Source organism: Oryza brachyantha, chromosome 2 (genome assembly GCF_000231095.2).
Source record: "Oryza brachyantha chromosome 2, ObraRS2, whole genome shotgun sequence".
Lineage (NCBI taxonomy): Eukaryota > Viridiplantae > Streptophyta > Magnoliopsida > Poales > Poaceae > Oryza > Oryza brachyantha.
The window spans coordinates 8,523,200-8,584,147 of record NC_023164.2 but is presented as its reverse complement, the minus strand read 5'-3'; the positions used below and the strand labels follow the sequence as shown (position 1 = coordinate 8,584,147).

Sequence of the window (60,948 nt, the reverse complement as noted above, 5' to 3'; positions counted from 1 at the left end):
TAAAATATTTAAATAAGACGAATGGTCATAGATAAAAAAGTCAACAACGTTAAACAAAAATCGGAGGGAGTATAACCGTTGACAAAATTCAAGTTTTTTTCATCTTACTTTTCCATCTCAAACATTTCTTTCATATTTTATTGCATGCATGCATATGCCCCCCCTCTCTCACCTCCGGCCAGTTGTCCATCCGCATCACTGGTCGAACCTATTGCCTTCCTCCATCCTCCCAACGGTGTTTATCATTACCGTATATATATATTTGCCTCTATATATAATTAATCCATATCAGGCAAGTAATAGTTGCATCCCGCAGCCTCTAAAACGAGCAAGTGACTACTTCCACACTTACCGAAAATGGCTATTTCAAATTTTCTAACGGGTGCGCGATGCGCTAATCCCCACGTGCGCGCGGCCGTCGGATATACGCATCGGACGGCCGAGAAAAATGCCGCGCCCCGCCAAAGATCTCAAAAATGAAAAAAAAAAGAGAGAGAAGCGCACGCGAGGCCGCGAGGGGAATCACAAATCGGCGCCTCCATTCGAAACCGCGCCGCCCGTTCTCCCGCTCACCGGGAACTGCTGCCGCCACGCGATTTATAGCCCTGTCGCAACCCCTGCGAGCCGCCATTGTTCCGATCCCCAAATCATCTCGGGTGGTAGTTCCAGTTCTTGCTTGCCCTAACATTGTCTCTTGTCGATCCATCTCTCTCCCCCTGCCCCCTCAAAGCCGCCGCCTTTGCGGTTTTCTCCACCACCATCTTCTTCTTCTTCTTCGTCGGCGAGATCCAGTAGTTTAGTTTGATTCCATGGCTGACGAGCACTACGACGCTGATGGCGACTTCAGCCGCTACATGAACTTCGACGACATGGAGTTTCCCACGTTCGATGAGCCGGGTGCGGCTGTCCTGCCGCCCGTCCCCGTCGAGCCCCCTTCTTGTTCTGTGCCAATGGCTGCGGCTCACGTCGAGCCCACTTCTTCATCGGTGCCGGCGACTCACGTCGAGCACCCTCCGGCGGATCTCGGTCTCGGCCACCCGATGCTTGTAGATCTCGGCATCGATGTCGATCTCGACTTCTTTCCGGAGATGAGCTTTCAGCCCCAGCCGTCGGCCATGAACGCTGGTGGATACGTTCATCAGGTGCCGGAGGCGCATCTCCCGCACCACCAGCAGCAACCGCTGGCCCCGTTGCCGGCACAAGGCCTCGACGGCGGCCAGTCGACGACGGACGCAGCCAGAGGCAACAGCGCGGCGCTCCCCGGCGACCATGGTTTCTTCTACGACCCATTACCCGACGCTGGCCCCTCTACTGACTTCAACTTCATGGACTTAAGCTTCAGCATCGATGACGTCAACATCGATGGCGTCCTGACGTGGGACAGCTACGATGCCATGCATGGCGGCGGCGGCGGCGGTGCCGGCGACACTCCTCCCGTCGACGAGTACGCCAATTTCGTCCGATTTCAGCCTGGAGACATAAACTGCCACAACTGCCATCTCGTCAGGGAGGTGATGCACGCAAACGGTAATTAAGATAATTAGATAAACTTCATGCTTTCATGTGTATATCTTATGATGATCTACTACTCAGAAATATCGAATGCAATTAATGCTTTCATAAAAGATGGATCTTTGCCTGAGATTTGATGAATTTTGGCTCATGCACGCAGACACCCGGACAATATATTTCTTCGTTCATGCCACCGGCGTTGGGTCATATCAACATTTGATAGTGGATCGCAGATGCCCTGCCGTTGCTGATGGACACGTCCCAGGGAGCGAACTGCTATATTTCGAGTAAGTGACTCAATCTAATCTAACAAGTAATGTATAATACTCTGCACCCTTCATAAAATTCCCAACACATACGCCGTTATGGAAATTAATTAATGGCGATTTCGATTCGTTTCAAATGTTTCCAGCCTTACAAATTACACGGATGAATTGGCAAGCGATTTCATCACAAGCAACGTTGAGAAACTGAGGAATGATACTTGCGGGCAGTTTCTTGACACTGGCTACCCCAACTTCTTGGCGGCGATGGAATTAGACATGCTCCAAGCTATCGAGTCAGCCCCATCAGACCAAGGTATATAACGACTCGTAAAATCTCGATATAATGGCACCATCGATCATTTCGAATTATTGTGGATCGATAATTTTGATATTGCATGCACACAGCAGCTGCAGATGCAGCGCCTCCAGCGGCACAGCCGCCTTCAGCTCCTCCAGCAGCAGAGCTTCGTCGAACGAAGGCGCGAAAGAAGGCGAAACCGACGCCGCGCAATGCTGCTAAAGGCACCGATGCAGAGGCACAGCCGGCGGCGTCTGCGGCTCCTCCAGCAGCAGAGCTTCCAATGGCGGCGGCAGCGGCGGCGGCGCGAAAAAAGGCGAAAGCGCCGCCGCGTGATGCTGCCGCTGCTGCTGCTGCTGCTAGTGCTGCTACTGCGACGTTGCTGCTTCACCTTGAAGAATTCTACGCCGCGGCGAACAGCCGTCCCGTGCCGAGGCCAGACGCAAGGATCATACTCGAATCTTCTCAAGTGGCACAGCAAGATGGAGGTAGCAGCAGCTCCACTGCTACCATGTACCCGAGCATGGAAGCCAAAAAGAGGAAGAGGCAGGTGACAGTGACGGCACCATCAGCAATGACTCCGCAGCGGATTCTAGAGTATGTGCGCGTGACAACGCAGGAGACCGAGAAGGAAGTTGGCATTCTCAACTCCTTGTTGAAGAGTCGCAAGAACAAGGAAAAAGGGGACGAGAAGATAGACCCGATAAGCTACCCGATGGAGCAGGTACGTATGTATAATCACTGCAACAAAAATAACATGGGGAGACACTTTTCTAATACCGTAGAGATATTTTCTGAATGCCTTTACAACAGTATAGAGACACTTTTCAAAAATGTGTTATAACTGCCTAGAAGTGACCTTCTTTAAAAACAAATAGGTAATTTATAAAGTGTCTCCATGTCTTGCAACATCATTTTGAATTATAGAGGCATTTTGTATATCTATGAGAGGTAGAATCATTTTCTATTTTCTAGAGATACTAATTTATACCATCACCATAGCAAGCCACCGTAGAAATATAGAAAAAAAAACCTTTGCACTTACCAATCCTTGAACTTATTATCTTTTGTAACTTTTATTTGCTAACCATCATAACCTCATGTGACTCATTGTTTGTTAATATGTTGCGTTGCTTATATTTACTTATTTATTACGTGTTATCCTCTAATTAAGTGTCTTACTGAAGGCTAAAATGACTCAAGAAAGTACCAACACATATGATTCAGATTGTAAAGTGCCACAGAAATGACTTTACAGGAATATTATTTAGTAAAATGGTTAGAGTTCTAAATAGTGTCTTTAGTCTATAGCACTCTTAATTTTAGAAGCGTTTCTCAATTTAATTATCACTAGAAAAGTGCCACATACTACGTACATGTTTTCGTTGTAGTGAATATAGTTACGTAGAAGTGTGCATAGGGAAAATTTCATTTTTATGTGATGTTTGGTTCTTTAAATTGTCACAGGTAAGACACATAAAAAAGAAGACAGCGAGGATCCTTAAAAAGGCGAGCACTATAATGCTGAGTAGGCTGCCGGCGAGCTTGGTGGATGAAATTGATAGTATTAAAGAAGAGAAGGCAAAAGCGTTTGCTGAACTTATACAAGTTGTTGAATCTTTGGCAGCAAGAAAAGGAAGCTTAGCTAGCCGATAATAATTATCATTTGGTGACAGAAGGATTATTTGCAGTGAAATTTCTGCTCAACTAATTATGAATCTTCATATGATGTTAAGTTACACTTTTATAATTTAATCCGAACCGAATCGTGTACTGAGTGTGAAATAATTTTTGTATTACTTTATACCTTTCTGACGCCATATTAACTATTACCTCATGTAGACATCTTATAAACAATCAAATGAGATTCTCAAACTTTGTGTAGAAAAGTTAGAGATGAATTGTGCCGTGACTTTGGATGTATTCTCAGCCGTTTGATTCACAACCAGCGCGTGGGATTGATTGCTACAGTACCGATAGACATGACATATGCTATAGTACTTTACCGTTTTTTTTACTGCGGCTACAGTATTTAATGTCATAGTATTGTAGCACAAGACTAATTTTACTGTGCGTTTTTATGACTTTTCTTAACAAAGTTAGAGAGTCCAAAGTGATAAACAGTGTGGTAATAACCGAGCCACTAGCCGAGGCAAACTAATTAATAAGTGGGAATTGCATTGTCGCATGGTGCGCTCACACCGCTCTCCCTCCCTCTCGCTCTCTCCCTTGGCTCTCTCTACTCCCTCAATCTCTCTCTCGCTCACTCACTCTTTGGTGTTACCGCCTAGGCTCTCTTCGCTAGCGACGGGCGGCGGTGGATCCAGAGGTGGCTGCCACCCTAGCAACGGTGACGGTGGATCGAGGGACGATCTGGGACGGCTGGCTCACTCTAGCTCTCTCTATCACTCTCTTCGATCTCTCTCCCTCTGGCTCTACTTCAAGTAGTGGCCAACAACGGTCAACTCCAAAGCGATAACGGCGATGGATCGAGGTTGAGGGCCACATGATCCAGGGGCCATCGAGGTCGCGCACACGGTGATGGTTTGATTTATTCCTTATGTATTTGACCTGTTGTGTGCATGAATATGATATGTTCATATGTATGAATGGATTCTTGTGTTGATAAAGGTTTTTTTTTCCAATACAATATGTTCTTGAGGTCATCAAGTTTGAACATGATCCGTGCAGCCACATTTGCAGCTAGACTATCGGCTCAATTCAAGATGAGGCGGCTTCTTTTTTTTTTTCTTCTCCCCATTCATTTGTGCCGGGTCTAAAACCAGAACTAATGAGTATATGTCATGGGTGTTGGGAATTTTGTGCCAGGTCCAATTCTTACCCGTCACAAATGTGTGTTACGCCGTGGACAAATACATTGTTTTGTACTAGTGTTAGTGGATTGTGTGTGAATACTTGGAATGTTTAATATAAAGTTATTTTTCTGTAACACTTGGACTGTTTAATTACCACCTTGCACCCCAAAAAACATCACAGGCCCACATATTGATAATTTTTAAACACTAACACCATAGCAAAACATAAAATATGAAGTGGAAACAGATATGCAAAATCCACACTTCAAATGGAAATAGATGCGTGGGCTACATATATATAAGGATATATACTCTCTCTGTATTTTAATAGATGACGTCGTTGACTTTTATTATATGCTTAACTATTCGTCTTACTTATGTTGTGATTGGTTTTAGTACTAAATATATTTTAATCATAAGTTACATTTTTCACACATTTGCACAAAAATTTTAAATAAGATAAATGATCAAATATGTGATAAAAAGTCAATGACATCATTTATTAAAATACAGAGAAATATAACCTGTGAAATGAACTTGAAATAGTTAACCAAACAAAATTAAAGCACGAATTAACATCATCTGTATGTATTATAATCACAAACTAGCCTAGTAATTAATAACAAAGAGGTGAAATGTATAACAGATACGTAATACAGTTTAGACTCTGTCTAATAAATATGTATAACGGATATATATTTTCTTAAAAATAAGAATATAGATTATTGGGAAAATGGCCTGCAGTATTAATTTGTTGTAATATAAATGTAAAACCATCATTTATACAAACTATGATCCAAAGCCTCCTATATATAGAGGTTAGGTCAGCAAATACCACCTTCAAAAACTTCTCATAAAAGTTTTCCCGGCCGACTTAACTAGTCAGAAAGAAAACAACCCGATTGACATATTTTTGCCGATTGACCATAACCCAAGTGATATGTAGATTTGTTGACTGACATTATTTTTCCTGACCGATAACAATTCTAGACTGACAAACTGCCACGAACATTACAAAGTTCCTACCTATATGTCTAATAACTTAATTTTCCCCTTTTGAGCCACTCCCTCTAGTTTTTAATAGATAATGACATCATTACCTTTTAGACACATGTTTGATCTGTCATGTCTTGACCCTAGGAACCCCCTGGGTCAGGCCCGTTAACACGTGACCGCTCTCTGGGACATCAAGACTTCCCTCACCCAACCAACACAAGTTTTTTCTGCGCACCTGGGAATAACTTTTCGGTTGGTTACCCATCCCAAGATTGTTCTGGGCCAAACACGTACGCTTAACCTCGGGGTTCTCTTGAGATAAGCTTTCGGAAAAGAAGTTGCAACTTGTTTCCTGCCGCAATTAATTTCTATGTATACTCCTGTGCAAGCCTTATTTTGCACAAATCAAAATTTGCCCTAGATGCACAAACCAATTAAACACTATTGCCCTAGATGCATAAACTAATGAAGCGAGCTGTTTGTTCAACTTACTAATTAGTATTCTCAAAACTGTCTAATAATTGTTTGATGCTATATAAAAATAATGTAACATAACTTAATGCTAATTAGTTTATTCATCAACCGTTTCATTTTGATGTGCACATAAGACTTTATTTCACACATTATCAACCATCACCGTAAAAGTTATAATCGTACACAATAGTGTGATAATTGCCATTATTCTCTTCCTTTCAAATCCCACTCCTCAAATCTTGCTGCATGCAACAACACCAGTGGTCTTTTTTCAGTAAACCTCCAAATTTCTGTACAACGTTGTACATAGAGAAATGATATTAATATAGCATCAATTAGTTTCTTCTGCTCCACTTATAATAAACCAAATTAATCTGCAGCATGTAAGTGACCCAATCACAGTCTAGTTGCCATCATTCAATCGGCCAGGGCCGGCGGCAGCCTCCCCGTCTGATCCCCTGCTTGGCTCATCCACCACCACACATAGCTCCAGGCCATATATATCAAGTGGCCACAGGGAGAGGTGTCAATCCTGCTGGTCGAATCTGTGGAAGAGAGGAGGGAGATTATTTGGCTTTATTATGGAAAAAGCCAAACAACATATTTCCAAACAAAAAATATTTTATTAATAAAGCTTATATATATATATATATATTATTGAGGGATATTATTATTGACTGTACAAAATATCAAGGAAAGATAAACAATTACAAACCGATAATCAGTTAAGAAAAACAAATGTGCCAACCGCTGGTTTGATGACAAGTTATACCGACCTATTATTTGTCAATATACATGCTCTTTCCCGACCGTAGTCGACCGGATGGTAATTTTGGGAATTGGCGTTTATTGATGGATGCCAAAAGAAAAAAAACACAAGAATATGTAATTTAGCTTATGTTTATTGTTTTTCTATGAAATTTCTACTTCCCAAGAAGGCCAGCTTGCACGCCGCAGGAAAAAAAAACAGAGTGAATTTCATTCAGCGAGTGATCACCAATATATGTAAATAATATTCTTGCGTACAAACAAGGTACTCCTAGGAAACATGTAATTAGAGGTGAAACAAGGTACTCCTAGGAAACATGTAATTAGAGGTGGCATTGGATCTACCCACTTGTATTTTAAGACCGACCCTAGTTTAACTAAATAAATTAAATTTTATTTTATAGTAAAATTTAGTTTATTATATTGAATTAGAACGGATCCTAAATTATCCGTGGATCGACCCATGCCCACCCTTACATGTAATGAAGATTTAAACCACCATTAAACCTTTATACATACCGCAGGGATTAATATATATACCAAGCCAGTGAAGAATTTCACCGAGGGTGAATAATCATCATGAAACATAAACATTCTTGCGCATACATACAAATTAAGGACACATGCATGCAATGAAGACGTACGTATAAGTTTGGAACGAAATGAACAAAATTAAAATGCCCAAGGAAAAAGACAAGTACACGCTTTCTACGCCATGACAAGATTGACAACCCCGACGAGAGCAACACCCCAAACGGCGCCCCACGCGACGCCTGCTCCGGCAACGGCAGCCGCGTTGGTGCTCTCCGCTGAATCTTCTCCATCTCCGGCTGTCGGCGCGGTGGCCACGACCTCGTTCTTGGGCACGGAGCCGCCCTTCCTGCGCTCCTTGGCCTTCCCAGCCGATGCGGGCGCCGGCGCCGGCGCCTTGTTGGCCTTGCCCCCGGCGCCGGACATCTGCTCGGGCAGGAGCACGCCGTCGACGGAGTACACGGCGAGCGGGAACTGCGCGAAGAGCGTGGTGCCGACGGGCACGGCGGCGAGGCCCGTGGACACGTTGACGAGGCTCTGGCCGGTGGTGGTGGTGACGTTGACGGTGTAGACGCCGCCGGGGCCGGACGCCTGCGTGCGCAGCGGGTTGCTGGCCGTCTGGAACGTGGTGAGGCTGTAGTAGCGGGGGAGGACGTGGTAGAGCATCAGCTGCACCTGCTCCTGGTCGGTGAGGCCGTTGAGCGTGCCGGGCCGGAGCGCCGCGAAGGCGGCGTCGGTCGGGGCGAAGACGGTGAGGCCGTCATAGGTGCTCCTGAGCTGGCTGCTCAGCTGCTCGTTGACGCGGGTGGCGTTCAGGAGGCGGAGCAGCGTGCTGTACTGCCCGCCCTTCTCGAGGATGCCGGTGAGGTTGAGCTGAGGAGACGCCGGCGCCGGAGCGGCGTCGTCCACGGCGGCGGCTGCAGCGATGAAAGGGAGGAGGAGGACGACGACGGTGCAAGGAGAGGCCATTGCCGCCGCCGCCACTGGTGTGTGTTTGAGTGTGTAGGTTAGAGCTGAGTGAGCTAGAAGAGGCTTTTGCATGCATATATTGCATGTGAGTGGGTTTTGTACGTGTTGTGTGGTTAGGAACGTGAAGGTGCGTGCGCGTGGACCATACGGAGAGAATATCGACGTAGACACCTGCTTATGCCTATAAGATAAAATATAAATTTTTATCATTGATTTTAGGGTTTCTTTATTTTTCAGCCTCAGCTTTAGATCTATAAGAGCAACTTCAATAGTATAGCCAACTACTAACTCCAATTCATCAATAGTCAATCTAATAGCCAATTCATATAATAGTTACCTATAAAACATTAATACATGGTCCCGCATGTCACACACATTTTATCTTGGAGCCCGTGTACAGCTGGCTACAAATTAGTAGCTCACCTCCCTTCTCTCTGCTCTCTTATCTCTTTAAAATATACTTATAGCTGGCTTATAGCCTGCTATTGTACCTGCTCTAAAAATATACATGTAAAAATTTTATTTATTTTTTTTATTTACAGATATACGGTTTGATTTTTTTCTTATGAAAAAACCAAACAATAAACTCCACTATAGTGAGCGACAACTGTGAGGTGGAGGGCGGGTGCGTCTGGTTGCTTTGGAAGGAAGCGGGTTGGGTTAATTCCATGCAGACCGCATGCTGTTTCTGCAGATCGTGATGTTATCGGATGCGCAACTTTGTTGGTCTGGTTTTTCACCGTTTCACCATTGTGGTTGTGGGCCCACTTAATGTTGCTTGGTTTTCAACGTTCTAATTTATGTGAAATCTCTATTACTGTTCTATAAAATTCTTATCTTGAAGGTACAGCACATGGTACTACTACTCAACTGTGTGTGCTGTTGTAAGCATGTGAAATTGGGGTACTGTACTTTTGGTTTGAAAGTGGTAATGTAAACGTTAATGATAACAGTTGCAGCGGGAATAGATACCATTGTGGGCGCATTCGAATGACTCATGCAAAACGAAAAACATCATTAGCATATGACTAATAAGTATTAGCTATTATAAACTACAAAAATGGATTAATCACTTTTATATAAATATTTTTAGCAAACGACTCACTGTTTAACAGTTTGGTAAGCGTGCGTGTAAAAAAAGAGGTAGTTATTAAACCCTATAGACTCTCTCAAATAAGCCATTTAGCAGTATCTACTTAGAGCATTCAACCATGTATCAAAAAAGTGGTCATTATACAATAAAAGATCTCACATGGGTTGTCTTTATATATTATGAGGGTGGTCATTATAGCATTTATGGTTAAAGTAGTCCTTAGTCATATGACTACTCATAAGAATAAATGCTCTCACATTCTTTTCTTATTTGGAACCCACTTGGCTTTCTACTTCATTCATAAGGACATGTATAACAGTTTAGACAGCTACTGTCTATAAGTTATATATAGACAAGAAAATATACAGCTTGTACAATTTATTGTCTACTTAGCTGTTTCTACGATATTTAATACATTATTTTCTATGTTTTATATTTGTTGGATGTAACCAATTCATGGAGTTTTTCTCTAAAAAGGATTGTATGCAGCTTAGGAGCACGTGCCTAAGCAGTAGACGAACGAAGAGACAACTTCCAAGTTATTTTTCAGTTAATATGCCACGTAGAATGATTAATCTGACGTGGATGTATATAAATGGCTATTATCTCACTGTTGTAAATGCCCTAAGCATTGTAGAGCTCGCTACAACTAATGTCATCTACAGTAAGTCTTACTTATAAAGACTAAGTGGTTTTTATACATTGCTCGTGCCCTACTGATTTGTTTGGTTTCTCGACCCAACGTCGCGTATGTTTATACAACGCTTGGATGTGACCCAAGCAAGACATTGCCTAGCAACGGGCGGCGAACAAGCAGTGATCAATTACGATCGAGAAAACTGATCAGACAACCTGATAAGAAACGGAACACCTAATCAACTGAATCGGGTACCATGAGACAATTATGCACCTGACATACAAAATGTTTGATAGAAACTAGCTAAAGTTTTGACATTGGATCGAATACCAGCCTAGCAGTCAGGTGCAGTTTATAGCGGTTTTAAATAGCAGCTATAGCATACTACAGGCGGTTAGGCACTATAGGAAGATGTTTGAACAAAATTTAAATCATCGTTACGCAAGAATGCATGGTATTTAGAATACTCAAGACCAACAATTGCCAATTGGACTCCATACATGATACATGATACATTCAAAACTGAAGAATTCATTAACTTCCCCTCTCCATCATATAAAAAAAAGATTCAAACATGAGTAAACCATACAATTTCACTACCACAATCTAGAGTTTTCATGTTGGTAACGAACTTTTATGAGGGACAAAAAGGAACTACCATGTACGGAAATTATAATTTTGTGGGAGGAATCAAAATCACCAAGAAAAAAGGGAATTACCTTGTTGAGTCCTTTGCACAACCATAAAAAATGCTTTTTTATTTCATTGCACCACCAAGAAAACAACTCCACAATTCCAAATTTTGGCTGATGCGCATATATATGCACGTGATTTGCTCTCGCTCTAGCAAAAATAAGTGTTACTCAAGAAAAATCACACAAGTAGACAGAAAATACACTAAGGCATAGGCACGTGAGTCCCTACACCAAATGAAAGCATTTCCCTCTGTCATATCACCCTCTTGTTCCCCCTCTACCCACGAAATTTTTTTATTTTTTAAATATTTTTAAGAAATAATTTTATTACTAAACCTTCGAGAAAAATACTTCCAAATCTAAACCTTTTGGCCACGCCACCAACATTAGCGTGGCAAGACAACGCTGCCACGCAGCCTAATCGGCGTGCCATGGCGTGGCAGTGTTGCCACGCCATTGTTGGTAGCGTGGCAAGACAATGCTGCCACGCTACCGACAATGGTGTGGCAAGCCGTTTGGCCACGTCAATGTTGGTGGCGTGACCAAGAGGTTCATACGGTGAAAATATTTTTCCCGGAGGTTTAGTAATAAAATTATTTCTTAAAAATGGTTAAAAAATAAAAAAAAATTCTCTACCCACAGCCTCAAATCCACTCCCAAATCTTGTCCACTACTTCATTCCACCACAGCTGACCCTCTCCTGCTAATGAAGATGAGTTTCTCGGCGGGGTCACGGTGAAGGGATGTCACACGGTGAAGGGATGTCGCAGGCGGTGAAGGGCACAGTCTATATCTGACACCAACACATACCCCATATATGTTTCTTCTTTCCTAATAAGACAACTATAGCTTACTTTCTTATATCAATGGCAGATTGTTCTCTGAGTTGAATATATTCCATGGGGTCTTGGTTTAGGTCTTGTTAATTGCTGGTGCTTTAGTATTTGAGTTTGGATTTTGGGTAAAACCGAGCCATCGAGTAGAGAAAGCAAAGGGGGTAAGGGGAATACTACAATCTGATTTTGTTGCTTCCAACTTTTTCAAGGGTGAACAGAGGATTTGAACATCTGAGACTTGCTGATAGATCGCTTTGGCTCCCTCTCCAACAAGCTACACATATCTCATCCAAGACAGTGGTAAGTATTTGGGTTTCCCAATTTATTATTAAAACACAATAGGTTCTCATGAGTTGAATTTATTATTCTCTGTTCAGAAGTCTCTTGCTCTGTAGTTATTTTGTGTGGGGATCTATAGCTTGCAATGAATTATCCATATTTGAAGAAAATTAATATGCAAATGTGTGCCTTAATAAATAGGTTGAGGCATTGAGCTTAGAACACAATTTCTTCAAGACTTGTTGTTTCTTGTTATGAAAAAGTAGAAATAAGTGCTAGCTAGAAAGCAACTGTTTTTTGCAGAATATCTTATCATCGATAGTTAATGACATTACTACCATTTTGTAAATTCTTTGGTACCATCGTATGGTATTGACCATCTTAGAGACAAATGTTGACCTTTGGCTAGGATGAAAAAAGATTAACTGGATTGGCATTATTTCAGCATTCAGAAGGTATTGCTTTTACCTTGTTTATATATGTTCATAAGCATCAGTTTAACCTAGTCATGAATATTTTTATTTTTAAAATATTTTTATAATTTACTTTGCAGAAAGAAAATAGACACAATAGACTTGGTTTGAGAGTTTTTGGCACAGAGGTCACACATCTTGATGCCAACAACCTTGCCACCAATACCTCAACATCTGTGGCAATAGAGTCATAATGGATGCTGATCATAGTACAAAAAACTGGATTGGACCGACGAATGAACTGGAAAAAACTAGAACTGACAACTTTGGCGGGTCGGTTCCGCTCAAAGACCGCCCCTATAATCGGACCGGTAAAAACAAGGAAAATAAAAAAAAGAAAGGAAATACCGTGGTTGATTTTTTAATTGGACAAGAGGAAAGAACGGGATTGGTTTTTTTGATCGGACAAGCTAGGGGGAAAGAACGTGATTGACAAGGAATTTTTGTAGGATAAAAGAAGAACGTGATTTTTTTAATAGTAACAGAAAAAGGAGCCATCACGTTTACCCTCACGGGCTAAAAAATCTCATATTAATCGAAGGAAAATAAGAGAAAAAAGAAAGAAAATATCGTGGTTGATTTTTTAATCGGACAAGAGGAAAGAACGGGATTGGTTTTTTTTTATCGGACAAGTTAGGGGAAAGAACGTGATTGACCAGGAACTTTTTTAGAATAAAAGAAGAACGTTATTTTTTTTAATAAAAATGAACATGATTTTTGGAATTTTTTTGGAATAAAAAAAGATAATGGTGTTTTTTTCGATTGGACAAGGAAAAGAAATAAACAGGTCTTTTTATCGAGCCATCGAATAAAAATAAGAGATAAAAAAAAGATAATATTTTTTTGGAATTGGACTAGGAAAAGGGAAAAATCAGTTTTTTTTAATCGGTGCTGCTGACGTAAAAAAATTAGGTTTTTTGGTTGAGCAGTCGAAGGAAAATAAGACATAAAGAAAATAATATGTTTTGGAATTGGACAAGGAAAGGAAAAATTCAGTTTTTTTTAATCGGAGCTGCTTTCATCCTATCCCTACGAGGATATCGTGCAAAATTAAACTAAAAAAATTACTCTCATATGCCTAAAAATATTTAATTTATTTTATAAGTAAACGTAATGTTATTTGAACATGTTATGAAAAATCATAAGTAATATATATGAAAGATATGTGATTGAAGAAGACGAATAGAACAATAGATATTATGCAATAAATTTTGTACAATTTTCTAGTATTACTTTTAGATCTATTATGTTATTAAGATAATATAAAATAAGTCACTGTTTTACTTTAGTGGAACATCAAATATAAAAGTTTGGTCTAAGTTAGGTTCGAGTTTAAAACTACATTGCCAATTTAATATTTATATTTTACAATATATATGAAACTATATTTGATATTATATAACAAATTTCATAACGAAGTTAGCCGTGCAATCTGCGCGGGGCACGATGCTAGTTTGTCTTATTTAAAAATTTAGTACAAATAAAAAAAGATAAGTTGTGCTTAAAGTTGTTTTGATAATAAAGTAAGTCACAAGCAAAATAAATGATGTTTCTATAATTTTTAAATAAGACAAATAATCAAACATTACATGTAAAAAAGTCAAACATTCTACGCTATGAAACGGAGGGAGTGGTACATATTTTTCAGAAGGAAAGTGTAGTACATCTGTACATGTATTACATGCAGGCAGGCAAGCATGATATTTTCATGATTGCAGGTATATAACTTTTGAGTGAAGAAACACACGCAAACCAGCAGGGAGATCAATCAATTTGTGCATCACCAGCCTGAACACAAGATAATTTTATGAGACTATCTATTCTGAAGTCGATTGTCTTTTTCTTAGCTGTCAGCCAATTTTTTTGTTGTACTGGGTTCCACCTCCTCCCAATGTGAACACTTGAGTTGTTGTAGTTTTGGGCTTTTTGGCCCAGAAACAAAAGTATGGGCTCTCTATGTGCTCTCTCTTCTCCAAGTATGGGTTTTTGGTGTTTTTTTTGGGTTTTATATTTTTTATTTGGCTTCTGGCATTAGCTAAACACGTTGAAGGAGCTCCACCCCAGTGGGATTTTTTTGGGCTCATTTTTTTTGCTTTGAGGTCCGGTAGCACTATTGGGTTTAGTTTTTATAGTCCTCTGTTTTTAGGCTGTGCTATTTTTTCTTTCTTATATTTTGTTCTTATGATTAAGCTGGATTTGGTTCTATTGAATTTCCAAAGCAACTTTTTGTTTAATTCAATTGACTTTGTCAATCTAACCAAATTGTTTGAAACACACACGATTAAAATTGTTCTGAACACTTAGGATAATAGATATTTACCAAATCCTGACCATGTTAAAACAGATCCGAATACAAAATGAGCTAATTGGACTACACGAGGCTCGGCTTAGTCCAACATCTCTTCACATATAAAATATATCCATAATATCCACAATGGCCACCATAGAATCCGAGTGCTTAGTGAATTAACAACAGTCACAAAATTTATAATCAAACACCAATATTTTCCTCTGGCTTTCATATCATGTTATCCATCGATGCTGATAGTATGCTCATCGGCTAATGTTCTTCATCACCGGTTAGTAGTGTAGGAGGTTGTCATTCTACAAAAATACACCAGTGCAACAAGATGTTATTGTTAACAACTTCAGTCAATATCAAATATAACATGGAAATATTTCAAGCAAAAATAATGCAATTAATTCTAGTCCCAAGAAACTCCAGTGAAAGCAATTCAAGTAGCAAACATCGATGATGAAATATATCATCATCATGCTTGAAAAATAAAAGAGCCGAAAAGCTGCTCTAAATTGAAATATATCATGACTTTGATGGACCAAAAACTCACAAATCCAGAGCTTTAGCATAATACTACTCCTATTGGCTTGTTTGCATCTGTGATGTAGCATCTCCATAACATTGCTCTCACCACTTGATACTACAATTCATCTTCACCCCAAAACCAAAATTGCAGCAAAGGCTACCGAGTGTTACATCAGTAGATTGATTTTTATATAAAACATACAAATAAAAATTTCACCATCATCCACACCAAAATAGCAAACCTTGAGGTAACCCTCCATTTGCATGATCCCGGTGACATCCCACCAGTATAAACGAAATTGCTTCCATAAACAAAAACAGTAAGCGCATCACCCGAGTGTAAAAAAAACAAAAGTTTAGCCATGCTGCTAGATTCCTTCATAATTTAGTAGGATACTTTCCCCTGAACATGGAGTGGTATAACTGAAACAAAGAAACCCGCAACACCACACACCCCATCTGGATTTGTGCTCAATACTTCTCAAAACTATAAAACCTATTATTGCACTTAGTTTATACTAAAGTTACATATTGTTTATACTAAAGTTGCTTATTGGCTGATTATGCAACTATAGGTCAAGCTATGAGCAAGTTTAGTATATATATTGGGCAACTTTAGGTGACTGATAGCTAAGAATGAGAGATCGTAAATACCAAAATTTAGATCGATTCTGAGGGAGCAAACAAATCTCAACCAAACAAAATTGCCTAGCTAGGTGGAAAAATTAGATGGAAGGACATAAAGCGAACCAAGATGAAGAAAATAACTATGATTGCACCTAATTTATATTGAAGTTGCGCTTCGATTATACTAAAGTTGCATATTTACATATTATGCAACTGTAGGTTAAGAAATGTGCAGATTTACTATATGCATTGTGCAAGTATAAATGAGTGATAGTTAATAAAAATGGAATCAGAGAACTAGTAAATACAAAATTTTAAATTAGATTTTGGCAAAGCGAAATAATATCTAGTATAAAATCTGGTGTAATAGCTATATACATCACAAGAATAAAAAGGCACATGAAAAGGCAGACCCAAAAAAGAGAACACTGGGAAAAAACTAAAAGTCAATCGTGGTTAGGACTTAGGACAGGAATTGCACATGGAAAAAAATGTGATTAGAAGTGCATTTTTGCCTACAAGTACACAAATAGACAAAATAGTGGCACAAAACTCTGCAAATGGCAGAAAATTACATGCGAGTGAATATCTTGCTAAAAAACAGTGAGCAAAAGAACAATAAAAGATGAACAAATTACCTCCAGCCATTGTGTTGCATTGAGTAGTGAAGTACACTAACCATTCCCAAGAGCACAGACATCCCAACTGATGCCTCAAACCTTCCTACTCTTGCTCATTTTGGTCCTCCTGTTCCCAGCACACTGAACCAATTCAAACACATGTCACACAAATTCAGCTCTCAAAACCTAAGGACACCAGAATTCTCCAGCGGAGTGGCAGTGACATTGTACTTAGGCAGATTCCTGCACACAAAACAAACACCAAAAAACATAAGCACCCCTCTCAGGCATATCATCAAACAGAAGCTAGGCAAGCCCATCTAGGCTAACAAACACATGATATCCTAAGCTTCGCTCGCCAATTGACCCATAGTAACTGCAAAATATATATCCAAAAACAAACCAAATTCCCCTTCCTTGCAAAACCCCATGTGCAACAATTGCAGAAATTAGAAGACCATAGAAGACAAACCATGTATGTGACGTCGCTGTCCCCTCCCGTGCCGGCATCAAAAAGCTTGCAGCGGATAGAGTTGGTCAGAAGAACCGAAGCAAACGTCCACGATGCCTCTAGATGTAGATATAGATTCTGGCAAAAACCGTAGGAAATAGAAAATGAGAAAACATTATACTGCCAAATTTTTTTGAAAATCAGGAGAATAAGCCCTAGCAAATAGAGAAACCTGAACTACTAGCAATCTCCCACCTCCACCCATCCATATATTAGGAATCCCTAGGAGAGCAAATCCAAATCCATATATTTCTATTTGCAGGTATAGTCGACTAATAGTTAAGAATAAGAAATCAGATATATAAGAAATATCAGAATCTTGGATCAGATTCTGAATGAGCAAAACAAACACTTAAAAAGGTTCAGTAAAAAGTAGACTTTCAGAGCTTCACCCAACCAAACACTGCAACAAAAAGTTTTGAGTATTCAATCGTTATCCTCTAAAAAAGGGTTCATCATTTGTCAATGCATAGAACCTGAATCTCAAAATGGTGCTTAGCAGGTACCAAAAATTAGCAACCAAACCTACACAAAAACAATCCTTGCCACAAGAGGAACAGGGAGATAATGCACCTTAGCATTTCATAGTTGCAGAAAATATTCAGAACATTTTCATGGCAAGCAAACAGAAAGCGAGGCACATATTTGAAAATGAGAACTACAAAAAAATGGGTAGTGCAATAGATTACATACAGCAAAAATATAAAAACGCACATTATTTCATCTCTAATGACTTGTTACCATGATGCCATGAGCTAAACAAAATCATCAGGGGAGGGGGAAAATTGCGTGTTTATATCACATTAATTTTATTGAGGAGCACATGTTGAGTTCTAGCCCAAAAAAATTTGAAATTATAATTAAAGTTGCACAAAATTATAGTAGAAGTTGCAACATCGCTGAGATCGGCAACTGAAACAACTAGCGGGTGCAATTTTCATGTATAATATAAATATGACGATCAATACGACAACTGATGAGCTGCACAAAATAAATTCCTATTTTCCTGCACATAAAAGCAGAAGAAAAAAATCTATATCTACAAATTCTACATTGCAAGCTTGCAAAAAAAAATGTGATACTAGAACCCGGTTGACAATACTAAAATTATTCAACAATGTAGTAATCTGAAAAATGCTAAGATTCATGTCATGGTGTGTCTCCATCCTGGAGCTAGCACACAAGTGCATCCGCATGCATGCGCACACACACTCTCTTAGTTTTGAATTGAACAAATCAATAGATGCACACATGTAACACTGAAGTTGTATTAATTCGTAACTTAAGTTGCAGAAATTTAAAACTGAAGTTGTGAATTATGAAAATGGCAACTACAGCAACAAGTTTGTGCAATTGGTATAGAAACATGTGTACAATTATTAGTTTTTGGTTTTTATCATTAACTAGATACATGTTTTCTCATCAGAATCAAAAGGGCAGAAAAATAATAGAAAAATGCTCAAAGTGCCTAAAACTCATGTCTTGTCTAAATTTGATTTATGTAGGATATCTTGAAACACAACAAATTTTTTCCATATCTGCTTATAAAATGAGTCACCATATTGAAAGGTTGTTGAAACAAATCAATCACTTTTTGCAGACACTTGGGAAAATGTTTCCCAAATGTTTTCTTCATACATCATAAGCAGAAAATAAAATGTCTTACTCTTGTCACTTAGGTGGCAAACATGTATAAGTTAAGTTGCCCGAGTTTATAATTAAAGTTGCACAAATCTGTAGCTAAAGTTGTACATCACTGATATCTGCAACTGATACAACCAGTGGGTGCAATTTTCATGGATAACGTAATTTTGAGAATCAATATAACAACTGATGAGCTGCACAAAAAATTCCTATTTTTCTCATCTTCAAAAAAAGGTGATACTAAAAGTTGGTTGACAATAATAAAATTATATAAAAAGATTACAAACACTTAATGACATGACAGGCTTGAATGTGTTCTACTCGAAAGACACTTTTATTTAGCTAAATGAAAAATCATTGGGGGTGTCATTAAGAAAAAGAGAAAAGCCCAATTGACTGATTCAAGTGAACCATGTGATTTCTAGGTTGTTCTAAAACTACCAACCAAAAGCTATCATGGTTTCACCAGTCAACCAGAAAACTCTTACCGCTACTCAAGTGGCACTACATCAAAAAACATAATATGCTTCTATATTTCCACAAACTTGAGGTAAAAAGGAAGATCGGAACCAACAAATTGTTGCTCAGCGAGGTTTATTGCTTAGTGGCATCCAAATTATATTATCACGATATTGCTTAGTGGCAACTATAACACCTACTGGAACTTGGTGCATATCACAAAAAACCCAATAGCAATCACCCTAGAAAAGGAGTCTTACTTGTGCTAACAGCTACTATCTCAATACTATCTATGCTAGTACAATGGCACCATGCTCAGCAAAGAGGGGATAAACAGACACAAATGCTGAGGAAGCATACATGGTCGACAGGTCGCAAAACTAACTTGATATGCTGAACAATGCCCCTAAATTAGAACTCAGTAGCCAGATCTATCTCAAGGGAGACACCGCATGAGTTGAGTAGTTCAACGTGTACTGCTTCAGGAAGCAGTGCTCCATCCTGTGAGGTGTCTGACCAATTTATTCACCTTTTCACAAAATCATCCCCAAACCCACAACTATAGGGAAAACCAAACTGCATGAATCGCACATTTACCTCTTCACAAAAAGAGATCCAGGTATGCCCTTCCCCCAAGATGATGGAGATTCTAAAACTAACCGACAGAATCGCTAGCTGCTAGAGACATGACAAATCCATGTAAAACCCTATCTCAAAATCCAAATCAGGCAGAGCAACAAAAAAAAAATCTCCAAACTTACTAGGAGCATGGCGTCAGCACTCAGCCGTACCTGAAGAATGGCGTCGGCTAAGGAAGCTCATGAATCGCGCTCTCCCGCTTCGCCGGGCGAATCACGCTCCCCCCTCCCTCCTACTTCGGCAGAATGACGCTCTCCTGCTTCGTCGGACGAATCGCCTCCCTTCTGCCAAAATCGTCGGTGCTTGCAGATGAATCATGAGGCACACAGAACAAGCATCGGTGCAAGTAAATGTGAGACAGAAAAAATCCCCCATGTCAGGTTGTTAGAGGTGGATTTTTATGTGGTCCGCCGGTCACTATTCCCAAAACTCCCAGCCCAACAAAGCTGAAAAAGAATTAGTGTTGCTTGCGATCGGACCTGACGGCCCAAAATATAATTGACATTCGTTTAGATCGGACGGTCGATGCGATCGACTGATACATATGAGAAAGGGCAGGCAGTCGACTGCCAAATAGCGAAAATGTAATTTTATTCTAGTAACTTGCATTTGAAAATATTCACTCCAGGCTTCATCCTAACTGAAAATGTTAAATATTTTAGGTAAACTAGTAGTCCCCATCTCCCTCGATGGCATGTTTAAGGTAAAACAATGATATAGAACAACCAGCTGCAATATTTCAGATTAGCATTGTAACTAGACATCGGTAATATCACTCACACAAACGATCGAGCGGTGTGGCCTTATTCACACAAGCTAGTAAAAGAAGACTAACCATCGGGCTTGGCCAAGATAAATCAGTCGATCGGAGTCACAGTAGAGGCTGGAGCTCGTCGCCGCGCCGCTCGCTACCCAGAGTGAGCTGGGCCTGTCACTCACCACAAGAAGTTCGCCGACGTTGCGGTCCGAAGTCCTGAGTCAATTACGCCTTGCCGGGTGCTGCGACGTCGCCATCCGAAGTCCCGGCTCAAGCTGCTGGGTGCTGCAGTCACCTTCCCAAGTCCCAGCCTGCTCAAGCCACTCGTCGACGTCACCTGCGCTGCGCTCGTTCCTGGTCACCGTTGCAGCTCAATCTCAACCGAGGCGCCTGCCACCAGATCGATCTGGCCGCCCCTGACCATATGTGGCTTTGATCTGGCCGCCCAGAGCGAGCCCCAGACGTACCCCAGCATTGATGATGTCGATGGTGGGTTGGGGACAGGAAGAGAGGGGGAGCAACCTGGGCGCTGGCTGGACAAGGGGAAAGACAATGCTACGATGGGGGTGGAGTGAGCCTGAGGTTGAGGGTGTAAAAGATAAGGCTGTCGCAAAAGTAGAATCGGCGCCCTTTTTTCAGTTTAGCGCCACTCATCTCAAGTGAAATTTTGTGAAACTGAATATAAGTTCATATTATATTATGATTAATTAAATTCTCAAAAATATTAGCTTTATGGCTATCTAGATTCATTAGCGCGTATATATATATATATATAAATTTAAACAATACTAAAAATATTTACATTACAAAACAGAGTAGTATATATTTAAAAAGTCAATGGTTGGACCATTAACCATCAAGAAGCCATAATATATATGGGTGGAATCAAGTGTAAGGCCACTAGGGCTTAAGGCCTATGCTTAGCTCTATAATCTTACTTATATCTTATCAATCTACCATGTAAATTTTAAAAATAATGAAGCACATATTAATTCAGCCCTACACGTGATTAGTTTTTGGTTCTGCCGTATTTGAATTTCTTTTGAATATATGTTTCACCGTTTGTCTTATTCAAATTTTTATGCGAATATGCAATATTATAAGTCATGATTATGAAATGCTTTTAGTTATAAATCAAATAATGATAAAATAATTAATAATTATATAAATTTTTGAATAAAACAAATGTCAAACATAAATAAAAAAATTTAATGACCTCAAATAAAAAATAGAGGTTCTTTACTATAATTAAATAAAGCATCCCAACGTCATTACACGTGGGCCATTGATTGGGCATTTTTATATGTTGCTGTGTTCCCGGGTGTTTTTATATATGGGGATAACAGTAGGTAGGTAAGATTTCTTTCACGGTTAATTCCCTGGTTAATGTACTGTAGAGGGAAGAATGGCGTTTGATGTTTTCTAGTCTAAATGAGGCACACCCGGTTATATTCGTGTTACAGTGTGCAAATACTGGGCACCTGGTATTTTTCTAGTGTTACTTAGTGTTTTTGTTTTACACTCTGTAAGTTACCGAGTGTCAAAGCAAACACTCCGTAACTTTGTCGGCACCAGGGAGAGTCTCCCAATCTGGCAGTGGTGGGGGCGCCATTATAGCTTTTGGAGCCCACACGAAGATCCTCTAAAATCTTATACTAAATATCAGTAGAAATGAGGACTGAAAATATGTGTAACTTGTTTTAGACCCCCTTAATCTTATTGGCTAGATCCATCACTGCAAGTCACGTACAACTACATGTACACCGTCTTGGCCTCGTTGTTAGTTTTGTTTATGAGATTCAATGCCTAAATATGTAGGTGCACATGTACTTGCATCGTATTAATCGTCTTTATATCCGGAGTTTTACTCCCATCCTTTCTCTTATATCTCGAGGTACCGGTACCTCGAGGTATCAAATCGTTTCTCACCATTGGATCTAGATAAGTAGGATGTGCACTGTTAGATCTAATGATTAGAAACGATTTGGTACCACGAGATACCGGTACCTTGAGGTACAACAAAAAGAATAGAAGTAGGCAAGTTTGGCACAACTTCACTCCAACATTTTTAACTCTGCTCTAACTTTTTGCCAAACGCGTTCAACTCCAGAAACTCCGAATCCGAAAAAATCCTGGAGTTGGAGGCCAACTCCACGTTTTTCCTGGAGCTCCTCAAGGGGTTCTCCAAAAACCAATCTTATCAACCAAAACATGGAGTTGAGGGGTAATTACCCACCAATACCACCATTACACACGTACCCCTTCACTAAAGAAAAAAAACCCGAACCCCCTCCCCGCCGTTACTGTTCACGGGTACCGTTAACCCGTGAACAGTAGCGTTGCTGCCCCTCCCTGACCACCAAACCCTAGGGCGTCGCCGCCCCTTCCGTTGTCAGCGACCCTGCATGGATGGCTGAATGGATCTTCCTAATCTTCGTGATCCCTCCAATACAAGTACTCGCTATAGTAAAAAAGCAAAAAAGTCATATCTCACCAAGCTCTCTTTTTCCTAGAGCTGGATACACAAATTTGCCAAATATGTACTCGGGATTCTGGATTTGTGAATTCTAGAGTTGCGAATCCTGGATTTACTGATCCTGGAGTTGATTTTCTAGAGTTGGAGTGCTCCCACACAGGCCCTAAAACTCTTATATCCGACTCAAATTACACGCACAACGTAACGACTGAACTGACTAAATGACACACACATCCGGTAAACACACTGCAATATTACTGTTGCTTGAGCACAGTAAGTAAAAATCATGCAAACATATACTGTATATGTGCATATATCAACTGCATGCATGCATCATATGCAGGTACATGCACACAGTACTCAATACTATCAGAGCAGGCTCATAGCCAACGCGGTCACAGCAGCTGCGAAAACGGGCCATCCTATCGCAATCCTGCCGGCAGCCGCCGTGGCCGTGGCATCCGCCTCCTTCGACGGCGCTTCGTCAGGCGTCGCCGCCACTGTCGACGACGAGGACGACGCGGTTTGCTTCCCCGGCTTCCCTGCCGCCGTGGGCGCATCGGCCCCGAGGTTCTTCTTGGCGCCGGGGCCGAACATGTCCGGCGGGAGCAGGACGTCGTCGAGCGAGTACACGGCGAGGGGATGGCCATCGCGGAGCGGCTTTCCCAGCGTGGTCTCCATGACCCCCGACGAGACGTTCACCTTCTCCTCGCCGGCGGTGGTGATGTTGACGGTGCAGACGCCGCGCTGGCTGGAGGCCTGGGTGCGGACCGGGTTGGTCGTCGTCTCGAACGTGACGAAGCCGTAGTACTTGGGCAGGATGTGGAACAGCACCAGCTCCGACTGCGCCTGCGCGTCCATCCGGTTGAGCGTCCCCGGCCGGAGCCGGCCGAACGCCGCGTCCGTCGGCGCCAGCACCGTCAGGCCATCGGCGTTCCGGTCGTTGTTCAGCAAGCTGCTCACCTGCGAGCTCACCTCGGTGTCCTTGAGCAGCCGCACGAAGGTATTGTAGTGGGTGGCCTTCGTGAGGATCTCTGTCAGGTTGAGAGGCCCCGCCGGGGCCGGGCTCGGCGCTTCACCGCCGGCGGCGGGCTGCTGCTGGCCCGAGGCGGTGACGAACACGGTGGTGGCTAGGGTTAGTGCAAGTGCAAGAAAAAACGTGCCTTGTTGGGAAGAAGAAGAAGCCATTATTTTTTGTTAGTATACGTACGTACTGACCCGTACGTGTTAGTGTCTGTAAGGGGTTTGTTTAAGTAGAGTTGAGAGGGTTGGAGAAGGAGGGCTTTCTTGCGGTTAAATAACGGCCAAACTGTTGGTTCGACCATCCTTTTTCTGGTTGGAACGGAAGACGCAGAGAGTTTTGTTCTGGTTATGTTGGTGCTACATGCATATCCATGCATGATATATACCATACGGCGAGGGGACCAATATACTACTCACTCATTTTTTATCTACGCGTAAGCTTTCGTACTATTCAATTTATTTTTTTACAAATATACAAAATTGTAAGTTATCCTTAAGTGCTTTTAGTAATAAATCAAATCACAACAAAATAATTTATAATTATATAAATTTATTAAATAAAATAGATGATCAAACATAACCTTAAAAGTCAACGGCTAGCATCAAATAAAAAACGGATACAATAATAGCCAATAATATACTTTATTATTTTTTTAAATAATCTATATACATATATATGATCAAAAATAATACCATATTATTGTGCGTTGTGATAGGGCATCGCTGGATTTGTATTTTCGCTTTATTAATTAATTCCACTACCCTCTTGATGTTCTACGTAGGAGTAACTTCCAATTCGCATTAGCTAGCTACTATTAGTAAGTACGTACTGTACTATATAATCGTATGATCCATTTATATATTTGATATGGAACATACGTGCATGCATGTCTATACTCTGCAATTTGCAGGGGGGGGCACCATGATAGTAACAGATGTTTCCGCCATATTTTCTCGAAAGGACAGCTGACCTAGACACTCACATTAATTAGTCATTTCGCTAAATTAAATTAACGGCATACATGTGTTCCTTTTTTAAGGTTGATTGTTTAAGAGCATGCCCAATCGATCCCCTAAACCACCCGAATTAGCAGGAATAGGGGGTTTTGTGCAAAAAATCAGCTCCAACCGTAGCGCTACCATTCCTCCATAAACTAGCGATCCCCTTCTCCGCGGTTTTCGGTACGCACTTTTGCGGAGGTCACGGGAGACCTCGAAATTGGTCGCGCGCGCAAGGGGAAAAGTCTTCGCGCGTGCTAGAAGTTTTCCGCGCAGTAGAAAAGCGTCAATGGGTGGTGGACAGCCGGCGAGACGTGGTAGCCGGCCAACAAAATCAGCGTCGTCGCTCCCGCAATCTGGCGCAACTCAATAGGGGGCCGGACAAGTTCGGTTGTCAGCTGCGGCAGTGACCATGGCAGCAGGTTGAGGTCGTCCGCCAACTCCCCCATCTCCCATGGTGTCTGGTAAGTGCTCTGCCGCCGGTGAATCGAATCGTCCTAGTCCGTCCACCATCATCCATTTTGCTTACCTTGTACCCCTAGATCTGAATGCAGGGCATGGTCGTTTCCCATCAGTGCATCGAGTTTATCGGATGCCTTCATCTCCCATGATGGTAGGTTAAGAATGTCGTCGCCGGTGCCAGTACATGCCACGCCATCCCTATCTCCATCTCTGCAAGCTGGATTTAGGCCCCCTGTCCATCGAGTAGGGTTGGCTCCTCCCCGTCCTGGAGCTTCAACTTTGTGTGGAGATGTTCAGGAGACAGAATCAAGAGCCGACGAGGTGACGAACATAGCTGATGTCATGAGCGAAACCGCAGCCACCGATGAGTTGTATCCAGGTTGGAATGTTGGTGAGCAACCATACATGAGACAAGGTGATAGATTCTAACAATTTCTTGTTGCTGTGCATTTGCAATGAATGGACTGCACTAGTGTTGTGAAATTGAGATGAATGGGCTGAACTTTACGAATTGCAGTGAAACTAGTGAAATATGTTATACGCACGTACCTTATATGAATTTAACTGAACTATATACTATGGATATAGAAACTGAACTATATACTACTCCCTCCGTTTCATAATGTAAGAAGTTTTAGCTATGCTTAGATTCATCTATTAACCAATGTATATTGTTTATATATATGTCTAGATTCATTGATATCTATATGAATTTAGAATACGCTAGAAAATCTTACATTATGAAACGGAGGTAGTAGTTAACTGTGGTGGCACCACCCATAGTGAGTTGTTAGTTGCAATACTAGCTTGCTCTGTACAACATCACTTTTTTCTGGATTGAGTTCAGATACTAAAAAAACTGAAATTTATGTAGCAGAGTATAAATGATATATATATAATGTGTGTGTGTGGGGGGGGGGGGGGTGGGGGTTTACACCGGTCAGAACAGTATGGGCATGAATTTTGTGCTAGTTATACACTGTGTCATTTTATATGATATTATTAGCATTGATACAAGACCCCAACTAGCATATGAACCAGGAACCTGGATGTAGTTTAAATTGGTAATAATATACCTTTATGTTCTTAAAGTTATGTTTTTTTCCTGTGTTTCATGTTCAGAAGATATGGCAGGCATGGGGTATTACATGAATTTGGTAAATGAAGATATCCCCCATTATGATTTGGGTGGCATAGGAAGCTAGCCAAAAGATGAACAGGCGCCGGCTGTTGATTGTACAACATCTGTTAAACCTAAGCAAAAGAGGTCGAAGAATTTCAGCGATGAGGAGAATGAACTACTTGTGTCGGCATGGTTGAACGTTTCATTGGATCCTGTCTCTGGATCTGATCAACCAAAATCCACATACTGGAATAGAATCTACGATTATTACCATTCTAACAAGACTTTTATTTCAGAACGCAATGAAAATTCACTAATGCACCATTGGTCTGCTATTCAAGAAGCCGTGAACAAGTATTGTGGATATCTTAGTAAGATTCAAGAAAGAAATAAAAGTGGTGTCAGACTTGACGATCAGGTTAGACTTCTTGTTGAACAATATTATATGATTGTTAATATGAGTAGTAAACTAAAGTTTTATTTCATTATTTGCAGGAAATGCAGGCCAGAATATGGTACAATAAAGATGATGAACATCAGAGGACATTTAACTTCATGAACTGTTACCAACTATTGAAGAACCAACAAAAATGGATGGTTTGGATGGCCAAACGCGCTCAGTTGGTGGAACAACAGAAGAATCCGAACAAAAGGCAGAAGAGTACAACCAACGCAGCTCCTGTAATGTCCACCGATGTTCATGCCACTGCTATTGGGGATGTAGCTGCAAATGGATAGGAAAGACCACCGGGAAGGAAGAAGGAGAAAGAGAAGTTGGCGAAATGATCGGATCAATCACGGCTGGACGCATTAGCCCTTATTTTGGCTGAGAAAAAAGGAGAGTGATGCTGACAAGAAGAAGGAGAGATCAGAGAGGTACGCTCGCGCATTCTCTCTTCAGGAGCAGAAGATAGCTATACAAAAAGAGGAGTTCGAACTGAGGAAAATGCTAGAAGAAGAGAGAATTGTGAGAATGGATGCTAGCGAAATGCCAGCAGATCAACAGGAATTCTATAAGATACTGAAACAACAAATTATAGCTCGCCGCACCATCAACTTGGATTCATCATAGCTTCTCATATATTAGCGTTTTTTTTACTTGGATAAATTTCTAGACTTTAACTTTATAATTTGTGTACATTTAAACATGTATGTTTTGGATGAACTATAAGTACTATTATCCTTTGAATGCTTCTGTTGTTTGCCAAATTGTTCTGTTGTCAGCTTAAGTGGTCCTTTTTTTTAATGCTGAAATGATACTGTTGAATGCTCCAGTGTGCTGAAATGGTGCCAATATATTCTGAATAAAGCTGTCGAGGGCTATATACTTGCTGAAATGATGTTTTCAGCTGGAATGCCACTGTTTTCATCCGGGAATTACTAAAATGATGCTGATTTGAGCAAGAGTTATTGAAATGATGCTGATTTCAGCTGGGAATTGCTTAAATGGTTCTGGTTTCAGCTGGAAAGTGCTGAAATGGTGTTCTAAGTTCTCTCATATGTTTTCAGGCTGACATAATGCAATATTGATGATCTTGATCACCTTGGGATTAATAACATATACCTATATACAGATATATATGGTTGCACACATATTACATTTTGTTGGAAAAGTATGGACCGAAAACATTACTAAATCTCAAATTATTACATATAGCAAGAAACCACACATACCTAATGAAAAAACAAAGTGCACATAATTTAGTATAGGTCTGCATGGCGCTGCCATAAGTATTCAATGAGGTCTTCTTGAAGCTGGTTGTGAATTGTCTTGTCCTGGATTTTTTTGTAGTTATTTATGAATTCATCAAAAGATGTAGTACGCTCATGTGAAGCGGCAACCTGCTCGCCCATTTCTTCATAATCTATATCTAAATCATCATCTCGTTCATCCTGAACAATCATGTTATTCATGATTACACACGCTCTCATTATTCGTCTGAGATCTTCTTTGTCCCATAGACGAGTTGGCCCACGAACAATAGCAAAGCGGGCTTGTAAAACCCCAAATGCTTGTTCAACGTCCTTCCTAACGGCTTCTTGTGCTTTAGCAAAATATTTCCTCTTATTACCTTGTGGCATTTGTATAGTTTTCACAAGTGTAGCCCATGACGGATAAATACCGCCTGCAAGGTATACCCCATTGTGTAATCATGGCCATTGATACTATAATTAACCTTAGGTGCCTAGCCTTCAGCTATCTTGTTAAAGATCGGTGACCGTTGAAGAACATTTATGTCATTATGAGACCCAGGCAAACCGAAGAAAGCATGCCAAATCCATTTGTCATGTGAGGCAACGGCTTCTAAAATCATTGTAGCATCCTTTGATCTACCACGGTACTGACCATGCCATGCGGTAGGGCAGTTCTTCCACTTCCAGTGCATACAATCTAAAGACCCCAACATACCTGGAAAACCTCTTTTTTCTCCAATCGCAAGTAATCTAGCAATATCTTTCTCATTAGGTGTCCTCATATACTCCTCTCCAAAAACCTCATCCACAGCTATGACAAACCTCTTTAGACTCTCTATTATTGTACTTCCACCAATACGCACATACTCATCAATTGCATCTGCTGCAATTCCATAGCACAACATACGAAATGCTGATGTTACCTTTTGTAAACATGACAATCCAAGTTTTCCTGCTGCATCTCTTTTTTGCACAAAATAGTCATCATGTGTTTCCACGGCATTCATTATACGTAAGAAAAGAGGACGGCTCATTCTAAACCTGCGTATTTAAAAAAAATCATAGATTCATAATTGAGACATACGTTCTACATAATGCTTAAATAAAAACGAATATATCATGAATTGATAGTTGCAACTCATTTACGAACCTGCGCCGAAAAAAAACATGGTCATATGTCGGATCTTCGGAGAAGTAGTCATTATACAGTCTCGAATGACCACCCAACCTATCTCGATCAATAACTTGGTGACCAAAAACAGAACCTCCACGCTTGGGTTCTTCATCGTCCATGAATTCTTCATTTACAACTTGTGTAGCCATATAAAAAACCCATTGTCGTCATCCGATGAAGACTCATCGTCCATAAGCATCTCAATTATTTTGCTCATCTCTTATACCTTTTTTCTTCTACCAGGGCAGGACAATACCTTCTTCTTGATGAGAGGGGATCTATAGGAGATCTTCTAATCGGTAGTAGGGGAGGTGATGGTGTTGCATGTAGGCGGATGGAGATGGCTAATGGTGTTGTCCAGTAGAAAAAAAAACAGGGGGATTGCCCCTTGCCAGCGGTAGTAGGCGGATGAGATGGGCAGCGGCTACTGCTGGCATAGGGCATAGGGCAACACTAGCAAAGAAGCAATTTCCACGACGTCAAACTGGGCCACGGCTACTGCTGGCATAGGGCATAGGGCAACACTAGCAAAGAAGCAATTTCCACGACATCAAACTGGGCCAGGACGTGCGGCTCTGGAGGCTAGCAAATTTCTGTTGGTTGTTATTGAGCATGGCCCACCTTTTGGTTTAGGGAGTAAAATATACTAAATCTGTTGGACACCAACTCTTTTTCAATCATACCTAAATCTTACAACCCACTAAAATGGGTTTTGGGGTGAAAAATTTTAAGGGGACCATTGGGCATGCTCTAAAGCCAAGCATATTTGAAAATAAAAAAATACAATAAAACTTTTATAGATGTATTCCTCGTGACCTAAAAGCTAATAATAGATAATAAACTTTGGTGAAAAAACCTCAAAATCAACTCCAAATTTAAGGTTGAAAATTTAAGATTTGGCTTACAAGTTTAGTAACAAATTTCTCAGAAAACTATAAATTAAAGGTCTTGTATCCCATAACTATAGATTTAGCGGTGAAACTATCACAAAACTATGAATTTTAGAGTTCCACTATTATCATTTTTAATTTATAAAGTTATAGTTTTAGGATAAAATTAACGTTAAATTTATAGTTTCGTGGTACAATACATTAAATCCAGTTTTGTGATACACACTCTTAAATATATAGTTTTGTGTAGTGATTTGATCAAATTATCTGTAGTTATGTGAAATTTACTCTAATTTTTCTCATAACAAGTTTATGGATATCATCTTTGCATGTCAAACCTTCATATTTGCCATATCAGATTACTGTAGGTTTCAAATTTTACCACTCCTTTTTCGAGCAACAACTTTAAGAATACTTTGGTTGCACGACAAATAATTAAACCTTACACGTACACAACTCTTCTCGTCCAATATATAACCTGACAATAGTTTTGAAGCTCCAAATTTAAGTTATAATCGAAGTTATTGCGACAAGTATGATGAAATAGATCAGGAAAATACTGAAAAGGGTATTCTGATTTTGCAGGCAGAAATATATAATTACTTAATGTAGGGGAGCACAGTGAAATGACTAAACTGTCTGCACATATTTAGGGCCTCTTAACACACGATTGTGAAAAAATAGGAATAAAAAAACAGAGATATTATGCATGCACATGGAATTGCTATCAGAATATTGTTGAATACACGCATGAACGTTTAAAACCTGCTGTTTGATTAAACACATGCAGAAATAAAAATATAGAAATTTCGAGTCATTGGAAGAATTAAAAAGGAATGTAAGAACTCATGCTTATTTTCTTTCAAAATCTTTGTTGGATAACTATTCAATCCCTTGGATTGGTTTTTACAAAGAGATAATATTTTTTTCCTATTTGTCCATAGTATATAGTCTGGAGTTTGCTCTATTAGTGGTACAATTTAATGTCCAGAAAATGCTTATACTCTCTTATCACATAAAAGTGACTCTACATAAGTGCTGCAAGATATAAAGACATTTCCTAAACTGCCTCTTTGAGTTACCAAAAGGCACTTATAATTATGAGGTATTTTTAAGAGTGTTTCTATATTATTTCTGTTATAGTGTTTACTAATTAGGCGGTAATGACATCGAACAAGCTTATGCCCAGAAATCTATAGCACCTTGCTACTCAGAAAATTCCGACGTATCTAGACAGCCATCTATCTATGAGAGACCAAATTATTTATATCTAGAGATAAATCATTTTAGAACTTTGATTTCGATTGGTTAAACTACAACTGATAAGCCATAGACAGAGATTTACAGGTAAAATATTTGTCTTAAGCAACAAAAGGTAATTTACAAATGAAACGTTTATATGTAATTTACAGGTAAAACGTCCGTCTGCATTATCAACGGTTATAAACCCAAGGCTGATAAGAACAGACTATATGAAATATCCGTACTAGGGGTATCCGTAGACTACATGTATATATACAGTCGTAGAGGTATCGAATAGGAAGAAGATTATATTTATATGGTATCAACCGGAGTTTGGTAACTGTAGGATTGCATGCCGCATGTACCGGATCCGAGTTGTAACCGAATTAGGATAGATCTTAGTCTCATCAGATTAGGACTCTATCTGTAAGCCCTACCCCCACTATATAAGGGGGATGGGGACACCCCTTATGGGTCGGCCAGACAGACGGCATATTCAGATCGACGATCTTCTAGTTGATCTGCCTACAATTCAATACAATCACCAAAAAGAAGTAGGATATTATCTCGCTAGTCGAGAGCCTGAACCTGGGTAACCCCATGTCTTCATTCTAACCATCGATCTTTACGCCTCGCTAGCCACCCCATATATATTGCCGACATCCAAATCGTCGATATACTATATAATAAGAAAACCCAAAAATAGACTTTAAAATTAATTTTTAAAACTAAAATTTTGGCTACGCTTTATAAGCGTACAAGCACACGATGAGAGCTCACACAAGATACTATAGAACTCATTATTTTTTATTTCAAAAATTTCAGTTAGATTAATTAGTAAGGTACTAAATTTTTGGCTACCTCATAAGTATTAATCCTGATTTTTTAATTATTAGATCTTAAGAAAATCTAAAATCGAAACTACAATTGGAGTGCAATAAATGGTCTTAGAATCCCCTTTAGGTACAAACTTACTAATCATTATAAATTTCCTTAATTTCTATTTTTTATTTTGAAATATTTATGTCGGTGTGCATTCATGAAGTAGGTCAACTCTTATTTTAGAAATTATGTTGAGATAATTTCACTGTATACTACCTCTTTTTACCATAGTTTCATAACTGTACAGGCCTAAGGCATGGTTTTCACTTTCATCACATATTTTTACATTGGAATACACTTTGAACAAGTATTAGTGATTTGCACTGTTGTGCTAGTGTTAGCCCCAGATCTTAGGAACTGGGAAACTTACATGGAATTAATACAAAATCTCTGAACTAGTAGTTTGGTACATATGTGATATAGTTGGTACATTGCCATTGGGATTAATATATAAGTCATATAATATGCAAAAAGATACATATTGGATGAGCCCAATGGGATCCCAAATTACTTGGAATGAAAAAAGATTGATAAGCTAGTGGAAGTTCTTAGCACAATGGTCACACATTCTCGATAGCCATTGAATGAGAACTCGACTCTATGGGGCCTCATGCGGTTTGTTTTTCTCGAGGTAGTGTGCGTACGGGTCACTCTACTTTTCTGACTTAAAATTAACGGGGGAGGATGAGTACATAGAGTATTCACAAGTCATCTCTATAAGGATTGATTCTTGTACATAGGGTTCAAGAAAAGGTTCGGAGTTATTTGCACAAATCTAGTTTTCGTAAATCAGTTCGCAAACCTATGTCTAACCATTTTTAATATAGTCGTAACAAATGATACATGTCTAAAACCACATAAAGGTTGTGTCCACTTAGCCAAGCTCCATTTGGTTTGGTTTACGTCGTGTTCCATCTTCCATTAGCAGCAGTCTTTCCCATCTTTCTCAAAAAAACTCTCAACCAACATCCCTTGCATATCTAGTCAAGATTAAAACATTCAGAAGCTACTCAAGAGTAGTACGAGACCCGATGCTCTTGACCCATGAGTACAACTATTCGAATAGTTTAGTTTTATTCATATAATACTATAGAGGATGTACGCTTCACTCATAATCCATGCCAAGCCAGTACACGTGAACATCGTACGACTTAGTTTTTCTGACCCCTAGTATTATGGCATCTAGTCCAAAAACTATGAGCCTCCATACAACCCATAGCGCCCATTCCGCCTTACCAGTGGTGAGAAGAGTCTTGGACATATATGTATCAAAGATGGAAAGAAAAGTCAAGTATAGTCACACACCGTAGAGAAAAATATCTTTCACCATGATCATGGAGATTGAGAGGCTACATGCCGCCAAAAGGGGAGAGAACTTCTAGGGAGGAGCACATCTCATCTCCCTCTCTCTCACTTGATAAAAAGATCTAGATGGTACTAGAGGGCCCGGGTGAGCAGGGTTAGGATGTGCCGACTTTGGAGAGGAAGGAGGCTATCAAGTTGTTGTGTAGGGGAGAGAAGGTGATGGTGGTGGGGAAGAGGTAGGAGTTGACACAAAGAGAAAGTGACAACGATGCATATGCCTCAGCCTCAGGATCAACGGAGTGGAGGATCGATGGAGTTACATGATTTTTTTTACTAGAGGGATGTAAAAGGATCTCGATATAAAAGATATTTTTTGAATGGTCAAGACCATATTTCATGTATTGGAGGATCTAAAGGCTTTGAATGTCTACCCAAAATATTGAACAATCTATATTTGGTTGATAACATGGTGCACTAATTTAACGTGGAGGATCTTACCTTTCACTTGTTTAGATTAGATTAATGTGGTGGGGATGGAGGGAGTGTGTTGGAGTTTATCTATTAGGAGTAATTTACTATACATAGATAGATAGTCACTCGGTACACTTCAAAATATTTAGTTATGTTCTTTCGTTCTAGATTTAATGATAACCATTTAATGATATAAGTGACAGATTACCTATTATAAAGTTGAAAATCTATTAGAAGAGTGTGGTAATAAACTTTTATATCTATATATATATATATAACTTTTTTTAAAAAAGATATCGTTTAACAGCTATGCGTGTGCAAAAGCCATTGTTGAAGAAAAGAATCCCTTCCTACGGTGACTCTCGGGTGAGGCCAGGCATATTGAGATTTTAGAGCCCACTTTATTAAAAACTTCGATTTGAAGCTGAGAACCACCTGAAAACAATCATTTGACTAAAAAATTCGTTGGATAGGTGCATCAAGTTTAAAAAATGTACGCGTACAAGACGAGCAAAAATTTTTTTTTTTCTGAGAATATGATGAGTCGAACAATACAGGTTTTCCTCCACAGTAGGTGGAATCTGGAATATAACAGGGCTTGTGAGCTTGTCCCCCTCGGCTCCTCTGGGCGAGGCGACGCGCGCGCGCCGGAGCTTCCAGCGGCGTGGGCGGCGGCGGTGCAACTCGTCCCCCCCTGTGGCGTCTCCTTCCCCGCCCCTGCCCCGACCGGCGGTGGCCAGGCGCCGCGGCGGTGGGCGCTTTCATTGCAGGTGACGGCGGCGGCGGCCTCTGTCCCGGTCGAATCCCATAGGTATATCAGCAAACCCTAGAACTTCTCCCCACCCTTTCCATTCAATTTTGCACCCAATTTTTTGTATTAATCAGTGGAAATGATTAGTATGAATCTTGCTCTGTCATAATTTTGCTCTAAAACAAAGGCTAGAGACTGAGAAGATGCGAAATCTGTAAAAATAAATGTAAATAAGTGGCAAGAGGAATCCGAATGGATCAAACAGGCAACTTAGGAACTATCAATTGATCGGCAAAGGCTGATTGTTAAATGATAACTTAGAGGATCCACAAGATCTCATTCGTTCACAACTGAAGAGCTGTTTAAAAAATCTAAGCTCAATAAGAACTTTAAATCCATGTCAATGTGATCATCTTGTCAAAACCTGTTCTCTGTAACTAGTGTGGGATCGTGGCATGCATATTTTGAATGAGGGATGTAGTAGGCCATAGATTCATGTACTCGTGGTTGTTGCATGATCATTATCGTTACAAACTATGGACTGATTTAATATGTACAGTTTGTTTGGTGTTTTTATCTCCAGAAGATGGCATGAAGGACTAAAGCTTTTCTCTTTTGTGGGCTGCATAAGTGCTGGGTGTAAACAAAAGTTCTAATAAATGTCTGAAACTCTAAATAGGATATATCATCAACATTTAATTTTCCTATTTGAAATTTTGGTAGCACTGAGAATTTTTCCAATAACCACTCCAAAGATATCTAGATGTCCATTCTCTTTATTTTCTTAGACTTTATAGTCAATATCTCTACGGGCATATAACTTATTTTACCAGTACAAAAACATGTACTACTGCTGGATAGATTCATATGATTTTAAAGAAGAATTCTTAACAGAAGACCATGATGCTCTTAGCAGTTAAGATTGCATATGTTGTATTGATTCAACTTCCCAAGGTCCATCTACTTTTCTTATGAAATGCTATAATCTGAACAATTAATGTTTTAGATTACTAATTTAGATGCATGAAGTTAAGGGCAGTACTAACGTCCTAGTCCATCTTCAAGAATAGAACTAATAGTTCCTAACATATAGCATATAAGTGGACAAGAGGGGAAAAATGTTTCATCTCACTTGATTCTCCTAATGTCCAGTTTCAGTGCAAAATCAGAATAGAACTATTAGTGCTTGTGTGGTTGTATCAATCAGTCACTAGTGCTTAAATCTGACATTTCAAATATCTAAAAGGCAAAGATCTGAAAATTTCCCATTTATTCATTGCATAATAGTAGCAACCAATCAACCAAATTACTCAATCATTCATACAGAAATGAACCAGATTTGAAGGAAAGAGGTGGGGGAAGCTTTAGGGTTTCGGAAAAAATACCTTTCACCACAGTCAGTTGTCCTATGCCATAGTCAACTTCCTTGCACCGCCGTGCTCGTATTCTAGATGATGTGCTCATCCCCAGTTGATTGCCTCCGCTACCATGTGGTGTCTCTGCCACCGTGTGTTGGGATGGGGAGGAGATAGGTGGGGGGAAGACATAGGTAGTGGAGGCCCGCATCATCTCCAGTTTCGAGGAGCCAGAGGGTACAGGGTCAAGGGAGGCATGTGGTATGGGAGAGGTCTGATGCAGGAGAGGCCATCTCGTTCCAATTTTCTTTTGTGGTTACCCTCGCTGTTGGAATTCTGATCATTTGGCCTGTCCTGGTTTCATCATGTCCTGTCAGGGGGAGAATGTGTGGCACTTGCTTACTTCATGTAAGTCCACAAGAGATATGTCGTTCTCAGTTTTGTCCTTGGCTTGCAGCACCTTACACCAGGGCCAGAACCGGATGACACCAATTTCACGAAGTGTTGGCTTCAAGTTTTTGCAGCATGTGTTAAGCAACATCACAAGTCGTTAGTTGTGTTGGTGGCTTTGTCAATTTGGAAGCATAGAAATAGATGTGTCTTCATGGGGGCTTCACCTAATTTCAATTCCGTCATTGAAGATGTTGATAAGGCTAAGTTATGGTGTATGGAGGCAGCCAAGGGCCTTAATAGCTTTTGGCCGCAAAAGTTATTAGTTGTAGTTTTTGTTGTTGTTTGAAAAGTTCTTTTTAGACTTTGTTCCTGTTATGGGCATGTATGAGTCCTCCTTTTTCTCTCTTCTCTTCTTAATATATAATGATGCACAACTCTCCTGTGTGTTCGAGAGAAAAAATGTAACCACATTGCAAGAGGCTCCCAGGCCATCATCAGTCTCCATGGCACGCGGACCCCCTTGTAACCTGGGACATCAGCTACAGGATATGTCTATGGCAGATTCGTACCTTCGGTGCTACATTTGTACCTTCGGTGCTACATTTTGCAAGATTAGGGGTCTAAAACTGCAATTTTACTGATTAGTAACCTGGATGAGAGCGTCGAACAAGTTTAGGGCTTAAATAGTTCTTCTCTGATGATGATTCACATGAAATTCATCGTGCTCATGCCATACTGCCATGTTCAGTCCATTAGGCCCTTGGGATGGTGCATGGGACAGCTACTGCAACCTTATTATTTGCTTGTCATTGCACCTTATGTTTTCAAAGGCTGTATTTTCTGGGTTATGTTTAACAGCTAGTGTAGATTTCAGTTTTCTGTTTTGGTTGAACTCTTAGATCTTACTGTGTCATTTTTCTACCTGTATTTTTAAGTCTGTTTTTCATGTAGAGTCATTATGGCAGCTAGACGCACTGTTCGAGGGTATGCTCCTCTTCCTACAGAGAACAGGCATGACAACAGCCTAAATGATGATGTTGACCTTCAGTTCGCCTACACCCCAAAATCCTTCAGAAAAATCCCGTGGAAGTCAATTGCCTTGGCACTATTCCTTCTCCTGCTAGGAAGTTCTCTACTCTCCCTTTCATATTTCATATTCACAGGTCACATAGAAGGTGATAACTCTCAGGCCTATGGTCTCTTATTCCTGGGTATCCTTGCCTTTCTTCCTGGTATGTTAATGTACATTGCTTTAGCTTAAATTTTCATATTGGCATGGAATCGTTCCATCTTCTCAACAAAATTTTCTTTCCAAATTATTTTTCAGTCATTCACCCCTACTAGCTTCAAAAGTATTTATTGTAGTGTAGTCTCCTTTTCTCAACTGTATTGGCTGCTTGTAAAGAGAAATCAATAGGCACATGCATCATTGTTGAATTCAGCAATGTAAGGTAGCCCACATTGTTAATATGTAGCCATTACCGAGTGTAGTTCCACTTGACATTTGATGCTTCTGTTATTGATAGGCATTATCACGCAAAAAGAAAAGTCCCTTTTTTTTTTTGCATCGTATCTATTATGCTGGAAACAACTGGTCCTGTCTTTTGACATCTCAACTATTATGCTGGAAACAGAACCGGTTTTACCCTTTGGATCTGTCTTATAATGTGCATCCATTTAAAGTTATGTGTTTTTTTATTGATGCAGAAAAAGACATCCCTAACTTGTATCCATTTTACTGAAACGATTATGTAGTCATGACATGTGTATTCCGACAATATTTTGCAGGGTTTTATGAGACTCGAGTTGCTTACTATTCTTGGAGAGGAGCTCCAGGGTACACCTTTGCATCCATTCCAGATTATTAACCTTTTTTCATTGTCTCGCCGAGGGGGGCAGTGAAGATAATGAAAATGAACAAAAGCTTGAAACTTCAATCAGGAAATAGGAATCAGATGAGTTCTTGCTTTTAATACTACTAACATGCCAGCATGTAAATGAAGTCACCTGCTGATTGCTATGGTCACCTAATGGTATTATTTCACCAGGCATCACTAATGCTTGCATTAGATAAAATGCAAAATCTTGTTCTTGCTTGTTTCTTTCTACAATCTACATAGAAATGTTGGTGAAGAGTTGCTGCATATATTTGTCCCGCAATTCCAGTATTTTTTGCATAGATGCCATTAACGCTTTGATTTATTCTGTGGCCATACTTTGATGTATATTTTGAAGCTCTCACAGCTGCTGTTTGCAATTTGAGTCGTCATGTTTTACTACTTCCTCCGTTCCCCAAAGGCTTCGTATACTCTGTTCTCTTTTTTCTCTCCTGAGAGGCAGAGAGCGTCCCTGAGCTACGTTGGCTATGATTTTCCATCTATGGTCTATAGAATAGACACCATATATCAGTATAGGGGGGCTAGCTTTACATGTTCAAATGTTGCCAAGAAAATGTCTGAAACAACAAAACCAAACTTAATCCATAATAAGGCCATTACTTTCAAGACACAAAAGATATGTGGTAGTTTCTAAAGTACCACATCATTAACATTAACTTTTGTTTTCCCCATCATAAACAGCTTGGCATAGATGTGATACCACTGCTAAGCGCTAAGACAGACCCAGGGTTATCTCTCTTGTTGCTTTCATATCAAGAGTCTGGAATCTTGCAATGAGCTCCCTGAGAACAGATGGGCAACTGATCCTGAGATGTTCATAGCCATCGCTCGCCATCATCTCCAGTAGATTGGAAGGAGAAGCAAGGAACTCGAGGCAAGCCTCCTTGAGCCCGTGGCAGCCGTGCTGCTCAGCCAGGGCCAAACTGGTCGCCACCATGGCGGAGCCCATGCTCTCGCACAGCCTCTCCTCGCACATCAGCTTGAGCCTCTCGACGTTGTACCGATCCGCCGCGACCAGCAGATGCTGAGCCATCACCAGATCCTCCTCCTCACCTGCCTCTTCTTCTTCTCGAGCCATCCCATCCAGCGAATCGGTGTAGATGAAACGCAGCAGAGATCTGAACACGGATGGCTCTATGTCGTCGATCTGAATCTGCCTGTGGGCGTTCTCCTTCATGGCGCCAAGAAGCTCAGCCCTGAACACAGACGACCGGGCAGCGAGCACACACCTATGAGCGGAGAACCTCTCTTCTCCGACCTCGAAAACCACGTCCGCCGATCCATCATCCATGTTCTCCAGGAGGCTGCCAAGATTCTGACGCAGGTTGCTCGGAGGAACCTCCATGAATCTCTTACGATCACCACCCTGGGTTTCTGTGCTGTAGATCTCCTTGAACACCTTGATGCCACACCTGATGGAGAACGAATCGTCTCTCAGATGCGGTGACGGTTCTTCTTCCAGAGCCGTCTGATGGATGAACTTGTTGTACCCCCACAAGGAGCCCTTGTACGAGAATGTGCGGAGATCCGTGGTGAAGCTGTAGGACGCCGGCGCTGCAGGCCTCCCGTTCTTGCTGTGCTCAAGCAGTTCTAAGCTGAAAACCGCCTTGACGTCGTAGGAATTGGCAGAGTCGAGGATGAGGTAGAAGGACAGGTAGTCCTGGCTCTCCGCGGAGTCGCCGTTAGGGTAGAACCTGACGACCCAGGTGTGGCCTGCAGCGCTGAAAGGGATGGACGTCAGGGACTCACCGTTGCTGACCAGCGCCTTCATCCTCGAGTACCCAGCGATCTTGATCACGTGTGACCCGCTCATGGCTTCCGCGATAATGGCGGAGAACGTTGTGCAGTCGCCGGTGGTCATTCTGGAGGGCAAGCTAGGTAGCTAGAGTAGGATGGGATGTGGTGATTGATCGATTCTGAGATGGATGGATGGATGGATGGAGTATTTGCATAATGGGGAAGGCTTTTATTTGCAATGTTCAATAGAGGGGAGAAGTTTAGACCGGACCTACATCTGGGAGTGTAGGTCAAAACGAGGAAAAATGAGCCACTATACGTGTGTGTAGCATTAGGCACCTCGAGATGCTTTTCAGCAATGACCTTAATTAATTACTGAAGGTTTTAGTGAATACTGCTACCACTTGCTGTTTTCAGAATTTTAGTTAAGGACAATTCCATACATACACGTGATGACATGAGCAAGTGGTAGGTTGACAATTCCATGGAGATCGAGTTATACCGCTACACGTGATCGAGGTCAAACGCTCCCAATAGGTTGACATGCATGCCTTGTTCTGATCAAGATCCGGGTAATATATATGGAACTGTAGCGTTCATAATTAAGGGCCCTTTTGAATTGGAGGATTGGTAAATGATTTTTGGAGGATTCAATTTCCTAATTAACGATTTTTTTTCTATAAACCCCGTTGATTTATGGGAAGAGAATAAGAAATTATATATATATGTATTGTATTCCTACTGTCAATCCCATAAGAAAATAAGCAAGATCAAACCTCTGGAAAACTTTCCTTTCCTGCAAGTTTTCCTTAGGTACAATTAAAGGGCCACTCTTTCTATTTCATGTGTTTTCAATCCCTGTAGGATTAGAAGAAAATGATATTTTAATGCATATGCACTCTCCATCTATTCCAAAATATAGTTTTCCCCTAAAAATTATATAAATGGTTATATTTTGAAGCGAATGTAGTAATTCTTATCATGGGTTTTAAAGGGAGCCTAGTTTTTTTAATGATTAAATTTATTTTGGCCAATTGATATTTCCATAACGGGAAGCCTTAGGTATGTTCCATGCGTTTTAGCTAGTTCTTTGTTGGGGTTTTAGGCACTCGGCTGGGTTCAAAAACACTCTACATATATGTGGAGAAAGAAGTCATTGCCTCCAAGAAAAGACGTAACAAATGAAAATACAAGTTTAGGATTAATAGAATAGCGAAAGGGAACCGAGTTGGTAATGTTGGATAGCCCTTATTACCATAATGGATTGTACAAAAGTAATTTTATATGCTATAAACTCTTATGATCGCAAATACTCCTTCCGTCCTAGAAAAAGTTTACTTTAAACACGAATCCGGATAAGTGTTTGTCGAGATTTATGTACAAAAGTTAACTTATTTAGAGATAGAGGTAGTAGTATATAAGAAACGAATGATTAAGTTGATCCCCTCCAAATGATATAGAGGGGTTTTTAGAAAATATTGGTTTCAATATGGGCAAAATTAGGGTCTCTATTGCTTCCACTCAAGATTATTATAATCTGGATTATTAGGAATAATCTAAAATAAATAGATGGATTATTATGATAACTTATTATAAACTATAGGCTAGATTACTATAGTATGATAAGCACTTCTATAGGTGTTTTTTTTCAGATTATTGGTTAGCTAAATACCCACTGTACTTTGACATTTTAAAATAATTACGCACCTTGCAACCGCAAACCTAGTAATAGTTGAGGGCATTGTAGACTTTAGCCATACAATCCCATAATTTAGACTATACAATAATTCAATAAACAAACAGATTATAGCTTATTCTCCTCCAGCTTATTGTAATCTGGCTTGTAGTAATCTAGCTTAATAATCTAGCTTACAATATGAACCAAGTCAGGTCTTCTTATAAACTTGGACTCTTAACAATTTTTTTAGCTAACATCACAAAACAAAATTTTAAATGTAATAAAGATCAGGTTAGTACATAAGCATTTGTGCTACCCTCTCGCACGTGAACACATTACCACATATATTTTTCTCTTAAGCTATAATGCCACTAGCTCTCTAGGGGATTTTATTTTTTCTCGCTCATCGTCGAATATGGACCCACATGTTAGCTAGCCTTTTAACCCACATGCTAGATGGGCTTTTCACTTTTTGCCCACAAACAAACATGCAGCCCATATATGCTTTTGCTTATAAGCCAAAATTTGATTTATTTTTTTAACCTTTAATTTGGAGTTGATTTGGTGTTTTTTTATTGTAGTTTATTATCCACCATTTGCTTTTATATGTTTAGAGCATGTATATAAAAATTTAATTATTTTTTAGTTTGCAAATATACAGTTCGGTTTTATTCGGCGAGGGCCATTGTTTTTATTCATACACTTTATACACAAAGTCTGACTAAACTTTGGATTCAGAAATTTTATACTCCCTCTGTTTTTGTTTGACGCCATGGACTTTTTATTTACGTTCGACCCTTTGTCTTATTCTGATATTTTATCCAAATATACAAAATTATAAATCATACTTAAAGTTACTTTAATAATAAATCAAATCATAATAAAATAGTCAATAATTATATAATGTTTTTAAATAAGACGAACGGTCAAACGTAGATCAACGTCAAAAAAATCGAAGAGAGTATTAATTAGTATCAAATAATAAATATATAAAAATAAAAAAGAAGCTCAAAACACGTATTCGCTCCATGAAAGACATATGATTTTCTATTTTGGCCATCAAATCAGACGGCTTCGCTAAAATGGCCATGCATACGTAATCTCCTCTACTATTATCTTTTTCATTTTCTTTATTCGGTATTAAAATTTTAAAACCGGTTACAAAAATACCCCTGAGCGAAATAACACGGAACGGAGAGGGAGAAGACGGGAGGCCGGTGGACCAGGCGCCGCCGACGTTCGGCCTGGGCGACAGGCGTTCGGCTCTTCGGCCGGGGCTGTCGCTGCTGCTCGCCCGGGGAAAGACGACGGTGGCCCAACACGTGGCGGCGCGGCGGCGCATGAACCTGGATCACCCAGCGGCGCACCACGCACCTTCCGCTCGTCGCGGCGGCGCCCCTCGCCCTGCTCCTGCTCTCCCTCTCCCTCTGTCCCTCACCGCACCCGCCGCCGAGCTCCTCTCCGTCGCATCCTGCTCTGGTCGCTGGGGATGTCGCTGCTGCCCGTGCAGCTACTGCTCGCCCGGGGAAGGACGACGGCGGCCCAGCACGTGGCAGCGCGGCGACGCACCTCGCCCAGAGGGGCACCTCCCGCTCGTCGCGGTGGTGTCTCGGTCCCGCTCTCCCTCCCTCTCGCTCACCGCGCCCGCCGCCGAGCTCCTCGCCGTCGCGTCCTGCTCGGGTCTCCGGCAGATCGGTCGCACCTGCGCGCTGGCCATGGAGGTCGTGCGCGCGGAGAGAGGGGGAACAACGCAAGTATGATGAGCGCACGCGAGCAGCCAGCCAAACCCCTCCCCATCTGTCTGTTATCGTTTCCCAGGCGCAATTCGGTCTCAGTTTTTGTTGACCAGTTGACAAAGTTGTTTAGTGAATAAAGAAAATGGAAATTATCATTTTAGAGAAGAGGCACTGGATACCTGATCATATTAGAGAAAACCACGATTTCGAGGCTATTTTAGCGAAGCCGACCGGTTTTATGGCCAAAATGGCAAATTTCTCTTGGCGCGATAAATGACAATATTAATTGTGATTATTGCCTAAAATCCACAGCGTAAGTTAAGTATTTAAATAAAACCAATTGTAAGGAAAATCACGCGGTATTCAGGGACAATTTTGCCACCCATGCTAGATGAGCTAAAGCCCGTGCCCTATCCGCACCATTAGAGGCCCACTTAGCCCTAACTTTAAAATTTCTATCATTACTAAAGGGAAGAAAGAGCCAGAGGTATTATGAAACAGTCTGAAGAAAGGGAAGCAGTCTAGATGAAGATTGAAGAAGACCTCAACCCTCGCTAATATTTTTTCTGAATCCGTCGCTGGTTGTATCCAATGATTATCATGATATTATTTGTGATAATCACGATGGTTTTTAAAATATCAATAATCATGATATATATGCTAATAATCATAGTTTGAGTGCAGCGACATGTTGTAATTATCGCGATATATTACCATGAAAAATTTTCAGATTTGTTACCAAAACTTATAAAAAAATTTAAAATACCACAATATTTTCCAATCCATACGGCGGCTTACCAAATCTGCCGCGACAGCTCAAGCGATTCGATAACTGTGATAACACGAACCCTGGCTGCAGGTATAGTGCTGGAGCTTGGTCGTTTCTTCCACTTGATGTCCCGAAACTGTTTTATAGCCTTACTGGCCATATACTCAATAGAGCATCACAAGCTTGTTTAACAAATTTAAATCCGTTTTTGATTGATTGATTGATTAATAAAAGCTAAAAAATACTTAGCAATTCTATCATTTAAACCTAGCTCAACATCTTTTCTTCTGTTAGTTGTTTTTAGCTTTGTTAGTCTACTGTAGCTGGCCATATTTGTTTTGGTTTGGTCAGAGTCTGTTATCTCCTGAGATGTGCGCGTCCACGTCGAGGAGAGTTTTGCGTGAACGTGGAGCACATTCGTCGGCCAACTCAAGGCCACGTTCCTTTTCCTGTACGTTCTGTGTTAAATATATGTGATCCGAATTGTAACTGGAATTATATCCGGATTAGTTTCCTAGTAGGTTTCTCCCAGTTGTTTCCTACTAGGAGTCGGATTAGTTTCCTAATAGGATTCTTTCGCCTAATCCTACTAGGACTCTTAGATTTTTCCCTTATATATACTCTTGTAGTTTGCACGGGAAGAGGAGAGTTCTCATTGTTTCCCCTGCATTGTAATCATATCCTCATAGTGATTATTGCCGGTTAGCGCCCGTGGTTTTTCCCGCAAGGGTTTTCCACGTTAAATTCGTGTCTCGTTTGTGCCTTTGTTTCTAACAACTGGTATCAGAGCCGCGAAGATTAATCTACGCTACGTTGCTGCCGCTGACCGGGCTTTTTCCGGCGATCTACAGAATCGCCGTTCCGTCGAGATCAGGTCGGAGTCGGCGGCGACTCCGACTCGACGTCGCGTCCGCACAGAAGAAAAAGAAAGGAGCAGATGCACGCACGCAGGAGAAAAATTGATCGTTCCAAGGACAAGCCATCAGATCGTGCCGTCCAATCCGCGCTACTGTAGCAGCTACAGTACAGCTACAGTAACAGTATCGTTTTTCTTTCCAGATTTAATTGCTACATTTACCCGATCTTGTGTACCCAAAAGTTGTCAGATCAACTATTGTGCATCGTTCCGAGCACTGGAGTTTCGCATATCTGCTTGGGTTCAACATATTAATACCAACAGATTCAGGATTTATTCCCAATGGCGAGTTTAAAGTATGATCTACCTCTTTTGGACCGAGACACAAGATTCTCATTGTGGCAAGTGAAGATGCGTGCAATTCTTGCACAGCAAGATCTGGATGATGCGCTTGATGGATTCAACAACAAAAGGACAAATGATTGGTCCGACGATGAGAAGAAGAGAGACCGTAAGGCTATGGCATATATCCATCTTCATCTATCCAATAATATTTTGCAGGAAGTGCTTAAGGAGAAGACAGCTGCCGCGTTGTGGTTGAAGCTGGAACAGATATGCATGACAAAGGATCTAACCAGCAAGATGCACTTGAAGCAAAAGTTATTTCTGCACAGGTTGCAAGATGATGAGTCTGTGATGGATCATCTCTCCATTTTCAAGGAAATTGTTGCTGACCTTGAGTCCATGGAGATAAAGTATGATGAAGAGGATTTAGGTCTTATTCTGTTGTGTTCATTGCCTAGTTCATATGCAAATTTCAGAGATACTATCTTGTATAGTCGTGATACTCTAACTTTGCAAGAAGTTTATGATGCTTTGCATGCCAAAGAAAAGATGAAGAAGATGGTACCTTCTGAAGGATCTAACTCACAACCAGAAAGCTTGGTTGTTTGGGGTAGGCAACCAGAGAAGAACACAGACAACAAATCAAGACACAAAAGTTCTAGTGGCTACCGCGGGAGATCAAAATCCAGAGGCAAGTATAAGTCATGCAAATACTGCAAGAGAGGTGGACATGATATTTTCGATTGTTGGAAGCTACAGAACAAAGAAAAGCACAAGGGAAATTATAAACCGAAAGGTAAGCAAGAAGAGCAAGGTAAAGCCGCAGTTGCTACTGATAATAAACCAGATGCAGAATTACTGGTTGCTTATGCTGGTTGTGTACAAACCAGTGACGAGTGGCTTCTTGATACTGGATGCACCTATCATATGTGCCCTAATAGGGATTGGTTTACCACCTATGAACCTGTACAAGGTGGTAATGTTTTGATGGGTGATAATACGCCCTGCAAAGTTGCGGGCGTTGGTACTATACAGATCAAGATGTTTGATGGCTGCATTAGAACATTATCAGATGTGCGACATATTCCCAGTTTAAAGAGAAATCTCATCTCTTTATCTACTGTTGATCGCAAAGGGTACAGATATTCCGGTGGAGACGGAATTTTGAAGGTAACAAAAGGCTCTCTTGTTGTGATGAAAGCTGACATTAAAACTGCCGATTTGTACCATCTACGAGGTACTACGATAGTAGGTAATGTTGCTGCAGTTACCGATTCATTATCGAATTCCGATCTTTGGCATATGCGTCTCGGGCATATGAGTGAAATTGGTTTGGCAGAATTGAGCAAGAGAGGATTACTAGATGGACAAAACATCGGAAAGTTGAAATTTTGTGAGCATTGTATCTTTGGCAAACACAAGAGGGTGAAGTTTACCACCTCCACACATACTACTGAAGGTATTCTTGATTATGTGCATTCTGACTTATGGGGTCCTGCTCGTAAGAGGTCATTTAGAGGTGCTCGTTATATGATGACTATCGTTGATGATTATTCGAGAAAAGTTTAGCCCTATTTTCTAAAGCACAAATTTGAAGCCTTTTTGGTATTTAAGGAGTGGAAGACTATGGTCGAAAGACAGACTGAAAGGAAGGTGAAAGTCCTTCGTACTGATAATGGGATGGAGTTCTGTTCTAGGCAATTTAAATCATATTGTAGATCAGAAGGCATTGTGCGCCACTACATCGTTTCTCATACACCTCAACAGAACGGCGTAGTTGAGCGTATGAATAGGACAATTATTTCAAAGGCCCGTTGTATGCTGTCAAATGCAGGTTTACCTAGACGTTTTTGGGCGGAAGCTGCTTCCACTGCTTGTTATCTTATTAATCGCTCACCCAGTTATGCCATCGATAAGAAGACTCCAATTGAGATGTGGTCTGGTTCCCCAGCTAATTATTCAGACCTGAAAATATTTGGTTGTACTGCTTATGCTCACGTTGACAACGGTAAATTGGAGCCTAGAGCTATTAAGTGCATATTTCTTGGTTATCCTTCTGGTGTGAAAGCCTACAAGTTATGGTGTCCTGAAACCCAAAAGGTTGTGATTAGTAGAAATGTCATCTTCAATGAAACAATTATGTTGAATGATAAATCTTCTACTAATGTTCTTGTTGAGAGTCAGCAGAAAGCAAGCGTGCAGGTGGAGCGCTTGATCAGTTCAGGACATGTACCAGAAAAAGAGAATATTGCTAGTAACCAAGATGCACCGGTTATTGAAGAGTCAGACTCTTCTGTTGTTGAGCAGTCACCAAAATACTCTATTGCACAAGGCAGAGCTAGGCGAAATATTAAAGCCCCTCAAAGATTGATCGAAAAAGCGAACATAGTTGCTTATGCTATGAGTGTGGTGCAAGAAATCGAAGGTAATGCAGAACCTTCTTCATATTCTGAGGCTATTGTTTCTGCCGATAGCAATAGATGGATAGCTGCCATGCATGACGAGATGGAGTCACTTAAAAAGAATCATACTTGGAAATTGGTGGAATTGCCAAAGAAGAAGAAACCTATCCGTTGCAAGTGGATTTTCAAAAGAAAGGAAGGTATATCTCCAACTGATGGGACAAGATATAAAGCAAGGTTAGTTGCTAAAGGATATAGCCAGATTCCAGGTATTGATTTCAATGATGTGTTTTCCCCAGTTGTGAAGCATAGTTCAATTCGCACTTTACTTGGTATCGTTGCAATACATGATTATGAACTAGAGCAATTAGATGTGAAAACTGCATTTTTACATGGGGAGTTAGAAGAAGACATCTATATGGAGCAACCGGAAGGTTTTGTTGTTCCTGGTAAAGAAAACCTTGTCTGTAGGTTGGATAAGTCCCTTTACGAGTTGAAACAATCACCTCGGCAATGGTACAAGAGATTTGACTCTTTCATGCTTTCTCAGAATTTCAAAACATCACAATTTGATAGTTGTGTTTATCTTAAAGAGGTTAATGGTTCAATTATATATCTGCTTCTTTATGTTGATGATATGTTGATTGCTGCAAAAGACAAATCAGAGATAGCAAAATTGAAGGCACAACTGAGTAGTGAGTTTGAGATGAAGGATTTAGGTGCAGCAAAGAAAATCCTCGGTATGGAAATTACCAGAGAAAGACGGTCTGGCAAGTTGTATCTTAGCCAGAAAGGTTATATTGAAAAGGTCCTTCGTCGCTTCAATATGCATGATGCAAAACCAGTAAGCACTCCTTTAGCTGCACATTTTAGATTATCTTCAGATTTTTGTCCACAATCAGAAGTTGATATTGAGTACATGTCTGGAGTTCCATATTCAAGAGCAGTTGGTTCACTTATGTATGCCATGGTATGTTCGCGTCCTGACTTATCACATGCATTGAGTGTTGTCAGTAGATACATGGCTAATCCTGGCAAAGAGCATTGGAAAGCAATTCAATGGATTTTCAGATATCTGCGTGGTACTTCTAATGCTCGTTTGCAGTTTGGAACGTCTAGAGATGGACTTGTTGGTTATGTGGATTCAGATTTTGCTGGAGATTTGGATAGGAGAAGATCGCTTACAGGTTATGTTTTCACTATTGGAGGCTGTGCTGTTAGTTGGAAGGCAAGTTTACAAGCAACTGTTACCTTATCTACTACTGAAGCAGAGTACATGGCTATTTCTGAAGCTTGCAAAGAAGCTATTTGGCTCAGAGGCTTGTATACTAAGCTTTGTGGAATTACGTCTTGCATAAATATATTTTGTGACAGTCAAAGTGCAATTTGCCTTACAAAGGATCAGATGTTTCATGAGAGAACTAAGCACATTGATGTCAGATATCACTTTATTCGAGGTGTTATTGCTGATGGTGATGTTAAGGTATGCAAGATAAGTACTCATGATAATCCAGCTGACATGATGACAAAGTCAGTTCCTGCCACTAAGTTTCAGCTTTGCTCAAGCTTGGTTGGTGTTACGGTATAGTCCAAGAGACTATTTGGCGCGCAATCAATTTGACCTGTGAGGTGTATATTGGTGATTGATGATTTTTGATGCTACAAGAGGAAATTCGTCTCAAGGTGGAGATTGTTAAATATGTGATCCGAATTGTAACTGAAATTATATCCGGATTAGTTTCCTAATAGGTTTCTCCCAGTTGTTTCCTACTAGGAGTCGGATTAGTTTCCTAATAGGATTCTTTCGTCTAATCCTACTAGGACTCTTAGATTTTCCCCTTATATATACTCTTGTAGTTTGCACGGGAAGAGGAGAGTTCTCATTGTTTCCCCTGCATTGTAATCATATCCTCATAGTGATTATTGCCGGTTAGCGCCCGTGGTTTTTCCCGCAAGGGTTTTCCACGTTAAATTCGTGTCTCGTTTGTGCCTTTGTTTCTAACATTCTGAATAAAATTAAGGAGAAGAAAGAGCAGAAAAGCTACGCTGTGACAAAATTTTCTAGTCCACTGTCTAGTGTTGTTCCGTTTGAGGATTCAGTCCTGAGGTTAACCGATCACATAAGTCAAATCCAGAAAGAATGTTGAACGATAAAGCTTCCTGTAAAACTAATCGAACCTATGAAGAAAGGTAATTCTAGGTGCATATATGTTAGAAACAGTTTTTAGCACATAGGTGTAGGTACACTCGTGTGCTTAATGTCATCTAAATAGTCATTAAAAATATGAAAAAAATTGACAATATAGATTAACATGAGTTATATCATTCTAGAAACATGCAAGTTTAAATTCAACTTCTACAAGTCGTAGCAAAAAAACAAATAAAATTGAGACTAACTATACACATATTCATAATTATTTTTATTATTTTTGCTACAACTTAAACTTGCATGTTGGTGGAGTAATATAACTCATATTAAACTATCTTATTAAATTTTTTCATATTTTTTATAGCTATTTATATGACATGCAAGCAACGGGTGTATATACACCCGTGTGCTAATAATTAGACTGCTTCCGCATATATGTATGCAACACTAATGCACAGTATACTACTCAGTCACTTCTTTTTGGGTTCGGGTGGAAGAAATCTGGCAGTAAGCTCCATGAGGACAGATGGGCAGCTGCTCTTGAGATGCTCATACCCATCACTCGCCATCATCTCCAGCAGGTTGGGACGAGAAGCAAGGAACTCGAAGCAGGCTTCCTTGAGCCCATGGCAGCTGTGCTGCTCAGCCAGGGCCAAGACGGTGGCCACCATGCAGGAGCCCACGCTCTCGGCCAGCCTCTCCTCGCACATCAGCTTCAGCCTCTCCACGTTGTACCGGTCCGCCGCGACGAGGAGATGCTGCGCCATCACCACGTCGGCGACGGCGAGCTCGTCTTGGCCCGCCGCCGCGGAGGGCAGCGACAGCGAGTCGGTGTACATGAAATGCAGCAGGCGCCTGAACACGGCAGGCTCCATGTCCTCGATCCTGAGAGGCCTACGCAAGCTGCCGCCGCTCATGGCGCCCAGGAGCTCCGCCTTGAAGACGGACGACCGGGCGGCGAGCACGCACGTGTGGGCGGAGAACCTCTCGTCTCCGACCTCGAACACCACGTCGGCGCCGTCCATGTTCTTGAGAATCTCTCCCAGCTGCTGGCCCAGGTTGGGCGGAGGAACCGCCACGAACTTCTTGCGCTGAAGAATCCTCGTCTCTTCCAGCCGGATTTCCTTCTCCTTCAGCACGGTGAGGTCGCACCGGACGGCGAAGGAGTCGTCTATCAGGTGCTCCGACTCCTCCAGCTCGTCGTGCTTGATGAACTTGGTGAAGCCCCAGTCCGCACCTCTGCACGGGAAGGTGGCAACGCTGCATCTGGAGACGTACGATGGCACCGGGATTATTCCGTCGCCGCCGACGAGGCCGAAGCTGAACTGCGCCTTGACGTCCTTGGCGCCGGCGGAGTCGAGGACGAGATAGATTGACAGGTAGCCGCGGGTGGTCTTGGAGCCGTTGGGGAAGTACTTGATCGTCCAGTTGTAACCTCCGACGCTGAAAGCGGAAGAACTCGTGAAGCGGCCGTTCTCCAGCAAGGCCCTGGTTCGCGAGTAGCCATCGATCCTGAGCACGTGTGATCCGCTCGCGCCGCCGGCGACGATGGCGGATGTGCTGCTGCTGCTGTCTCCTCCCATGGCGGCGGCGGACGATCGATCGGAGAACGACTGTCAATCGTTCATGATGTGGTTAATCGTCTTCAATGATTAAGGAGAAATCTAGCTTTGCAGATGGATGGAACAAGAGATCGGAAAAACTAAACTGATACGCACGTACCTTGTAAGTTTTCCTGTGGATGAACTTAGATTGGGCTGGATAGATTAGAGTTGAGGACGAGGCACGCACGGCGATACTTCACTGGACGTACACGCACGCGCGCGGCGAGTGTTTGTTTGGCATATCGATCTGGACTACGATATACGTACGCTGTTAGTTATAGGAGTAGATATTTTTAGGAGGAAATGGTTGCTGAAATTGAGGTGACCCGTGCAACTTACAAATCAGAAAGTTTTACAATATTCCATCGGGAGCATCTCCGAAGTTTCGTAATTTCGGCTTCCCAAATCTTTTTGCTTTGGCAAGTTTATAAGGGCATGTTCAATGATATATATAGCCCATTCAAGCCACATCAGTAAAAAAAAAACTGCTCATACAAAGAATAGTTTTTCAAGCCGACTCTTCGTAATTATATGTTAATTAATTCTCCGTTCACGTTCCATCTGATCAGTCACTCTTATTAGAGTCAGCATACGTATTCCATCTGATCAGTCTCTCTGACTAGAGTCAGCATACGTGCACACTAGATTTTTTTGGTTGTCTCTAAAGTTTGGGATAATTTACTTGCGAAAAACAGAAAAGTGTTGGCAGTTGACGCGAGGCAGATCGCATCACAGTCTCGCACCACGTCCGGAGCCGCGCCTTCGCCGGCTTCACGCCAGGACCCGCCCCGCCCCGCCCCGCGACCTCCGACGCTCGGCGGCGACGCCTTAACGCCGCTCGCCGGCCCCCACGCCGTCCCGCGCCGGCCACGCGGCCGTCGCCGCGCGGCGAGCTGCCGGCGACTGCATCACCGCCGTCTTCTCGCGCACGCAGAGCAGCAGCATCGTCCCTCTGTCACTGCATCGCGTCTCCACTCTCGCACGGTGTAGCAACAGATCTACGCGGCGGCAGCAAGCAGGCGGCTGCACGTCGCATCATCCCGTGCACGAGCGCACGCGGCAGCAGTACAGCAGCAAGGCAGAAAGGCGATTTTGTGCATGTGTGTCGCGCGGTGCGGCGCGTGGGGTGGCGCACGGCGTCCGGCTTGGGGAGTCACCGACGGCGACGCAGGGAAGAACTACGTGCGAAGATGAAAAATCAGCGTCTGGGCGGGAGAGAAACTACGTACTACTTTTCTCTGGATGGTAAAGGAACATCGACTTCTAAATATTGTTAAATTTTGGAAAGTCGGATAACAAACGAGAGAGATTTTTTTTTCAATTTGATAGAAAAACAGGCATAGGGCAAGGCGGGACAGGAAACTCTTAGAGTTACTCTTATATACCATAATACTTCCTTCGTTTCAGTCTTGCCTAGATTCATATGCATGTTGAATCTAGACATATATATATATATATAAATTATATACATTTATCAATTCATAAATTTAGACAAGATTAAAAAGTCTTATAATATAAAACATGATAATATCATTGTAGCGATTAACATATGGGTCATAGGAAGGTCGGACCCACGCGTGCGAGTGACCATAGATGACACTAATATGTTATTAATAACATGGGATCCAAGCCCTTCATGTGCGTTGTGCTTAAGTAGCCTAGGTACTTTGTTTTGCAGAACGGGACTATACTGCTAGCAACTTGTTTGAGTTGATTTGTGTTTATGCTCAAGAATTTTGATATATAGTACTTCACAATGACTTGAGTTCAGGCGTAGAATTCCGTTCGGCTAGATGTTTATGCCAAATCTGAGAGTTCATGTTCGCCTTAATTTTTTTATTCACATTCATACACATTATATATGAAGAGATAATCTTCGCTATTGCAGTATTAATTTGCACGCTTGTGATTGATTACATCTTGTTTCAATTTTGGGGTGAGAATATGATATAATTGCTACATGTGCAATTGATTAATTACAAAAATAATCCACATAGCCTAAAATGCTCCATCGAGTAATTAATCACAATTAATAAATTAATGCAAATGAGTGTGTAACCCAGATTCTAACACATACTAGTTCAGTCTCGGAAATCTCACAGTCCTATATTACGATATATTACGAGGTAGTCTCAGGCCGCGTTCTCGAGGCGCGGTAAGTTAACTTACAAAACGTGTAGTAATAGATTAGTATATAATTAATTAATTATTAATTATTAAAAATATAAAATAGATTAATATAATTTTTTAAAATAACTTTTCTATAAAAAATTTTTACAAAAAATACACCGTTTAACAGTTCGGGAAGCGTGCGCGCGGAAAACGAGGGTGAACTTATCACCTGGCGAAAGCGGCCTCACTCATTGCACGCGCTAGGGATGAAAACAGCCAGAAAATAGACGGAAACGACCTCTACAAAAATTGGAGACATCGGATAAAAAAATGGAATATAATATATCGAATACAAAAACGAAACAAATACAAAATAGAGCGAATGCAGTTTCAAAATTTAACAGAATATATAAACCCCTCGAACTGAATATCCAGACCATTTCTAAAACAACAGATCAAACTCTCAAAGTAAAATTTAGAACAACACATCTTAAATTCACAACAGAACATCACATGTCACCCGGAGAAACACTCATATTTATAAGGTAAAATAGAATCACCCGGAGAAACACTCATATTTATAAGGTAAAATAGAAGTGGACAATACCTAATCTCACTTCTCACACTTCTCAGAACAACTGTCACATTCATAGAGTACCACTGCCAAGGCCACTTTCTTTTCTCTCTCTGTTACTAAACCAGATTCTTTTATTTTTCATGCACACATTTCTCAAACTGCTAAACGGTACGTCTTTTGCGAAAAAATTATAACAAAATTGCTTTAAAAAACATATTAATATATTTTATGATTTTTAAAACTAATAATTAATTAATCATGTAATAATCTATTACTATATATTTTGCACCGGTTATATATCCGACCGACCGCAGCCTAAGTGCATAACACAACACACAATGGCTCACTGTCTCACTAAACTAACCCACGTCACGAACTCAGGTCACTACAAAAGTAGTTCATGCACTCACATAGTCATGTCACAGACTTAGGCCGTGTTCGGCAGTCGAATACGGAATAATTAACTTTTTGCCACTCTTAGAAATGACACTAACATATTTAGTGCTGGGCTCACATGTTATAGACACATAAGAGCCCACGTGTCATAGACAGCGGGTGACAAATATATTATGTGCCATTTCTAAAAGTGGCAAAAAGTTAAATGCTCTGTCGGATAACATACCTTATCCCTCTCGTTTTTCGTGCGCACGCTTCCCGAACTACTAAACGGTGTATTTTTTGCAAAAATTTTCTATAGGACAGTTGCTTTAAAAAATCATATTAACCTATTTCATACTTTTTAATAATTAATAATTAATTAATCATGTACTAATCTATTGCTACGTTTTCCTCACCGAATAAGTTACCTTATCTATCTCCCTAACGAACGCGGCTTTATTGGTTGTTTGGATCCAGGGACTTTTTTTAAGTTCCTTGTCACATCGGATGTTTGGACATTAATTAGGAGTATTAAATATAGACTGATAACAAAACTGATTGCATAAATAAAGGTTATTTCATTAGACAAAATTTTTAAGCCTAATTAATCTATGATTAGCAAATGTTTACTGTAGCATCACATTCACTAATCATGGACTAATTAGACTCAATAGATTCGTCTCGTGAAATAGTCCAGAGTACGGGATGGGCTTTTTCAATAGCCTATATTTAATACTTGTAATTAGTGTCCAAACATTCGATTTGACAGGGACTAAAAAAGTTTGGAGGATCCAATAAAGCCCTTAGTTCATCACATGTTTATTTCATCTACTTGTGCATCAAGAATGAACAAGTCTAGATGGACACTTGGTTGAAGAGTTGGTTGTGATGCTCTCAACAACCTTCACCCTGATTCAAGAATGTGTTCGTCACATCTTGCAATAATGGATAATGGCCAAGAACCTTGTTTTGCCATAGGATATTTTGTAAGGGCTCTCCAGCTTTCAAGTTTCCAAAAAGTTTTGGAATAAATCTTACATTAGACGTTCAACCAGACGTTGAAAGAAGTTTTCGGGCACAAATAAAAAAATAAATTACACCTTCCGCCAAGAAACTACGAGATGAATCTTTTGTGCCTAATTAATCCGTCAATAGCACATGTGGGTTACTGTAACACTTATAGCTAATCATGGCCTAATTAGGCTTAAAAGATTCGTCTCACGATTTCTCCTATAATTGTGTAATTAGTTTTTTGTTTTTATGTTTAATGCTCTATTTCCGTGTCCGAAGATTTGATGTGATATTTATGGGAAACAAATTTAGGAACTAAACATAGGTAAACATAGGTGTCGTGTGGTGGCCAAACAGGTTGTGATGCCGCTTTAAAACCAATGTCACAAACGACTGGTGGGACAAGTTCTACGTGATGGGTGTCTGTGACAAGGCGTTGCCTTTCTCACAAGATGGAGATGGTGAGGTCTGCAGAGAGAAGAAATGGTAGCGAGGATGACATATATAGACTCCAGATGATAATTTAATTCTTCATCTTTGTCATATCAGATAAAACCACTCTGATGAAAATCAGAGAAAGATGCTAAGGTAAACAGCTATGATTGTCACTGTGCTAAGCTGATCATTCAAATCGAATCCTCCATATCCCCTTTTGGACGGTGATCTAAAAAATTTATTCTATTTATATGAATTCACACTTCAATAGATCTTTTTAACTTCCCTTATCCTTTCTACTTCTCTCGTCCTTCCTCTCTCAGACTCACAGGTGCAAGGGGCAGGCTGCAAAGCCCGACGCCGGCAGCAGCATGCAAGGCGAGGGGCGGCCTCCAGGGCTTCCCGGTGGGGTTGGCCGCTGTGGCTTGACGCCAGCAGCGGCCTAGGGGGCGCGGCGACAGCATCCAGGGCGCGGCATGAGGACGGCATCCGGGACGTGACAGCGGTGGCATCTACGCCGCGATGGCAACGGGGACGGCATCCACGAGCGTTGGGGGGCATCTAGGTCGCGACGGTGGCAGGGATAGCATCCATGGTAGCAGATCGGTGTGCACGCGCGAGTTCGAACTGCAAGACGATGGTTGAGGAGAGAGGAAGTTCAATTTTAGTGTTTCTATCTCCTGCTTGGCGGATGCCCTATTGGACGGATGGATCGATGCCGTATCCGCTGGAGCCTTTTTTTCCACAGCCGCACGCTTTTTCTGGTTTGGCGTACGTGATGCTGTCTCTCCTGCGGATGCTCTAAAGGGTTTTCCACACTTCCAGACAAGTTCGAGGGATGCAAAACACACTTTCTCTAAACGTATATATATCATTACTTTTCTTTTATTTTCAACTTCTTCACACTAAGGTAAGTGCAAACCGTAAACTAACAAAAATGGTAGCATTATTCTAATCGACTCAAAAAAATCAAGTCTCACACGAAAAGAAATCAAAACAGTAAAGCACGATTGGCAGTAACAACAACAGAAGAGCAGAAATAAAGTGCACTCGTAGACCAATATTAATTTGTCTGAATAATCATAAGCATAACATGTCGCTCAAGCCAAACATGGATTTCACACATACCACCAGACTGTAACTCAAGTGAATGAAGACTTGACTGAATTACATTGACATCTGAGATTATATAATGTGAGCAAAAATTAGAATATTATGAATTAGAAGAAGACAGAACATGACTGTGAATGCATAACTTCATAAGATGGAAACAATAAACTTTAGACCAAAAAAGGCATCCAACTTTTAGCCAGATTTCCATATTGGAAAGGATAAAGATAAGAAATAAATGTAACACCTCAACAGTTGAAGTGAAGAATAACTCCAGAATTAACTCCTACAGGATGGTCCATGAATAAAATGTAGTTGAAAAGCAGCAGATGTCATAATGCAGGGCATATAACTTGCAGCATGTGTTATGGGGTGAGGGTGCATGAAATTGCAGGGTACTGGAAATATCAGCCTAATATGTGGTAATGCTTACACAGATTCTGGAAACTACACTGCAGCACCACTACAATACTTTCCAACATACAAATACAAGTATAAATAGTATCTCCAGAAAATAGTGGCTTTTATCCATAAATGTGTAATAGAAACAAAATATGCCTCAAGGATTTATTAGGTGAAGAGTCACTTTTATCCACAAATACAACACATACACACACAAAGTACTTCTCTGAGAATAAGCACAATTCTATTTATTGGACTGAAAATATGCTGTCCAAGTGCAGGTGTTCTGTATCCACTGAATATAATAAGTTCATCACATGAAAGTATGCAACAGTCGGTCACAAACCATCGGGCCCCTAGAACCGCTAACTAAACCAGCCAAGTAGAATTTCATCAGATCCAAATAATTCTTTTTTCTTTATGTGGACAGAGTTTCAGTTTTTCAACAAGTAGAACAAGTAGAACAAGCAGAATACTATGAACTAATGTTCCTCATGGTCACAAAGTCTTCTCTTTGTGTGTGTGTGTGTTTTCTTGTTGTTGGGGGATTGACTTATCTTTCATACTGTTCATCCCAAGGGATTAAAAGGGTATGATTCTCTCTCATGTGACAAACTTCATGCAGATATAAACCGAGATTACAGGGATGAATATGATGTGGAAGTTCGGCCAAAGACCAAAGTGAAAAGAAAACACTATAGCTAAGGAATTTGGTTGTGGCTGCCACATTGCTGTTCTTCATTGCCACCAGAATCAACATATGAGGCATCCATAGGAACCCTAGGGGGAAGGAGGGGAGGAGGAGAGGACGAGAAAGAGAAGGCTCACCTCCGTCGCGTAGGATTCGCGTGATGGTGCTGTGGGGTGCTCGGCGGTGGCGGCGGCGTCTGCTGAGCGAGAGCGCGAGGTTGTGGCGCTTGCTCGGGTGAAATTGACGCCAATCGGTCCAGAGATCTAGACCATTGGCTTTCCAACGCACATAATCTAGCCCGTGAATGTTTTACAACTTAAACTATGTAGATAACCTCCAACTTTATATATTGGACTTTACACTTGATTGAAATATTGATGCTTTCGAAGAAATTGAGATGAACTACTTAGGGGGTGGTGATTGTTTGTCTTTTTTATTTACAAATGAAAAATAATTTATGAATAGAACTTTTACGTACTTGTTCTTAACTATCTAAAAGCCTAGTCTAGGAAATAAAGTACAATAAGAAAACCTCGAAATAAACTCCAAATTAAGATTGAAAATTCAAATTTTAGCATATAAGCATAAGCAAAAAAATGAGATCGTCAGCTTTCATCTAACTCTCCACGGAAATTGAGAATGCTATCACCATGATCAAGGATTTGAGATCCGAATGGAAAGATAAACCCTGGACTGAGTTTCAGTCTATAATAAAGAGTCAAAAGAGTTCAGGACCGCGTGAATTTCAGTCTTAATTACTACGTTCACTGATCAATGTCTAAGGCTCTGAGCTGACAAGACACCAAAAGACAAGCCATCAAGGCTCAGGTGATGATGACCAATTGCCTAGGCAATAACATAGATCATCCAACTCTATCACTATAAGATGCAAGCTCGGGTGATGATAACCAAATTGCCTAGGCAAGAACACAGAACATCTAACTCTATCACTAATATAAGATGAACATTTTGCAACTAAAGCTGCTGCTGTTCACCATATGGTTTGCAGGTAATAACCAGTAGTACACCTTAACGTCATGCTAGAACGAGTGTACGACTGTTCATTGGTTCAGTTCACCTTGGCCAGCTCCGCAAACACCTTGCCCACCTGCCTGGTCAGGTTGCTACTGCGCATCTCCACATTCATCTCGGCAAGCCTCTGCTTCTTGATCTTCATGTCCAGCGCACGCGCCTTGTTGTCGTCGATCCTGCCGAAGTCCCTCTTGAACAAGCCGGGGTACTTCTCCTCCCACGCCTTCACCTCCTCAGCGAGGTGCGGGTACAACTCGCACATCTCGTCGAACTCCCTCGTGGCGCCGTTCGCCGCCTGGCTGCCCCAGATCCTCTTGGAGAGGTCAAAGAGCAGGCGGTCGTCACCCTTGCTGGGTAACTCGCCGCCCTTCTTGGCGATGGCCTTGTACCGGCGTTTGAGGGTACTGATCTTGCCCTGGAGCCCCCTGCGATCGCAGCCAGGTTTGTCGAGGATACCGGCGAGGGAGGCGGCGAGCGCGTCGCCCTGTGGCAGCGCGCCGTGCTCCTCGCGGTGAGCCGCGAGCGCCTCGAGGATGCGCACCTCGTCCTCGGTCGACCAGATGCGCTGGAAAGCCTGCTTCTTCGGCGGCAGCTGCGGCGCCTTCTCTGATTCGGACGGTTCATCCTCTTCCTCCCCCTCGAGATTCTTCGGCGGTGGAGCCCTGCTGTTGGTAGCGGAGGACTTTACCATGTCCTCCTCCGCTTCCTCTTCATCCTCCGATTCCCCCTCATCGGAGGAGTCGGATTCCTCTCCCTTGTTGGGGACGACGGGAGTAGCGACAGCCTCCTCCTCCTCCGACTCGTCGGAGGCGGTCTCCTCCGAAGAGGAAACCCTCGGCGGCGGCGGCGGAGGCGGCGGACGCCGACGGCGAGCGGAGCGTGCCATCGCCGGAGCCTAGGGTTGGAGGTGGATGAAGGCGCCGGTACGACTTCGGTCGTGGCGGCGGAGGGGGAGCGTATACCTTACAGGGTTTCTTGGGGTTACTTGGACCGTTGGATTTGGGTGCGTGAGAAGCCCGCATCTAACGTTCAAGAAGGGGGAAACCCCAGTAGTCGTCTCC

General features: G+C 41.1%; 7 protein-coding genes and 2 long non-coding RNA genes across 10 annotated transcripts; 3 read left to right on the top strand and 6 right to left on the bottom strand.

The window, feature by feature from the left end:
• Window positions 1-2,524: 2,524 nt before the first annotated feature.
• Window positions 2,525-3,908, top strand: LOC107303654. The gene is made up of 2 exons (XM_015833715.1): window positions 2,525-2,800; window positions 3,544-3,908. The coding sequence occupies exons 1-2, from the start codon at window positions 2,588-2,590 to the stop codon at window positions 3,730-3,732; spliced, it is 402 nt and encodes a 133-aa protein (XP_015689201.1). The 5' UTR covers window positions 2,525-2,587; the 3' UTR covers window positions 3,733-3,908.
• Window positions 3,909-7,655: 3,747 nt separating this feature from the next.
• LOC102712606 (fasciclin-like arabinogalactan protein 6) lies at window positions 7,656-8,684 on the bottom strand. The gene has a single exon (XM_006647138.3). The coding sequence runs from the start codon at window positions 8,628-8,630 to the stop codon at window positions 7,839-7,841; it is 792 nt and encodes a 263-aa protein (XP_006647201.1). The 5' UTR covers window positions 8,631-8,684; the 3' UTR covers window positions 7,656-7,838.
• Window positions 8,685-14,974: 6,290 nt separating this feature from the next.
• Window positions 14,975-21,223, bottom strand: LOC107303642. Its single transcript, XR_001549592.2, has 5 exons — window positions 20,803-21,223; window positions 20,120-20,251; window positions 17,187-17,303; window positions 16,733-16,957; window positions 14,975-15,247 (listed from the first exon to the last, which is right to left on the bottom strand). It is a non-coding gene; the product is annotated as an uncharacterized LOC107303642 (long non-coding RNA).
• A 2,251-nt stretch (window positions 21,224-23,474) lies between these two features.
• Window positions 23,475-24,408, bottom strand: LOC102700500 (fasciclin-like arabinogalactan protein 13). The gene has a single exon (XM_006648508.2). The coding sequence runs from the start codon at window positions 24,386-24,388 to the stop codon at window positions 23,570-23,572; it is 819 nt and encodes a 272-aa protein (XP_006648571.1). The 5' UTR covers window positions 24,389-24,408; the 3' UTR covers window positions 23,475-23,569.
• Window positions 24,409-25,506: 1,098 nt separating this feature from the next.
• LOC107303612 lies at window positions 25,507-27,549 on the top strand. Of its 2 annotated transcripts, none has more exons than XR_001549573.2 (4): window positions 25,507-25,686; window positions 25,765-26,099; window positions 26,810-27,225; window positions 27,303-27,549. It is a non-coding gene; the product is annotated as an uncharacterized LOC107303612 (long non-coding RNA). The 2 variants fall into 2 exon arrangements; XR_001549572.2 differs by having other exon boundaries at window positions 26,807-27,225.
• A 7,415-nt stretch (window positions 27,550-34,964) lies between these two features.
• Window positions 34,965-39,061, top strand: LOC102712329. The gene is made up of 3 exons (XM_006647137.3): window positions 34,965-35,277; window positions 37,917-38,197; window positions 38,754-39,061. Exons 1-3 carry the CDS (start codon window positions 35,003-35,005, stop codon window positions 38,831-38,833), a joined length of 636 nt encoding a protein of 211 aa, XP_006647200.2. The 5' UTR covers window positions 34,965-35,002; the 3' UTR covers window positions 38,834-39,061.
• A 514-nt stretch (window positions 39,062-39,575) lies between these two features.
• LOC102699935 (BTB/POZ and MATH domain-containing protein 1-like) lies at window positions 39,576-40,724 on the bottom strand. The gene has a single exon (XM_006648507.1). It carries the CDS (start codon window positions 40,722-40,724, stop codon window positions 39,576-39,578), a length of 1,149 nt encoding a protein of 382 aa, XP_006648570.1.
• Window positions 40,725-51,005: 10,281 nt separating this feature from the next.
• Window positions 51,006-52,103, bottom strand: LOC102699661 (BTB/POZ and MATH domain-containing protein 1-like; the record flags this gene model as incomplete). The annotated part of the gene is made up of 1 exon (XM_006648506.3): window positions 51,006-52,103. A coding segment is annotated over one exon (1,098 nt), but the record flags the coding sequence as incomplete, so codon positions are not given.
• A 7,479-nt stretch (window positions 52,104-59,582) lies between these two features.
• LOC102709240 (probable transcription factor At1g61730) lies at window positions 59,583-60,885 on the bottom strand. The gene has a single exon (XM_040520939.1). It carries the CDS (start codon window positions 60,771-60,773, stop codon window positions 59,925-59,927), a length of 849 nt encoding a protein of 282 aa, XP_040376873.1. The 5' UTR covers window positions 60,774-60,885; the 3' UTR covers window positions 59,583-59,924.
• Between the last annotated feature and the right edge of the window lie 63 nt (window positions 60,886-60,948).

What these genes read in the sequence shown, in the direction of transcription:
- LOC102712606 (XM_006647138.3), bottom strand. Translation starts at nt 8,630, where the DNA reads ATGGCCTCTCCTTGCACCGTCGTCGTCCTCCTCCTCCCTTTCATCGCT.
- LOC102712329 (XM_006647137.3), top strand. Translation starts at nt 35,003, where the DNA reads ATGATGAGTCGAACAATACAGGTTTTCCTCCACAGTAGGTGGAATCTG. An exon ending in GTCCCGGTCGAATCCCATAG is followed by an intron (nt 35,278 to 37,916) that starts GTATATCAGCAA and finishes TTTTTCATGTAG; the next exon opens with AGTCATTATGGCAGCTAGAC. An exon ending in TATCCTTGCCTTTCTTCCTG is followed by an intron (nt 38,198 to 38,753) that starts GTATGTTAATGT and finishes AATATTTTGCAG; the next exon opens with GGTTTTATGAGACTCGAGTT.
- LOC102700500 (XM_006648508.2), bottom strand. Translation starts at nt 24,388, where the DNA reads ATGGCTTCTTCTTCTTCCCAACAAGGCACGTTTTTTCTTGCACTTGCA.
- LOC102699935 (XM_006648507.1), bottom strand. Translation starts at nt 40,724, where the DNA reads ATGACCACCGGCGACTGCACAACGTTCTCCGCCATTATCGCGGAAGCC.
- LOC102709240 (XM_040520939.1), bottom strand. Translation starts at nt 60,773, where the DNA reads ATGGCACGCTCCGCTCGCCGTCGGCGTCCGCCGCCTCCGCCGCCGCCG.
- LOC107303654 (XM_015833715.1), top strand. Translation starts at nt 2,588, where the DNA reads ATGTACCCGAGCATGGAAGCCAAAAAGAGGAAGAGGCAGGTGACAGTG. An exon ending in TAAGCTACCCGATGGAGCAG is followed by an intron (nt 2,801 to 3,543) that starts GTACGTATGTAT and finishes AAATTGTCACAG; the next exon opens with GTAAGACACATAAAAAAGAA.